The 72,089-nt window shown below is 38.6% G+C and overlaps 4 protein-coding genes and 1 long non-coding RNA gene across 5 annotated transcripts; 3 read left to right on the plus strand and 2 right to left on the minus strand.

The window, feature by feature from the left end:
• Window positions 1-9,212: 9,212 nt before the first annotated feature.
• LOC121975947 (ubiquitin carboxyl-terminal hydrolase 17-like) lies at window positions 9,213-25,950 on the plus strand. Its single transcript, XM_042527888.1, has 12 exons — window positions 9,213-9,786; window positions 11,009-11,415; window positions 11,618-12,051; window positions 12,147-12,235; window positions 13,335-13,420; window positions 13,504-13,666; window positions 13,942-14,062; window positions 14,155-14,312; window positions 24,568-24,652; window positions 24,762-24,977; window positions 25,124-25,185; window positions 25,260-25,950. The coding sequence occupies exons 1-12, from the start codon at window positions 9,491-9,493 to the stop codon at window positions 25,867-25,869; spliced, it is 2,727 nt and encodes a 908-aa protein (XP_042383822.1). The 5' UTR covers window positions 9,213-9,490; the 3' UTR covers window positions 25,870-25,950.
• Window positions 25,951-27,019: 1,069 nt separating this feature from the next.
• On the minus strand, window positions 27,020-31,517 carry LOC121975948. Its single transcript, XM_042527889.1, has 6 exons — window positions 31,139-31,517; window positions 30,247-30,364; window positions 29,936-30,147; window positions 29,825-29,852; window positions 28,745-28,853; window positions 27,020-27,274 (listed from the first exon to the last, which is right to left on the minus strand). Exons 1-6 carry the CDS (start codon window positions 31,376-31,378, stop codon window positions 27,193-27,195), a joined length of 789 nt encoding a protein of 262 aa, XP_042383823.1. The 5' UTR covers window positions 31,379-31,517; the 3' UTR covers window positions 27,020-27,192.
• A 2,362-nt stretch (window positions 31,518-33,879) lies between these two features.
• Window positions 33,880-50,988, minus strand: LOC121975949 (translocon at the outer membrane of chloroplasts 64-like). The gene is made up of 13 exons (XM_042527890.1): window positions 50,664-50,988; window positions 49,730-49,882; window positions 49,379-49,503; window positions 41,441-41,566; window positions 40,883-41,065; window positions 40,624-40,765; window positions 39,436-39,601; window positions 36,505-36,639; window positions 36,181-36,381; window positions 35,776-35,903; window positions 35,631-35,682; window positions 34,570-34,639; window positions 33,880-34,309 (listed from the first exon to the last, which is right to left on the minus strand). Exons 1-13 carry the CDS (start codon window positions 50,882-50,884, stop codon window positions 34,227-34,229), a joined length of 1,785 nt encoding a protein of 594 aa, XP_042383824.1. The 5' UTR covers window positions 50,885-50,988; the 3' UTR covers window positions 33,880-34,226.
• Window positions 50,989-61,509: 10,521 nt separating this feature from the next.
• On the plus strand, window positions 61,510-64,623 carry LOC121978511. Its single transcript, XM_042530848.1, has 10 exons — window positions 61,510-61,733; window positions 61,833-62,087; window positions 62,172-62,416; window positions 62,514-62,714; window positions 62,802-62,909; window positions 62,988-63,057; window positions 63,132-63,239; window positions 63,336-63,374; window positions 64,409-64,474; window positions 64,564-64,623. The coding sequence occupies exons 1-10, from the start codon at window positions 61,533-61,535 to the stop codon at window positions 64,621-64,623; spliced, it is 1,353 nt and encodes a 450-aa protein (XP_042386782.1). The 5' UTR covers window positions 61,510-61,532.
• On the plus strand, window positions 63,221-64,768 carry LOC121977808. Its single transcript, XR_006111045.1, has 3 exons — window positions 63,221-63,239; window positions 63,336-63,422; window positions 64,564-64,768. It is a non-coding gene; the product is annotated as an uncharacterized LOC121977808 (long non-coding RNA).
• The last annotated feature ends 7,321 nt before the right edge of the window (window positions 64,769-72,089 follow it).

Consider the following 72,089-nt stretch of genomic DNA (forward strand, 5'->3'; position numbering starts at 1 on the left):
CATATGGACAGAAGCGTACAGGTTGGGATATGTCAGCCAAGGATACAGGTCAGGACTTATAGCCTCATGGCTCCGGACACATGGACAGAAGTGTACAGGTCGGGATGTGCCAGCCAAGGATACAGGTCAGGATTTATAGCCTTGTGGCTCAGGATACATGGATCGATGAAGCGTACAGGTCGGGATGTGCTAGCCAAGGATATATGTCAAGATTTATAGCTTTACGTCTCAGGATACATGGATCGAGATGTACATGTCGGGATCGAGTTATACGAATCATTATGGACAAGTCGGGAAACACAGACTAAGGCGTACAGTGCGAGGTAGACAGGATCAAATTAAGGCACACAGATTAGGACTCAGGATGAGCAGAAGTTAAGGCGTACAGGTCGGGATACAGGATAGGCAGAACTAGACTAAGGCTTACAGCTCGTGATTTACAAAGTAAGGCAGGCCGGGAGTTCACAAAACAGCATACTCGCAGGTCGAGGCCTGCAGGACCCAGGCTAGGGTTAACAGATCAGGGCAGGTATACACTACACAACAAGCAAGCCAGGGAATCGTAACAAACTGTCAGGGAATAATCACTGTCTGTCAGAGAATATTCTAATGGTCTGGCGTTCACTGCTAGTCGATTCCTCCCCAGACCTATAGGAGGATGACATGTGTCAATCACCGCTAGACAAAACCTGACACCCGACATTCCCTGACACTCAGAAGCGTCCACAGCAGTATAAAAAGGGAGGCTTCGTCCTTATGTAGGTACACTCACTCATCATTTCATACTCATCTTCTACTTTCGTCCTTTCTTTGTGTTTTCTGGGGAAAAAGTACCTGACTTGAGCGTCGGAGGGCCTGACCCGGAGACTTTTTCCCTGGTTTCTGGTCTCTAACGACTCGTGGGCTCGTCGGAGTGTGCGCAGGACCTTTGCTTTGTCACCACCCCCCTGTCATCCGCTCGTGTAAGCTTTTCCGGCGGGTGTCAGATCGACCCGGCTTCGCAACGACCTTCCGTCAACACCAGCGACCTCGCGACCCTCCTTCATCCAACTCAACTTCCGGGCGAGATCAGTAATGATAATGTCATTATTTTGAATGCATCTAAAATGCTCTTACATTACCAAATCAAATTCTGTAATTAATTCAAGTAGCCCCAATAGTTTATCATTACTACCTTGGTAAATTTTCAATATCCTCACGAAAAATCAAATTACGTTTAGCAAGGCATTTCATAACAGCAATAATCCTTACTAAAATAAGTTTCCAATGTCCTTTCTCTTTCTTAATTTGCACTTGGATCTCTTTTACAATTATTTCATTCTTTTTCAATCTAATTTGCAAATCAATCCACGTTCTCATGTTAGTAATATGCTCAATACCATTCTCATATTGTCTAAGTTTATCACTTAAATGTTTCCAATGATTAAGACCTACTTTTATTTTTCACTGATTTAAACAATTTGGAACAAAACAATATACTTTGTTCGCATCTTTCGAGTACACAAGTCATTTTCTATTTTAATTCTCTCCATTTGGTAATTTTCTTATATAATAAGAATATGAAAAATATCTTGAAAGTTAATCTACAGTGAACTTTTAAGATTAACTTTTTTTATAGGACCTTTCTCTACCAAAAGATCTCTTATTTTATTATCAATATTATCCCAAGATCCTGGATCATATATATCCAAAACATAACCAATTTGCTCTAACTTATTTTCATTCTCAATTATATTACCAACTTCTACATTCAAATCATTATCATCATTTTCTCTAAATTTTTCTTGCTCATTCGTTGCATCATTATTATCATCATTTTCCATCAATTCTTTCTACTAATTGATTGTATGATTATTTAGTTTTTTTTTATTACTCAGTTATTTCATAATCATTTAGTTCTTCTTGACTTTCTTTTGTAATTCATCAACTGAATCTTCATCTGAAGAGTTAACTTTAAAAAACTGATGAAGAACACTTCTTTGAATTTTAATAATCTATTTTGTTGGGACCAAATATGTAGCTAGAGGGGGGGGGGGGGGGGGGGAATAGCTCGGCACGATGTCGTGCTCGTTGTTGCTTGTTTCTTCAAAGATATGCAGCGGAGAATACAAGAAACAATACATACAACGCTAACACAAGGATTTACTTGGTATCCACCTCAAGAAGAGGTGACTAATCCAAGGATCCACACTCACGTACCCTCCACTAATAAAAACCCTCCTTTACGGTAACTACCGAAGGCGGAAAAGCCTTACAAGCTCTCAGTACAAGAAGAAGGAAAGGGAAAATAAAATACAAGCAAAAGCTTACAAGTTTGTACACGAACCCTAACTTCTTTCTCGCCTCTTGACTTGGATATGCACCAGCACAAACCTCCAAGAACCTTCAAGAACTGACGATCTAAACCTGAGAGAGATGCTGTGGAGATGCGGTGAAGATCAGAGATGGAAGTCGTGAGTTCTGCCGAAGACGAACGCACGCCAACAGCTTTATCCAGCGCCAACGGTCGGATCCCAATCGATTGGATTGCTCCCAATCGATTGGGGAGGCTTTGAATCGATCGACCGATCGATCCAGAGCGCCTCTGTGTATTGGGAATCGCCTGGATCGATCGGCTGATCGATTCAGGGCTTATCGCGCAAAATCGTAGCTCCCAATCGATCAGCCGATCGATTGGAGGCTCCCAATCGATCGACCGATCGATTGGGAGGCTTTCTGTGTGATCGAGAATTCTCCCCAATCTATTCACTGATCGATTGGGAGGTTCTCCTTCCGCGGGACTCACCCAATCGATCAACCGATCGATTGGGCATGAGCCAATCGATCGGTTGATCGATCCAGCCTATGTAAGACTTGCCAAATCAAGTCCAAACACCCCTCAAACCAACATACGGTCAACCATGACCTGTTGAGACATCGTGCCTAGCATCTGGTCACTCTTGACTTGCTAGGACTCCCTTACCAAGCGTCCGGTCAATCCCTTTGACCCACTTGGACTTCCACCAGATGTCTGGTTAACCTTGACCCATTTGGATTTCCTCGTGCCAAGATCCCTTTGACATACTTGGACTTCCCAACACCAGATGTCCGATCAACCTTGATCTATCTGGATTTTCCTTCCCTGACTTCACTCACCAGGACTTCCCTTCTGCCTAGCTTCACTCACTAGGACTTCACGTCTGCCTGACTTCACTCACCAGGACTTCTCTTCTACCTAGCTTCACTCACTAAGACTTCTCATATGTCTGGCTTCACTCACCAGGACTTTCCTCCTGCCTAGCTTCACTCACTAGGACTTTCACCTGGCTTCACTTACCAGGATTTCCCTTCTGCCTAGCTTCACTCACTAGGTCTTTCACCTGGCTTCACTCACCAGGATTTTCTTCCTGCCTAGCTTCACTCACTAGGACTTTCATCTGCCTGCCTTCACTCACCAGGACTTCCCAATCAAGTATCCAGTCAACCTTGACCTACTTGACTATCCTTCACAATCTCACCACATGAACAATTGCACCTGCAATCTTCATGTGTTGTCTACATGTATTGTCAAACATCGAAACTCAAACATCAAGACTCGAGCTTGACCCAATTCAAGCTCAGTCAACCAGGTCAACCGTGACCTAGGGAATATTGCACCAACATATTCCACTCTTTTTCTTTTGTTTCTTTTCTGACTCTCAAATTGATATTTCTTTGAAAATATGTTTGTAATACAAATTTCAAGTATAAAAATAAAATACACAAAACTAGCAACAAAGTTTGCAAGTAGCAATGACACAAACACAGGTAGTGAAAATAATAGTAAAAGAGCAATACAACCTAGTTTGTATTTGAAGCAATCGATAGATGTCGCTTCTACAATAATTCCCAGCCGAACCTAGATCTGAGGCAAGGATCATCGAGAGATGGAACTCGTGGCAATTTTTACTCTTTGAGTACAAATCTAAACTCTTTTTCCTAGAGGAACTCAAACACTGAGTCACTAACTCGACCAGAAATATTTTCTAAAAATAGAAAGAAAGAAGAAGGCATCACAATCAGTCAGATCACCTCTACTAGTGTGGCTGAAAATTCTCAAAAAATGATCTCTAAAACTCGCTAAGAGTGATTAGAAGCTGACAATTTTTACTCTTTAAGTACAAATCCAAACTCTTTTTCTCTAAATAGAACTGTGTTCGGCAACTCTCTTCCTCCAAAACTGATAACTTCTGATCATTGAATATTGATCAACAACATCTCTTGCGGACCTGTGGCTACGAGGGAGGAATCATGAGACCACGATCAAGAAGACTAAAAGAAGAATCTTGCAAAACAGCAGTGCAAAAAGTATAAAGGAATTGAGAGGTAGGTACCAAGCGGAGCTTTCTCTCAATTTGTTTTTTCACTACGCCTTTTCACTGCTTCGAAAGTTCAAAGTGACAAAAGCTGAAGAAACGTTCAATATTCATTATGCCTTGGAAAGGAAAAAAACTCTTGTTCACATTCTTTTTTTTCTTTATTTTTTATAGATTTTTTCTTAAATTTTAATATATATATAATATCAAATTTTAGGGCCTAAAAGTTGGAGGCATATACCTTAAGGCTGACCTTATTACTAGACCGATCTGATAAAAGCCCAACTGGTTGAAGAGCAGACCTGACCAAAACCTGACCAAACAATTTTGTTCAGAATATTTCAGCTCAATCTAGCCTACATACTATGAGACATATTGTTATTCCTTAATTTACTATTGAACATGAAAGTTATCTTTAACAAAGACAAGTTGGTCTTTTAAGTTGTTAATCCTAATAATTAGTTTAAGCTAATAATGGCTTAACTACTCCTTGCTAATATACATATCTAGCTAGCTCACATTCTATTGGATATGAAATGATTTTTCATTTTAAACCAAAGTAATAAATTAAAACCTTAAAATTTAGATTAATTAAACTTGTAATCTTTTACCAAGTAATCTGATCTTTAATCTCATGATAAAAAAAAAAATACTTCAAAATCAGTGGATTGGCTTGACGGTGGAAACAAATGATATAATTGCAACTTGATATTTTTTTTATATATCAAAGTTAAAATATCATTCAAAAGAAGATTGTGTGTCTTTACCTTAATAAATAAATGTAGGAAGGTAAGACCAACATTTTTATTCCCCCCGCCCTACAATTTCTCTATTTTTTAAAGATACCTCTGCCATCATTAATCTCAAAAAATAAGTGAAGTAATATAACTCTAAAAAAATGACACAACCTTAATATAAGAATCATATCACAAATTGTTAAATTAAGAGAATGACAAGCACATGACATAAAATGCTCTTGGATTTATTTTATAAGAAATCTCTTTTGTACACCTTAATTTTTATCTTTCATATTAGAATCATTATCATAACCTTGCCCTCTCATGTTATCAATATCAAGTTCAATGGTTTTTCAAACAGATTGTAATTCATTAAAAAGTCCTAACCAAGATATGTACAAACTAACACATCCACACATCGAATTATCAAAGTCATTTGCTCATGGTGACTTGCATCTGAAGTACAATCAAGTATCACTGAAAAATATTTTACCTCTTTTATTTTTTTCAATTATAGTACTTCTTATTTTAGAACCTAATATAAAAATCAACTCATTTTGAATCTTATAACTAAAGTAATGATAATGAATCTCATTATTTTGAATGCATCTAAAATGCTCTTACATTACCAAATCAAATTTTGTAATTAATTCAAGTAGCCCCAATAGTTTATCATTACTACCTTGGTAAATTTTCATTATCCCCATGAAAAGTCAAATTATGTTTAGCAAGACATTTCATAATAGAAATAATCCTTACTAAAATAAGTTTCCAATGTCCTTCTCTTTCTTAATTTGCACTTGGATCTCTTTGACAATTATTTCATTCTTTTTCAATCTAATTTGCAAATCAATCCACCTTCCCATGTTAGTAATATGCTCAATACCATTCAATACCATTCTCATGTTGTCTAAGTTTATCACTTAAACATTTCCACTCATTAAGACCTTCATTTGCTAGCAAACTTTTATGTTTCACTGATTTAAGCAATTTGGAACAAAACAATATACTTTGTTCGCATCTTTCGAGTACACAAGTCATTTTCTATTTTAATTCTCTCTATTTGGTAATTTTCTTGTGTAATAAGAATATGAAAAATATCTCGAAAGTTAATCTACAATGAACTTAGGATTAACTTTTTTTATAGGACCTTTCTCTACCAAAAGATCTCTTGTTTTATTATCAATGTTATCCCAAAATCTTGGATCATAGATATCCAAAACATAACCAATTTGCTCTAACTTATTTTCATTCTCAATTATATTACCAACTTCTACATTAAAATCATTATCATCATTTTCTCTAAATTTTTCTTGCTCATTCGTTGCATGATTATTATCATTATTTTCCATCAATTCTTTCTATTCATTGATTGTATGATCATTTAGTTCTTCTTGATTACTCGGTTAGTGCATAATCATTTAGTTTTTCTTGACTTTCTTTTGTAATTCATCAACTGAATCTTCATCTGAAGAGTTAACTTTAAAAAACTTATGAAGAATATTTTTTTGAATTTTAATAATCTATTCCACTCTTTTTCTTTTGTTCATTTTCTAACTCTCAGATTGATATTTCTTTGAAAATATGTTTGTAATATAAATTTTAAGTATAAAAATAAAACACACAAAACTAGCAACAAAGCTAGCAAGTGGCAATAAAACAAACACAAGTAGTGAAAATAATAGTAAAAGAGCAATACAACCTAATTTGTATTTGAAGCAATCGATAGATGTCGTCTCTACAATAATTCCCAGCCGAACCTAGATCTGAGGCAAGGATCATCGAGAGATGAAACTCGTGGCAATTTTTACTCTTCGAGCACAAATCTAAACACTTTTTCCTAGAGGAACTCAAACACTGAGTCATTAACTTGACCAGAAATATTTTCTAAAAATAGAAAGAAAGAAGAAGGCATCACAATCAGTCAGATCACCTCTACTAGTGTGGCTGAAAATTCCCAAAAATGATCTCTAAAGCTTGCTAAGAGTGATTAGAAGCTGACAGTTTTTACTCTTTAAACGCAAATCCAAACTCTTTTTCTCTAAATAGAACTGTGTTCGGCAACTCTCTTCCTCCAAAACCGATAGCTTCTGATCATTGAATATTGATCAACAAAATCTCTTGTGGACCTGTGGCTACGAGGGAGGAACCATGAGACCACGATCAAGAAGACTAAAAGAAGAATCTTGCAAAACAGCAGTGCAAAAAGTATAAAGGAATTGAGAGGTAGGTACCAAGCGGAGCTTTCTCTCAATTTGTTTTTTCACTACGCCTTTTCACTGCTTCGAAAGTTCAAAGTGATAAAAGCTGAAGAAACGTTCAATATTCATTATGCCTTGGAAAGGAAAAAAACTACTGTTCACATTCTTTTTTTTTCTTTTTTTTTTAGAGATTTTTTCTTAAATTTTAATATATATATAATATCAAATTTTAGGGCCTAAAAGTTGGAGGCATATACCTTAAGGCTGACCTTATTACTAGACCGATCTGATAAAAACCCAACTAGTTGAAGAGCAGACCTGACCAAAACCTGACCAAACAATTTTGTTCAGAATATTTCAGCTCAATCTAACCTACATACTATGAGACATATTGTTATTCCTTAATTTACTATTGAACATGAAAGTTATCTTTAACAAAGACAAGTTGGTTTTTTAAGTTGTTAATCCTAATAATTAGTTTAAGCTAATAATGGCTTAACTACTCCTTGCTAATATATATATCTAGCTCACATTCTATTGGATTTGAAATGATTTTTCATTTTAAACCAAAGTAATAAAATAAAACCTTAAAATTTATATTAATTAAACTTGTAATCTTTTACCAAGTAATCTGATCTTTAATCTCACGATAAAAAAAATACTTCAAAATCAGTGGATTGGCTTGACGGTGGAAACAAATGATATAATTGCAACTTGATATTTTTTTTATATATCAAAGTTAAAATATCATTCAAAAGAAGATTGTGTGTCTTTACCTTAATAAATAAATGTAGGAAGGTAAGACCAACATTTTTATTTCCCCCCTAAAATTTCTCTATTTTTTAAAGATACCCTCTGCCATCATTAATCTCAAAAAATAAGTGAAGTAATACTATTGTTGGGGTGCAACTGGTGAGATATTGAAAATATCAAGGCATTCATTTGTAAAAGGGGCTGAATGATGCAAATGAAATAGAATTATATTTTATTTCACACTCTAAGGTTGTATATATTTGGACATCCTAGACATGGAGATGCCTAGGAGGAATAAAATCAAAGTTGGATCAAAAATAGTTATAGTTGTAAATGAATTTAATTATCATTAACAAGTTAATTTGATATTCAATTTAGTAAAATTTATTTATATTAGTTGAATCCATATTGTTAATTAAATGAGTTAAATATATATATGTTCAATTTTTTTTTTATGCTTGTGAATCAGAATCATAAACTATTCATGAACAACATTCACAGATAAAATTTGTGAATCATATTCATTAATAAAATCTTCATTAACATAATAAATAAAATATTTTTTTTTGAAATTAATAAATAAACTTATATTATCAGATTTAACAATCAATTAAATAATTTTAAAACTTTAAATTTTCAAACAGTTAAATAAGTTTAAATTAAGATATCATCTGAATGAATTAAGCTCCCATTAAACTTGAATTCATTAGCTCAAACTCTTAAAAAAATAAATCAAGCTTAATAACCATGTTAATAATTTGATTTATTTTAAATTTGACTTGGCTTAATTACCTTACCTATCATTTCAATGGTTTACTAAATTTACATGAAAGTCTACCAAAAGTCAATATTATAACTATGTTTTATTTATTTATTTTTTTTAAAAAAAATAGTTAACATCATAACTAATTTTGAAATGACCAATTTAGTTTCGTAAAAGTTTTCTACCGAATTAATTCATTAGTCCAACCTTATTAGATAAATAATTTATTAAGAAAAAATTATCTATTTAATTAGTCGAATTAATTCAATGCTGGAATTTGATTCTCAGATGTAGTAGAAACTTATTGACTCTTTAAATGAGGCCATAAATTAATTAATGCTCCTAATACATTATTCAAATGAGGCTCAAAGCTAGCTAGAAAATTATTGACTCAAATCAATTGTTAAGTGCTTGACTCATTTCTCTATCCTTCTTTTGGATGTTTTCAATTGAAATAGAGTTTTCTGGTACCACTTTACTTTTTTCCGTATTTGGCAATTATTGTGCCTTTGAGCTCCGCCGATTTCGATCTCCCATCGCCGGCATCGGAATCTCACGGAGTCGGCGCGGAAGTAGGCTAGCCGTGCGAGAGAGAGCGGAGGCGAGCGGCAGCCACCGGAGTTGGAAGCTTCAGGGAAGATCTATGCGCGCGGCGCCGAAGGAGGATTACACGACGAGGGGCTGCGGTCGGAGCGCAGGAGTATGGCCGCCCTAGGATTCTCCGTCGTTGCGCTCGTCATATGCTTGCTCTTGATGCTGCTGGCTCGGCGCACGTGGCGGCGGGCCGGGGCGAGGCGGGCGGAGGTCATGCGCCTCGCGCTCCTCGCGGCGGAGGAGGCCGCTCAGGTGGAGGAGGAATCTTCGCGTGTGGTGCTTGGGTGCAGGAGGCTCTTCCCTGCTGCGGCAGGTGGGGTTTCTGGGCTGAGATTGGGAGTGTGTGCTGTGTGCCACAGCCCTACCACGACGAGGTGCTCTCGGTGCAAGGCTGTAAAATACTGGTATTTTTTTGGTCTTCCACTCTATGAACTCGAGAAATTGTTGGAGTCTTGTTGAAGTTTTACTGAATTTTGCTTCTTTTTTGCTGCTTGATTCTGCCTTTTTTTTAGAATTAGGGGTTTAATCTATTTCTACTTTGGTTTGAGCCTGTGGATCTTAGGTAACCTGATGAACTGTCAATTCCTTGGTTCGGTATGTGAAAGCATTGTGCCAAACGCTCGGGTTAAGAATTAATAGCATTGCATGTATTTGCTGTATGATTTATTCCGACGGATGGCTAAAGGTGTCGCTATTGATTGTCTATGTGTTGTTCTTCCTCGTCGACCCATAATAAAGGAAGTGAGGCTAAACCTTATTTATTACTGTCACTGTGGTTTGCAAAAGAGGAGAGCTGAGAAGAAACCCATGGAAGAAGAGGTAGCGGTGGTTGTTGGAGAAGTTGATAGTGAAATTATTCTCTAAGCTGCCTTAGATATGTAAAAAAAATATCCAAATACTGTTTCCATTTATAAATGTTTTACTTGATTTGTACAATGCTCTTCAGAAACTAGATCGCTGGTCATAATTTGCACCTCAGATACCTTAGAAATTATGCTTTGTTCCAATCCTTGTGTACATGCTGGGCATCTCTCATCAATTTTGCCTAAGGCAATAATGTGAATTATCTGATTAAACGTGATGTATTTGATTTTTTGATCATGCACTTAGTTCAAGAGACAATTCAATAGCAAAAGGAGCTTGCTAAATTCTTTTCAAAGGTGAAGGGGACTAACTAACTTTGGAGATATTTCTAATATTTTTTTTCCCACTCAACCAACAGGTGGCAAACTCAGGCATCATCTTATTGGGATTGATCCCACCAATGTTTTTTTTGGTAATCTTGATGCCAGTGAGTGACCCTAGAGTGCCCTCAACCTTATTGCAGTTTCCAATGAAACCTGGAACATCAAATCTTCTGATCTCAAATTATGTTCATGTGACATATACCTGAATGAATTCAGATTTGAGTCTCATTAACTATACATATTCATATTGCTAAGCTCTTTGGCTACTTTGCGATACTGCTATGGACTTTACTCCACTAAACATTAATAACATTTTCTTTTTTATTTATTCTAGAATGTCTATCCACATAAGTTTCAACATCTTTTCAATCTATCATCTGATCAAAGTTAGTTAGCACTTGGCAATTGGTATTTGCTTATTTCTGTTTATTAATTACAGCTCAGGGAAATGCCAGATACTTCATTGGAGACAAGGACACAAGAATGAGTGTGGTTCTCCACGGATTGATGTAGTTGGTATCACACCATTGAGCGGGCTAACAGTTGAAGGATCTGACTTACATAATAATCAACCAAATAGTGAAGGAAATTATCAGGCGGCAGTTATGACATCCAGCAAGAAGCTATCATCTACATCAAGTTACTCATCTGAAGCTTTTAGTGATGACGAATTTCTGAACTCATCGGGAACAGAAAGCGCTTCTGATTCATCTGATTCTTCATCCTCAAGCTATTCAGTGTTCTTTGGCCCTGTTAAAACATTCGATGCCTTTTCTTCCGCAGTTTATCCCAGTGTACTCCCCAAATCTGGATGTGAAATACAATCATCTTCTAACATTTCACACGGTATTATTTTATCTTCTAATGTCTTGCATGATAAAGTAAGAATGGAAGTTGACTACAAAGTGCCTTTGTATGCTGAAAATAGCCCTTTAGGCTTAAAGCTTATCAATTCTGAAAGTTTTTAATTTTGAACTCTCTAAAGATGATTGTAAATGTGAGAGTATTTCCAGTATATCTCAAAGTGCCACTGTTGTTAATTCAACAGATTCCACAACATACAAAGAGAGAGAGAACAGTATCTTGGATGCCAGATCCCATATGAGGCTCTCCCAGAAGGTTCCTAATGAGGATATATGCTCTCAAACAAAGTCAAGAAATGAAATGCTTTCTTTAAGATCTTTGTCAGGAGTTGCCCAAATAAACACAACCTTGAGAACTTCTCTAAATGAATCACGTCCTCCTTGTGGTTCAAAAAGTCACAGTGGACAAGCATCCCCTGCTGGACAGTTCATATCAGATTATGCATCTAGAAAAGTACATAATCCTCCTAAAGCTACTACAAAATTTCGTCACAATGCTGAATCTCATTCCAGTGACATTAAAACATCTGTTCAAAAAGTTGTTCAGCAGTTAAAGCTTTCAAAGCTCTCCCAGCAGCATTCATCTCTTTTTGACAATGATTCTTCTAAAAAACCGAAGGTTTGAATTATTTTTTCTTATTTTGGCAGTTAAAGTTACGGTTTTACATTTTTTAGGTATTCTGAGATAGTAACATTCTTCTTATTGATTTTCAGATGCTTTTCCCATTTGAATACTTTGTCAAATTGTACAATTCTGACAAAGTGGTACTATGCCCTAGTGGTCTAATAAACTGCCACAATAGGTAACTATTGTTTGAAGGCATCCTTATTTAATTTTTTGTTTGGTAAATAAGTTTGAATATGTGTCTTTTGAAGTTTTGAATATACGTTCCTCTTCTACATGAGATCCTTGCTGAAATGGTTCTCTTGAGTTTTTCAATTGTTTTTTTATCCTCATACTTGCCGATGGTGATTGTTGATCATTTCATAAGTATGAGAGTTTTATTAATTACATCATTTTATAAATAATATTCCATATTTCTTTGTTCAGTTATTTACATTCTCATCCTAGCTGAACATGATTTTATAAATAATATTTCCTGATGTTCTTTGTTCTCCATTCAGTTTTGCTATCTTCTTTTTAACAATTTAAGTATGAGATTTTTTGTAAGTCTAAGGTTATATTTACTTGAAGGGAATGGAGAGGAGAGGGAGAAGGAGATGAGAGGGAAAGGTATCTTCCATGCTTTGTTTACCATGCAGACAAAACCGAGAGGAGATTGGAGAGGTGGTTGGAAGAAGAATTAATTGGCTAAATACCCATAGGTCAGGATTATTAGGAGGCAGAACTTAATGGAAAACAAAAGGGTATACAAATCATTTTACCATTTTTCCACTTTTCTCTGCTTTCCTTTTCATTAGCCCAATATTTAGCAGAGGAGTTTGACACAACAAATCATGCCACGGGATCCAACACTCTTCCCTCCTGTTGGCCAAATTGCCAAGGTAAATGGTGGAGTGGCCAAATGCTTTGCAGTTTGCTCCATCCCCCCTTTTGCCCTCTCTCTGTGGGGAATCAGGGTCTAAGTCTTGATGAAAGCTGTGTACTTTTAAATTTCCACTTTACCACATGAGGTCCTAGTTCTATGAGGTGGTGGCCTATGAATTATATCACCTCAGGACTTTATATTTGTAAAACCTTCCATAAGCCTATTTCTTAAATTATGAAACTGTTACGTCCAAAATAAGAATAATGATGACTCAATATACATTGATTCATATTAGCTGTAACAATATGTATCAGTAACAAAGTGCAATAGTGTATAACAAATATTCCACACTTTTTTACTGTCTTCTTTAAAATCTGATTTAAAGTCATTCTAAATCGTTCCTTTTCTGCAGCTGTTATGCAAATGCCGTGCTCCAGAGTTTTGCTTTTACTACACCACTTGCTGCTTATCTTCTTGAAGGAGTTCATTCAAAATCATGCATGTTTCGTCCACTGGTTACATGTTTTTTTTTTTGGTCACTCAGAGCTTTTTTGCTAATGTTTGAGCACTCTTAATAACAGGCCCAAAACGAGGATGGTGTTTCACATGTGAACTAGAAAATCTTCTTATTAATGCACAAGCTCGGCAATCTCCCTTGTCCCCCGCTGGCATACTTTCTCACTTGTACAAAATTGGTAGTCAACTTGGTCTTGGAAGAGAAGAAGATGCCCATGAATTTTTGAGGTGATTTGTCACAAGTCATAGTTAAACTGGATTTTAATATGTGAAATTATTAAGATAATAGAACCATAAAGCATGAATGCTACCTTAACCACTCTGAGTCTCTGAGACAGTGTGTTGTATCGGTCATTGATGCTTGAGAATTGACAGTACAATGTTTTTTTTGTTGGTTGGAAAATGTGAGCTCTTATTTTCAGGAACTGGCTAGATAATTCATTATTTTGGTGGGATTTGTGTGCATATATGTATATTCATTTTTATTTTCTTTTCTTTTACAGATATGCCATTGATGCAATGGAATCTGTGTGCCTTAAGGAAGCTGGCTTACATGCTATTGATCGGTGGACTGAAGAAACTACTTTCATACAACTAACTTTTGGTGGTTATTTGCACTCGAAGGTTTTGATTTTTGATGTCTAATAGTTTTCCCAATGCTAAAGTGCTTTCCAGTTATTTTTAGGAGTTAAAATTGTAGTTCTTGAAAATTACAGATAGAGTGCATGAAGTGCAACAACAGATCTGAACATAATGAAAGAATGATGGATCTTACATTAGATATAGAAGGGAATATTGGAACCCTTGAAGAAGCTCTTAGAAAATTTACAATGACAGAGGTTTTGGATGGTGATAATAAGTATCAATGCCTAAGGTGAGTGTTATACTAGCATCTAGATGATTAACCATTTAAGAATGTTGTCTTCAGAATTATCATCCCTATATTTGTGAAGGTGGAACACTCATTGAAGTGGAAAACCTTTATTTCTTTTCTTGAATGTCTATTGCTAAAAATATAGCTGTGCTCTCATCTTTATGAGAATTGGAAAATTATCCAATTCAATTTTTCCTGTCAATGATCATCCTTGAGGAAAACCTGAAATCTTGACTTGAGAAATTGATTAATGAATCTTTTCAATTATTTTCTTCTGTGCAATGTTTCTCCCTCTATAAGCTGTTTTGAAGACTTCTCACTGGGCAAAAAAAATCAAGTTTGTTATCTTTACTAAGTGAATGATGTGGCTATACTTGTTACCATTTTCCAGAAGCAATACACATTCATGTGGTAGCGCGAACAATAAAGACAATGGAATTTTGGATTGGCTATTGCTGAGCATCATGCCCTGCCTTTTGGTTCACCCTTTGAGTGATGTAGCCATGCTAATGGCAATCTCTTTAGGCATAATTATGGTGGAATTGTGCCACAATAGTGCATTACTACTGTACCAATTTAATTTGCAGCTGTAATAGAAATGCTCTAGATTAGAAGAGATTAGTAAGTCAAAGTTATAAATGTTGCTCGACATTAAGAATTGAAATTTCATTTTAATTTAACACATGGATTGAAGTGCGTGCCATTGGGCACGGATGGAATTTATCTGTTCACTCACTAACTGAAGTATGTGTCATTGGCACGGATGGAATTTATTTGTTCACTCACTAACTGATACATGAGACGATATTGGCTGATAAGACAACATTGGAGTCTAAACATGGGCACTTGTGCATGGAAGAAATAGAGAGACAAGAAGATGAGAGAGTCCAAGAGAGAGATGTTAGGACCAAAAGTAGCTAGAGGGGGGGGGGGGGGGGGGGGAATAGCTCGTCGCGTTCGCTCGGTGCTCGGCGTTGCTTGTTTCTTCAAAGATGTGCAGCGGAAATACAAGGAAACAATCACACAACGCTAACACGGTTGGTTTACTTGGTATCCACCTCACAAGAGGTGACTAGTCCAAGGATCCACACCACGCACGCACCCTCCACTATGAAAACACTCCTTTTCGGTAACTACCGAGGGCGGAGAAGCCCTACAAGACTCTCAGTACAAGAAGAAAGGAAAGGGAAACAAAATACAAGCGCAAAGCTTACAATGAGTACAGAAAACCCTAACCCTAGCTTCTCTTCTTGCCTTTGATCCGCCTCTTGACTTGGAAAGCTTCCAAGATCCTTCAAGAACCTGATCTTTGAGAGGCTGTGGAGGAGTTGGCGAGAGATCTGGAATCTGCGAAGAGATGCGAAGACAACGTTAGCTGCGGCTATAAACCCGCGACGGTCGGATCCGATCGATTCGAATGTTCCCGATCGATCGGGAGGCTGGATCGATCCACGGATCGATCCGAGCTTCTGCGAAAACGCTGGATCGATCCATGGATCGATCCGGCGCTTATCGTCCTCCCAATCGATCCAGCGATCGATTGGGACATCTGAATCGATCCACGGATCGATCCGAGGCTCTGCTCAGTAGAAGGCTGGATCGATCCATCGATCGATCCGGCGATTTTTGCCCAAAACCAAGTCCTGAGCCTCTCAAACCAACATCCGGTCAACCTTGACCTGTTGGTACATCACGCCTAGCATCGGTCACTCCTTTGACTTACTAGGACTTCCCACCAAGTCCGGTCAATCCTTCGACCCACTTGGACTTTTCTATTCATGCCAAGTATCGGTCACTCCTCGACCTACTGGACTTCCGTCATGTCCGTTGACCCTTTGACTTCATCAGATTTCCTCGTGCCAAGTATCCAACATCCTTTGACCTACTTGGACTTCCCAACACCGGATGTCCGATCATCCTCGATCCATCTGGATTTTCCTGCCCGGCTTCACTCACGGGACTTTCACCTAGCTTCACTCACTAGGGCTTTCACCGGCTTCACTCACGGGACTTTCACCTAGCTTCACTCACTGGGTTTTCCATCCGCCTAGCTTCACTCACTAGGGCTTTCACCCGACCACCGGGACTTTCACCCAGCTTCACTCACTAGGACTTTCCTTCTGCCTGGCTTCACTCACCAGGACTTCCATTCTACCTAACATCCCAGTTAGGACTTCCCAGTCAAGTATCCGGTCAACCTTGACCTACTTGACTCATCTTCAATCAATTTCTTATTGTCAAACATCTAAACTCAAACCAAGACTCAGCTTGGTCAACCAGGTCAACCTTGACCTGAGGGATGTTGCACCAACAATCTCCCCCTTTTGATGTTTGACAATACCACAATAACACTTACAATACCACATGTAAGTTAGGCTAATCCTATAGCCTCAATCTTCATGCCACTAGGTAATGAACACATAAATTAAGCTCTTCATTCTCCCCCTAAGAGGGCACACTCCCTCTAGGTAATGAAAGCCTAACTTACACCCATTCACAGGTCCTTTCATTCTCCCCCTATTGGCACACATCAACCCATCTTTGGGCATACATCAACTCATGCCCCAATTTTGGATACACATCAACAAATCCATTTGTTGACGACTCTCCCCCTGAAGAGTTGCTCATCGTTGTTCACAACATCACTCGTTGTGATCAACACGATAAAGAAGGTCCCATACCCTTCATTTATCCTTAACTTCTCCCTCATTGTAGACAAATACTCAACCTTGAGCATTTTCTAACCACGTGAGTTCCCACTTGAAATAATGAGGATATCCACTCCCCATTTCAAGTTCAAAAGCTCATACATGAGCATTTTCTTTAAACGAAGGTTAACCACCTTCCAAGGTTCATGAAAAATAATTTTTCATGTCTTTAAAGAGTCCCTCCCCCTAAAGACATGGTGGTAACTTCTGTCATTGCACCAACAATGACTTGGAATCCCTAAACCTTTAGGAAACCCAAATTTAGAAGTTTTGAGGTTCAAATACTCAAAATTTGAAGCAAACCTCAACCTAAACTTCAATGAAGCCTTCCTTAACCAATCCATCCTTGTTTTCACATGAAAACACCCTTTGTATGTATACAAATGTATTTTAGGGGTTTGGAATGGTTACCTAGACTCAAAGAGGTTCAAAGATGCTGAAATCAGCCCTTCCCAGCCAAAATCAGCAACTTGGATCGATTGGAGTTGGGTTCCAATCGATTGAACCTTTTTGAATCGATCCACTATCGATTCAGACTACCTGGATCGATCGGCTGATCGATCCAGAGAGCTTCTGCTCGCGGGAGAATTGTCTTCTGAATCGATCCACGGATCGATTCGGGCACTTCAATCGATCCATGGATCGATCAAAGTTCTGATAGTTGCTGAAATTCCATTTCAGTCAACTTCAGAAACCCCTAGAAAATTCTACAAAAATCCAAAAATCATAAAATTTCGTGTAGACATTATTTAGGGCATACTTAATCATGGAAAAATAGTTTTCTATGAAAATACATCATATTTTCAAAAATTGACACAAGCTTGAAAACTTGCTAAAACTTTAGCGTTTTCTTCAAGTTTGTGTCTAACTATTCAATGGTGATTACTATCAAAAGATAGCCTTCACCATGGTTTTCCAAAAGCATTTTAAAAACATTTTTAAAACCAATATCCCATCATATTCCTTGGGCATAATGCACATGACTTGTACATTAGCTTTCCCAATGATGGGAATACACATAACTATGTGTTTTGATGAACCTAAAACTCAAAAGAATGCACTAAATCAACATCTTGAGTTTTGTTCATCTTCCTAACATCTCACTTGTATCTAATGTGCACTAAAGCACATACAAGTCACCTTATAGTCTTTGTGAGATGTAGATTTTGGTTTTGCCCTAATTTGGGGATCATGCATGTCTATCTAGGCATTTTAAAGATATTAGACATCCACCTAGGATGTCACTTGTTAATAAGTGTTGTTAAACGCCATTTGTCCTTAATTACAAGGAAATAAATTAATGCATGACAATGTTATGGCATACATCAAAATAAAATAACTTTCAAAAGAAAGATTCCTATAACTACATGATGTATGAATGTCATGACATGGTATTTTTGGATTTTGCATAATAAAACATGAATGCAAAAATAGACATGATGTCATGGCATATGATGGGCAAACAATCATGGCAAGATTTAGCATAAATAAAGTATACCTAGATTAACTATCTAAGTATCCTTAAAATCTTAGCTAAACTTACAACTTAAACCTAGATTGCCCTAAAGTGCTTCAAGAAAATGCTAAAGCCTAAATTGGCATTTCTAATTCCCTTGATTAATGTATGCCAATTGAAAGTAAGCATATCCTCAAATGTTGGCATATTTCATTTTTCCACAAGAGTAGCACTTTTAAATTAAGGCCCGGATTGCCTTAAATTTCCTAAAAACATACCAAAATCCCAACTTGGTAGTTCTTATGAATTTCCCAATATGTGCCATTTAAGATTAAAATCAATTCTTCCACCATTAGGCACATTTTACTCTTTCAAGGAGTAAATAATAATTCCATTTCATTTTCAAAGGTTAACAAAACCTTGAAAATGCTCCTTGAGTGTCAATTTCCTCAAAGTTGGGTTAACTACCCTTCTAATTGGAGTTGACACTCTCTAACCCATTTATGGGGTAGAGAAAATGCTCCTAGGAACCCAACACCTATTGGTGCTCCTTGGATGCTCTAGGTACTCACTAGGGATAACTTCCCTAGATACCTTCCTAGTGACCTTGTTGGGCTTCTTAGAAGCCTTGGTCACATTTTCTAGGTCAACTCTAGGGATAGCCTCCCTTGTGACCTTGTTTGTGACTTTCTTAGACTTCTTAGAAGCCTTAGTCACATTTATTGCAAAAACACTCTTAGGGATGACCTCCTTAGTATTTTTGACTTGCCCACTAGACCTAGGGTTTGTTCCATAACTATATGGAACCCTATGATAACTAGGCACATCCTTCTTAGCCTTTGGTTTGTATCCCAAACCTCTATTGCTATTGGATGGCTTTGATTTTCCTAACCCTAAGTTATGCTCATTTTGCCCTAATAGGATATTTTTCATCCTTTTTAGGGTCTTTTCCATTTTATCAAGCCTTGACCTCAAGACTTGATTTTCTATCATTAAGTCCTTAGTCTTTGGTTTTCCATTAAATTTATGAGCATTTTTATTTTTAGGCTCGTAGATAAAATCCTTAGAGTTTTTGCCTAGACTTTTACCTACATTCCTAGCCCTAGGTGTGGTGGTTTTAGCATGAAAAGCTATATGTTTTTCCTTAACACTATCATGCTTCCTATTTTCATGGTAAATAGCATTAAAATGATATAAGTTAGAACTATCATGCTTTTTACCATAATGTAAAGGGATAGGCTCAATGAATGTTACGTTCTTCTTTACCTTAAAGGCTCCCCCTTGACTAGAGCTTCCTCCATGAGCCTTGACCACCTTCTTCCCCTTAGGGCATTGACTTCGGTAATGCCCCTTTTGATTGCAAGAGAAGCACACAATGTGCTCCTTGCTCTTCTTTGTCCCGGGGGTGGTCTCCTTTGGCTTCTCCTTGCCCTTTTGTGCCACTTGGCCCTTCTTCTTGGCCAATTTAGGACACTTGCTCTTGTAGTGTCCATTTTCCCTACACTCAAAGCATATTATATGATTTTTATTTTTAATTGAAACATTTATACCTTTGTGTGTAGGGGTGACATCTTTTCCTTTGGATCCGGAGGTAGAAGCTTCCTCTTGATCGGACCTTGATTCTCCTCCATTTGATTTTTCTTGACTTGTGGAGGTAGAATCTTCTTCCTCCTCTTCGTCTCTTGACCCGGATGTAGAAGCTTCTCCTTCTTCTTGATCCGGCGTCACCAAGGATTGCTCCCCCTCAATCCTAGAGGTGGAGGCTTCATCATCTTGAATATGAAACAAGGAGTATGCTCCCTCCTTGTTCCCTTCGTTGCATTCCCTTGAGGATGAAGCTTCTAGGATTTCCTCTTCTTCGAAGGTTGAGCATCTCTCAACCTCGGAGTCCTCCTCTTGGTCTTGCTCCAAAGAGTCCCCCTCTCTGGATTCTTCATGATCTTGTACAGTGGAGGATCTCTTCGTAAGCTTGTCCAATTTGCTCCATAATTCCTTTGCATCTTCAAATTCTCCAATTTTGCAAAGGATGGTGCTTGACAATAAATTGACCAAAAGCTTGGTCACTTTGTCATTGGCCTCGTACCTTTGGACTTGCTCTTGGCTCCACTTGCTCCTCTTGAGAACTTTGCCCTTTGAATTTCTTGGAGCCTTGAAGCCTTCCATTAGAGCAAACCATTGCTTTATCTCCATCATAAGAAAATTTTCGATTCTTGATTTCCAAGAATCGAAGCTTGTGGATGTGTAAAGTGGAGCCACCCTTGTGTCAAATCCAAGTTCATCTTGGAATTGCATCTTGAAGTTGAGCTTGATAAAGTCTTGAACTTGAAGAATTTGCTCCAACTTCTTCACCCTCTAGCTTTTCTTGTTATGCTTGACCCTTCCGGCGATGATTCCGGTGAAGAGTGGCCTCGCTCTGATACCACTTGTTAGGACCAAAAGTAGCTAGAGGGGGGGGTGAATAGCTCGTCGCGTTCGCTCGGTGCTCGGCGTTGCTTGTTTCTTCAAAGATGTGCAGCGGAAATACAAGGAAACAATCACACAACGCTAACACGGTTGGTTTACTTGGTATCCACCTCACAAGAGGTGACTAGTCCAAGGATCCACACCACGCACGCACCCTCCACTATGAAAACACTCCTTTTCGGTAACTCTGGGGCGGAGAAGCCCAGACTCTCAAGAAGAAAGGAAGGAAACAAAATACAAAGCTTACAACGAGTCTGAAAACCCTAACCCTAGCTTCTCTTCTTGCCTTTGATCCGCCTCTTGACTTGAAAGATCCTTCAAGAACTGGCGATCCGATCTTTGGAGCGCTGTGGAGGAGTTGGCGAGAGATCAGTGAATCTGCGAAGAGATGCCGAAGACAACGTTCGCTGCGGCTATAACAACGGTCGGATCCCGATCGATTCGAATGTTCCCAATCAATCGGGAGGCTTTGGATCGATCCACGGATCGATCCGAGCGCCTCGCTCGGAACGCTGGATCGATCCATGGATCGATCCGGCGCTTATCGCGCGAAATGCGTCCCAATCGATCCAGCGATCGATTGGGACATCTGATCGATCCACGGATCGATCGAGCGCTTCGCTGAAGAAGGCTGGATCGATCCAGCGATCGATCCATTCCGATCGACTCATCGATCCAGCTCTTGGTTTTGCCCAAACCAAGTCCCCTCTCAAACCAACATCCGGTCAACCTCGACTGTTGGTACATCACGCCTAGCATCCGGTCACTCCTTCGACTTACTAGGACTTCCCACCAGTGTCCGGTCAATCCTTTGACCCACTTGGACTTTTTATTCATGCATAGTATTTGGTCACTCCTTGACCTACTGACTTCATTGTCCTGGTCAATCCTTGACCTATCGGATTTCTCGTCAAGTATCCAATCCACTTTGACCTACTTGGACTTCCCAACACCAGATGTCCGATCATCCTTGATCCATCTGGATTTTCCCTTGCCTGGTTTCACTCACCAGGACTTTCACCTAGCTTCACTCACTAGGGTTTTCCATCTGCCTAGCTTCACTTACTAGGGCTTTCACCTGGCTTCACTCACCAGGACTTTCACCTAGCTTCACTCACTAGGGTTTTCCATCTGCCTAACTTCACTCACTAGGGCTTTCACCTGGCTTCACTCACCAGGACTTTCACCTAGCTTCACTCACTAGGGCTTTCCTTCTGCCTGGCTTCACTCACCAGGACTTCCATTCTACCTAACATCCCAGTTAGGATTTCCCAGTCAAGTATCCGGTCAACCTTGACCTACTTGACTCATCTTCAATCAATTTCTTATTGTCAAACATCTAAACTTAAACCAAGACTCAGCTTGGTCAACTAGGTCAACCTTGACCTGAGGGATGTTGCACCAACAAGAGAAACTCTATTGTAGGAGATAGGAAAAGTGTATAGGAGTTGGTATCAAGGCAGGCAAGGTAAACGAATCAGAGGAGAGGACTAGGACAGTACCAAAAAAGAGTGGGAAACTATCACTAAATCACATACTAGGGGAGAGTGTTGTAGAATTGGATAATACTGAAGATTTTTTTCAATCTTATATAAAAATAAAATTACCTTGTGTCCCAAAGTTATCATCCTAATAAACTTTGAACAAGAGTTAAACAAGGAATGTTAGCTCTCATGAAACTACTGAAAAATGGAATACTTGTGTTGTAATGCTACCTACAGACTGCAGTTATGATTTGTATCATTATATATGAGTAAATATGACATCTTTAATAAAGATTGTTTTGTAGTTGTTGTGCTCTTGTTTTTTTTTCCTTTCATATTTAATATGTAATACAACAGTGCATTCAAGACTACAATTCCTCTAACCTTGAATGTCATTTGATTCGTCCCCATGGAATGCCTAGTTGTCTAGAGGGTAATATACTTGATACAATGAGGCAAGAGATCAATTTCTGGCGGGTGCATGTCCTCGGGAAAAAAAAAAATCCTCCCACCTCCTAACCATTTGGCGGTCGGCTATAAGCTAACCCCGTGATTTACCTCCCTTCACATAACTTGATACGGGTTGTGAGGGGCGCCTGGGGTGAGCGTAATCACCTTTTGCTACAATTGAATGTCATTTGATTTGCCCCGAGGCATAGCTAAGATGGTAACCATGGGTAGATTTGTTGCATTAAGCAAGGGTTGAATCTCGGTAAAATCCAGGAAATACCCTCCCCATGGGGACCATCTACAGTTTCTTGATTTACCTCTCTACAGATGGTCATGGGGCCGACTGTGTGGGACGCTCGGGGTCAGCATGTGACCTTTTCCCGCATTGAATGTCATTTGATTTTGAAGCAATAGATGGTGGAAACGCCATACTATAATTGAAGATGATGGTATAGTTAGATGAAATAGCTTCTAGGGACTTTTGGGGTTTAATTAAGTCTACAAAGTTTCTGTTGTAATATATGCTTTAAATTTACTTTCTTATACAATTAGCATATAATTAATGTTTTAGGCCATTGTTGCTTGATTGGGAACTTGGGCCATAGTTATTAGATTTGTACCAAATTTTAACTTGGACAAGCTTTCAGTTACCATGTCAATAGGCAGGTCAATCAATTGGACTGCATGTCAACCAAAGCTTCAAGCTGATGCTCACTAGTCGGACGAGCCTAGTTCAAACAGAAAACTGCATATTTTGTTCAAATAAAATAAATTTATATTTTCTTGTTACCTTATATATTCTACATTCAATGAATTTAGATTTCCTTTCCCTTAATTTCTTCATTATTGTTGTCCAACCCAGCTTGACAGTACTAGCAATTTAAAAAGCATCCTGTAAAAATATTTAGTTGTCTGTAGTCTCTTCTCTATACACGAATAAAGAGATACAGAGGGAAGATTGCAATAAAAAAAACCATTTTCACGAAAATTTGATGTGATGGATCTACTACTAGCATCAGTTAGCTTGGAAGAATCAATAGGAACCACCTAAATTGTCCTTGATCGGCAATGCTGTTGGGGAGTTGGTTGGGAAAAGAAGGTAGCTATGCAGAGATGAACAGACGGGTTTAGTATTTGAGGCACTGTGAAAAAAGGAAGAAGACTAGAGTCAGAGATGGCCTTGGAGATGATGAACTAGTAGATATAATGATGCTACCATGTGAGTGGGATTTGTTCCTGCACTGTGTTAGGGTTCATGGATTCAAAAATGCAAGAGATCCGTGTAAAAAAGTTAGGATCTTCTAAGCTTATTTCTGTATTTGCATATAGCTGGACAGCAATGGTCCCTATTACCTTTTCTGCCCAAGTTATCCAGTGTTCTCAAAACCTCAACCTATTCAATCCAGGTGTCTAGATTTTCCACTCCATGAGCTAACCGATTGGCAACCTTCTGATTCCGTGGTTTGCCAGTCCTACTGGCCTATGATACAATAACTATTCCTTATTTCCTTAAGCTATGTATACATCTGTTTTGTATTTGCTGGAATAATTGTAGTGCTCCTGCCAAAGACAGTTTTGAATATGTAGCAGTAATGTTCTTTTTTAGCTACCCATTCTCAACCTTCTTTGTATTCTCATTATTGTTAGCTATGAATTAGTCCTCTGTGATTATAAACTTCTTTACTCCATCTCAGATGCAAATCCTATGAGCGAGCCAAAAAGAAATTGACAATAGTCGATGCCCCTAATATCCTTACGATTGCCTTGAAACGGTTTCAGGTAATCCTTTGGAAAAATAGTTATGGTGTATAATTTGTTCTTTCTCAAGTATAATAACTCTTCATATGTGCAATTGGTGTGTTTACATGTGTCTGTTTATTTTCTACAGTCTGGTAAATTTGGTAAGCTCAATAAAGTAGTTAGTTTTCCTGAATACCTGGATTTAGCACCTTATATGCATAGTGGATCGACTGACAAATCCTTGGGGTACAAGCTTTATTCTGTGGTGGTTCACTTGGATGTTATGAATGCTGCTTTTTCTGGCCACTATGTTTGTTATGTGAAGAATATACAAGGGAAATGGTTTAAGACAGATGACGCTATGGTAAGTTTCACTAAAAGTTTAATTTATAAATTCCCTTTTTGTTCTAAGATCTCAATAAGGTAAATCAAGTATTGTAATTGTCAGCAGTCGTGCACAATAATTTACCATTTTTACAACTGAACATGGAAACCTAATCACATGTGCAGGTAGAAGCTGTGGAGGTTGGACAAGTCTTGTCGAAGAATGCCTACATGCTTTTTTATGCCAGGTAAATGTTTAGGTGATCATGTCGTGATTTTCTTGATAATGCAATGTAGTTATTCAAACATTTTATCATGATAGATGCTCACCACATTGCCCAAGTTTGGCAAGTAGGACCTTGTCCCTAGACCGCGTATTGACTAAGAGGAGCAGGTCAAGAGAAGCTCATTCTTCCGGTTATGACAGAGAAAAGACAACGCATGGTCTACCAGAATGCCATGATGAACCAAATCAGGCGGTTGGATACAGAGTGCTTCATTTCACTGCCAGAGATTCATCGAGCCACAGCTCTGCCCTGTTCAGCTGCACAGAGAGCACTAGGAATTCGACAAGCACTGAAGACTTCATAGACTACATATTTGGGAACTTGGATCAACAAAGTTGGCAGAGTCCGTCAAGATTCTTGAATTTCATGGACGGCGATGGAAACTCAGCTTCTTGCTCGACCCACTCATCTGCAGCTGTGAATTGTAATATAGATAGTGTCACAGCTGATACGATTTGTGATGGCAGAAGAGAGCAGTGCCACAACGATGGAGCATCATCGTTTTTGTATTCCGATACAACTAATCATAGTAAACTAACAGAATCTAGTAGAGAGACTGATGGGAGTGTCCCAGCTAAACTAAAGCCCAGTTTATTGAGAAGAAGCTCTGCTCCTAGGGGAAGGGCATCTGAATCTTATCGATAAATCTGAGTTGTAAATGTTATGTTAGAGTAGGTGCATCAATCTATTATAATTTTGCCAAAGGAAATGAATCTTTCCTGTGAATATTCTGTTCATTAGGCTGTATATCCTGTGAAAATAAAAGGAGAGAGTCTGAGATTTTTTATTTATTTCAAGAATCCATATAGAATGAAACAGCTTTTTTTTTTTAAAGAAAAAAGAAAATCAAATGCACCGTCACAGAGTCTCCTACACTACTGTAAAAGGCTTGAGTGAGTGGCTCGTTCTCAAATAAACAATCTGATTAAAGTACGTCTATTCAACTTTATCTGCGTTAAGGCTGGTGTGATGTCTTTTTAGACGATTAGAGTTCAAATTTTATCCGGGGTATATTAGATTTGGAGAGTTTGAAAAAAGTGTGATGCTAGGCCATTCGTCAGGATTTATTTGGGCTTTCCGATTTATTCTAATAACTTGTAGAAAATTCTTATAAGGCAAGATCGATCAGGATTAATCCGATTATAAGAACAAAAGATATTCAACTTTCTCTACATTGAGTTAATCGATTGAAATTATTTTCGTTTAATAGCCAAAGAAATTGAGCAAGCTTGTGAAGAGTTGGCATGATTGTTGGATGGCATAAATTCCGAGTACAGCTTCACTTATGTACATTTAAAAAATAATTTTTAAAATATTAGATTCTTGGATGGTTTTGACTCGAGTATTTCTATATCGTATACACATTTGGAGAAGAGTGTTATGCTATCAGACTCCGTGCACAACACACAGAATGATGAGCACTCGGATTACTTTCGAGCATCCTGTATACTCGTCAAGCACGGGAATCCAGCACAAAGATTGGCAGCATGTCAAAATCGCACATTTAGACTCTCGACCTTTTAACTAGGAAGTCTACAATTCAATACGCGGAGCATCAGCCATAGAAAACTTAGGCTACCTATGAAGATAAAATCCATGTCGAAGAGATCTTTTTTTTTTCTGAATTATAAATAATGGATGCGTGATCGATCCGGTGGATGTGTTCGATCAGGTGGACCGTGTCAGGATTTGGCATGTGGCTAGGCACGACCACCGGAATCTGACAATAGCAGAGATATCATTTCCAAGTAAACATTCTTGGGGCATTCACATACAATATAAAACCATCCTTCCATTTTGTAGATAACATGCATATGTATTCCTATGCAACAGTAGGATCAGAACACTTTTTTCCGTCCTTGTAAACACATAACATTTCAGTAACTGTACAAATGGCACAACAGTTTTAAGTTTGATGCAAGAACAATCAAGAGTGTTATTCACAGTTAGCACAAAGCGTCGGGGATTCTAGAGAGCCTTCCTGACAAGGTTTGCAGATGCACCAACCCCTTTTACTGCGGCTTTCACGATCGCCCTGTGCCTGTATAGCCTGAGGTTCAATCAAAACGAGAGCCTTTAGTGGATGGATACATACAAACTGCGAATAGAGAAAGTTAATCGAACCCAGAAAACTATATGACGCTAAGAGGCCGCATCACTCAGATTGCTCACCAGCCATCTTACTGCCAACTAAACATATTGTAGTTTTATTGTTTAGTTAACACAATCGAAAACAAAAACATGTTTTGTTTTATTTTTTTTTTTGTAATGATGAATTTAAATTCTTCAGTCGAGTAAACGAGACAAACTACCTCAGACGATCTTCTGTTTTGCATTGGCCCATTTTGTATTCCCACAAATGAATGATATGCAGAAGACGAACTAGGAGAGGAAGATTTAATATTCCATTCGGGCACAGGATAAGTTACTTTTGGAATTTGTATCTGGCCTCAAGCACAGATACGGCTCAATTGGTAAGCTTGCATTGACATGGATATTTTGAAGTTTTATACGCATAAACTTCTCAAAATTGACATCCATGTTAAGAACTTTTACTGCATTGTACATATATATTAATATGAGTGATTTTACTTAAGGTACCAGATAAAGATGTTAATAGAAAACTGTAAACTATATATATATATAATGTTTTCACGGAATTCCAAGTCTTATAATTTAGAAATAATTATTGATAGGGGTGAATACATAACTCATGAGGCAACAATAATCTCGCAAAACAATTGAAGAAATTAGAAACTCTCGACGATACAGCATATACGTATAGAAAGTTAAATGAAAAATATTCAATCCAAAAATTTAAAGGTTTGGAATGTACCAGTTTGCCTGACAATTTAAAGATTATGCAAAACAGCTTATTAAGTTCAATCAAACAAAATTCCTGTTGTAGAAAACAACGAGTCTCCAAATTGGTACCAAATCAAAATTTAAATATTGAGCTGTGAAACAAAGTCCACATGATAGAGGTAAAACATCTGTCATAATACTAGCTCAAACGGCTATAAAGGAGGTGCTAAATCTACTGCTAAAATCTACCATCATGACTTGTACATAGTCGTTGTTAATTTGATAGTTTTACATGCATAAGTTACATTATCGACTTATTAAATTTCCTCGATGGATTTTAAAGACCTCCATTCATGAGAAATGTAAACATTGAAAGTTATCTATGCAGTATAATGTGGCAAAAGGTGACAACCCTCACCTCGAAGGCCCCTCCAAGTCCGCCCCAAGTACATTGGAAGGGAGTAAATCATGGGGGTCATTCGGCCAGCCGGCCTCCTAGGTGAGGGAGCCCAGGATGGGGGTGAACCCCGCGATTAGAACCCGAGTCCTATTGTGGCAACTCCTCACCCGAGTAACAACTCGACTACGCCCGTGGGGGCGAGTGTATGCGATATATTGCAAAATCCATCTATGCAGTATATGAATTGATGGCAAGTGTACATTGAACATATCCACTAAATTAATAACTCTGAAAACAAGTTCACTAAACACTCACCCAGCTAAAGCAATTCCCCATGTCGACAAGGTATAGATAATTTTCCCAGCCTCCCAAATGTCTTTCCATTTTCTCCTATCCTTAGTTACACCCATAGCCTTTGTTACAACTGCATAGTTGGAAGTCAGAGTTCATTCAATCAGATTGCCAATTCAAAAGAAAACTGAGATAATTCAATAAAGAAAATCAGCATTCATAGGATTGGATTTTGCAAGCTAAGTGATACAGGATATTTGAAGCCTAATGTATACACAGATGTGCCTTGATTTCATCACTATTTATAGGTACAGGAAGAGAGGTTGTATATATCCAACATATGTGTCTAACAAATCCAGTAAAAATTTTTGTGTTCCTATATCTTCCCTAGGAAGAGAGATTATATACACCCAACACATATGTCTAATGAATCCAATTAAAACTTTTGTGTTCTAATGACATTTACCCTCGTGTGGGCAAAACTAGATTTGACAAAGCAAGTAGTCTAACTTAATTGGATAGACGCTCTTTGGATTATAGATTGTGGCAAGATTTAAACACAGGATAAACTTTGCTAATGTTATGTTTGATTAAACAACTACCCAATTTATACATAGCAAAGCATGGAAATATAGTACCATAGAAAAATCCAACTCCAATTTTGGAGAATGCATGTCCAAAGGGACACCTCAATCTTCAGAATGCAACATGCACAAGATATATGGTTCAAATGAATAACAAACAACACATTACAAGGTACAATGATGGAGAAAACAAAACAAATCTAATGCTGAAAACCAAATATAATACTAGAATAAAAAAACATCAATATGCAATCCACAATGAGAAGTCAAATTAAACAATGTAAAGCAAGATAAGAAACTAAGAAAAAGAAAAAGAAAGTATCATATTATGTGCTCCAATGATTTTCTTAGTAGGAAATAATTAAATCATTATAGCAGCACTAAATGAGGCTTTATTCACCAAATTATAAAACAGACGAGAGATAAGTGGGGTTACAAAATTTATCAAGGGGCCACCATTTGTGACACATTTGATCCTACTGATACCACCATAATTTAGAAGGTTTACATTCTGTCATACCTTTTTGCAACTCCTCTGGCGTTAATATCTGAGAATAAAGAAGAGAAATATTAAAACATGAAAAAGGTGCATCAATCAAAAGTGAAGTATCTATAGCTATCAAAAGGATACTTTTGAGTCAGGGTGTTCTATGATGCATCTTGCGATATAGTTTGATATGCCATCAACCACATTTTCCTCGCTGATGATAACATAATTTTCATTGTCGATCCCGCTGATTTCTTCCAAACAATCAGGAGTAATTTCATGGACTACCCAAACCCACCAGCTGGGTTCCGCATCACCAACCTTGATTGCAACTTCGGTACCACTTTGATTTGCATCTGATTAAAAGGCCACAAATTGAGGATCCAAAAATTGGTAAAGAAGATTCATATGCTCAGATTAAAAACAATCGTAAGTCTATGTGATTGAGGAAAAACCTATATCATTTGTAATTGGGTCTCCAGAATTTTCTATACATTTTGACCCTTCATGAAGTGATTCAAGGTTTTCTAGGAAGTTTGAGTTCTTGACAGCGGCTAAAAGACGTGAATGAAGCTGCAAATTCCACAGAATTGTTAGGAATTTCTTAATGTTAGCCAAGCCATACATAGAGGGGTTTTCATCTCAATTTCTTCAATAACATCTATGTCTTATGAGGTACTTATTAAATAATTACTTTCCGGTAGACTGATAATCTCATTACTTCCAGTTCTCTAATTTAAACTATAAACATGTAAATAACATATGAAAAAAAAACTACTACTTTCACATGTTTTTCATGATCTGTAGATAAGGATCTGTAACTGGAAAAGATAAGCAACTAAGCAAGTGTAGAACATGAAAATAGGGCTCTTTCATTATTTAAAGAAAGATGCATCAAGTGTTTGGTATATGTAACAAATTATCAATTTTACTAAAATAAAATAGCCAACAAGTTGTCAAACACATTTCATAACTGTTCATTGAAAACAAAGAACCTTAATCAATTTCAATAGAATTCGCTTCATCCAAAAACATGAGGGTACCAAAATATCACCATAACAATAAATTAGATCTTCTATATTCCTCAATACTAGTTTTTTTTTTTATCTGACAGAAAATCTAGCACAGGTGTCCTAGTGAGATAAAACATCAATTAGAACATTTTCCTAACAAAATTAATCGTGAAGTAATTCCTCAGCTCTGATTCCAAATTCCCAATCCAACCTCCAATTGAGCTAACCTCGGAATAACAATCCAAGACAAATAAACCTTTCTCCTCGAACTATCTATAACAGCAACAAACATTCCATCTTGATGAATTCTCAAAGTAGGTCAAGGAGAGCTCACATCAGGAGGGCAATCCAGGGAGACTTCGGGCGAATTATAGATGGTCTGCAATAGGGCGAGATTATCGGAGAGTATGGTTCTGAGCCGAAGGTTCTCGTCCCGGAGCCGCGCCGATTCATGATCGTCATGAACCGCAACGCCGCGCTCGCGGCGGTGCTCGAGGGCGTGCCATGCCATGTCCGCCATCTCGAGCATCGATCCCACCACCTCGACCGAAATCCCATGTCCGTGCCTGACCATTTTCCTTACTCTGTAACTCCAATAAGTCGAAAAAAGTACGGGTCGAAAAGGAGGAAACGGGAGAAGAAGGGAAAGAGCAGAATCCCTAACCCTAATTACGCAATCGGGCGCATCGAGCAGGACGCAAACGGGAATGAGATTAAAAAGAGTTTGAATACAGTAGGAAAGGGCTAAGTTGTAATTTTAAATTTATCGAGTATGCAAAAATTTATCTTGAGCGATACAATTAATTTGGCTGAAAAAGACACATATATTAATATTAAAAGGACAAAATTCACAAGACACTCCGGCTGGTGCGTTTGTTCAAGTTATCATATATAATTTTAATTATGTGATTATCAAGTAATCACATAATCAAAGTTATGGGGAATAAAATATAATCAAATATTGTTTGATTCAACCTAGGTAATGTAACAAAAAATTATTTGTTGGAAGGTTTTAATGAATACCTTAGTTTAATATTTTACTGTATTACCCTCAGTTACAAAATCAACTATACATATTATTATTATTATTATTATTATTATTATTTATTTTTTTTATGTTTGTTTACTTTTCTTTTTCTTGTATATTTTTTACTTTTTTATGTGTTTTTTTATTTTTTAATGTTTTTTTATTTTTTATATTATTTATATTTAAATTTTTTTATTTTGTTACATTTTTTAAATTTTATTTATTTATTTTATTTTTAAATTTTTATAAATGTTTTATTTTTTTATTTTTAAAAGTTTTTAAATTTTTAATTTTTTTAAAAAATTTTTAATCTTTTTAAAAAAAAAAATTTTTTTAAATTAAATTTTTAATTATTTATTTATTTTTTTTACATTTTTAATATTTTTTCTCTTTTTTCCATGTTTTTTCTTATCGAAGGGTATTTTTGGTAAAAAAAATTCGTTAATCCCGGAATCAAGAAAAACCTTAGTTTTTCGAGATTTTCCGATTCCGGGCTGCATGACCCTTTTGCTGACGTGTCGGGCATGGAACATTACTCGATAATCATCGAATACCTAAACCAAACAATGTTTTTGTTAATAACCTTGGACGGATAACCAAGGTTATCAAGAATAACTCCGAACCAAACGTACCCTCCATATTTTTCCGAATCTTGAAAAGAGGTCTCATTGGTTTTCTAATCAAAGGGCTTCCCTGGTCACTATTTAATCTCGTATATTTATCCATCCTTCTTTACTATTCTTATTATTATCTCCGCTCTAACCCCGGAATCTATAGTCCAACATAAGGATATCAAATTATCATTTAAATATTTATGATTCAATTTTATTTATAATATATTTATAGAAATTTTTCTTTAGATGGAATGTACAATCACGTGGTGTTGGACTTCTCGATCGCCAACTACGAGCATTTCCCAATTTATTCTAATGACCAATAGAAAATTTTCGTCAGCTCAAATCTGTCATCCCATATTTTGTGCTACCTGATTCAATATTATCATTATTCTCCATCTAAATCCTATATCAATCTAACACATTATAACAATTACAATTTTATAATTGTTATACATATTATAACAATTATAATTTCATAACTACTCTAATACGTATATTTATTGATTACAATTTCATAACTATCATAATATATCAGACCAATTCAAAATTTAACTAAATAAATTAAACGAGAAATAAAAATAAAAACAATAAAAGCAAAAAGATAAAGGTACGCGATTAAACAATGTATAATGGAGCGCCCTTTAATTAAAAAGCAAATACCCCTTTGTTTTTAGAAAAAAAACGAAACGCCTTTTTTTTATTATTTTTACTCATATTATTATATACCTCTTAGGATTCGACACGGGTAGAAATTATTGGATGTTATATCATTCAATTGGTGTTAAAACCAATATGAGATGAGAGATTAATTCAACATGTCATTCAAACCTTTGAACGCATTCAAACAGTTTAACGCGTTGAAAGGTTCTTTATAATTTTTTTTTTTTAAAAAAAAAAAAACCTATCACCTAGTACATGCATGCACGCACCAGATGAGAGCTCTCATATCTTTTTTTTTATTAAAAAATAAATAATTTTTAAAATAAAAGATTAACGAATTAAATTGAATTGATAGTATATTTTTTATAAGGTTAAAATTAGATTTTTGATGTGTATATAGACTCTATAATAGCAAATGTTAATATTAAAATGGATGTGAAAAATAAAAATATTAATATAATATCTATATAACATATAGATTCTATATATATATATATATTTTAATAAGTAATCAACATTATAACACCCAAGATATCCTAATGCTAATGAAACTTTAAAGATATTATAATAATATTATTGTATTACTAAGCTGCTTACACCCCTAATTCGATGAAGGTGTCCTCGAAGTGTGTGAAAATTTAACACCAATGCTGTTAATTGAGATCATTTTAATACTGTCAAAAGATAATAACCTTCCGAAACAGCAGACGATAACTGGTTGTTTTGTCTTCAGTGAAATACCCAAAACCAAAACAAAAACAAAATAAAAGATTAGTACAACGCAGCAAATGCAATTATAAATAAAAGAAATAAGTCTAAATTAGTACAATTTTATTCAACTATAATACTCTCACGTAACAACAGCTAAAAATGAGACTAGCCTATAGATTTAAAACAAAAACAAAAAACAAAGATATAACTGAGGCACCTCAACCAGCACAACTATGGCGCGCTATCAATCACCATCTGTTAATCCATTTTTGAGCATTTCATGTGCTTTTATGTCATGACCAGCACAGGGCTCTTACAAGGTGCCCAGCTAGATCCTGTATCACTCATCGCCCTGACTACAAAAATTTGAAGTACTAAAATTGCTGGCATCTCATGTGATCGAACATCTAGGGAAATACGTTCTTTAGTCGATTGACAGCATTTGTTGCTGTTTTGTTTGTAGGTTCCAGGACAAGAGCATACTTGAAGTCTGCATATTTGAGAGATGAAATCATAAATTAGAAATGGTTGTTAAAGATTTATATTTATCTTTGTATGCATCAGTGTGATTCTATGGTGCTGGGATTTTACAAGAACAAACAGATTAGATACATGATAGAGCATGTGTGGGATAGCTTGGATATATGTATATATAGTGAGAGTTTAATTAAGGATTAAGATCCTATAATCATGTTATATGAGAGACAGAGAGAGAGACAGAGAGAGACAGAGAGAGAGAGAGAGAGAGACCTTCAATTGCTTCTTTATAGTAGCCCAACATCTCTCTGGCAGTTCCCCTTCTAAGATATGCTTTAACATTCTGGCAAAATAACAAAAACGATGCAGAGTACATGAGATAATTATTCAAGTGCTCTCAAATCAATGGAAATATTGCCAGCAGAGAATATGATTGGGAAAAAAAAATAAAACCAGACAAACTTCTGTAGGAGAATATTAGCATTTCAGCCTGCCAATAGATTCTACATAAAATTCTAATTAATGCAATAAAAATGATCCAAGAAAATAAAATTTTACTTGTGACCAAATCTTCTACAGAGTTGAATCATATAATAAGATTCATGTAGCTCATCCTAGTAGTTCGACTTGGGAGGAACAGCTTGATGACGGTGGACAACAGACCAACTAGTAATTAGAAGTATTCCATAGCTATATATAGAAATACTGGTACTTATGCTAATAGACTGAATCCCATCCTGTCCAACCTGATCGGTCCACCCAGCCTGCCCAACCCAGTCAGAATATCTATTTCTTGGAAAATTAAATAGAGTAGAAAATAAATAGGTACCCTTTGAAGATTGGAACAAGATAAGAATAGGTATTCCTTGAAATTGAGAAGGAATAGCTAAAATGGATGATTGAGGAATAACAACTCCATGGGAATTAATTGATATTCTGTGTTCATCTTTACATAGAATAAACTCTATGGTATTTCATGGGAAACCCAATAGTTATTCCTATAAAAGCCAAGACCTCCATAAGCAACGCATTTCAAATTTTAGCTGATCGACAATCTTTAAGACAATATAAACCATAACGCTGTGTATAATATCATAATTTAAAGCTTGAGTTTTACCAAGAGTCTACTCAAGATTAGCATATGACAATAAAAATACTTGTACAGAATCAGAATGAAGTAATGCAGATGCCAAATGTATATCTATTAGAAGTCATGACAACTTTATGCCAAAAACATAACAATATTCAGGGGAAAGGGGGGATTATACTCGTTCTAATTTTCCATATCTAAAACAAAAATAGTTGTAATTTCACCAAAAGAAAAAAAGGCATACCTTTTTGTCAAGGTTGATAGCGTCAGTGCAATCTGCTTCAGCTTGAAGGTAACTAAATGGAAAAACAGGAAAATAAAGATTATTTGATATGCGTTGAAGTACATTGATGAACATCATAGAACAGGATAATAACGGCAACATGTACCTTCCCATTTCAAGATATGCAGCAGCTCGGTTACTATAGTATGTTGCATTTTTTTCATTAAGTTTGATTGCATCTGTGTATAGATTTATAGCCTTTTGCCATTGTTTGTCTTTGTAAGCAGCATTACCCTACAATACGAACAAGAGACAAAAATTAAATAGTGTCCATAAAGATAAACACAGTAGAAAAATTTAAACCAAAGTTAGTAAAATTGGCCAAACAATACATTATTTGAAACAATTCACGTAAACAATAACTAGAGGTCAATCCATAAAGAAAGCACAAAAACAATCAGCATAAAAGCAAAATGTTGACAGTACTAGGAAAAACAAACTGTGCACACAGCCTGAGTTAGATATAAATCTACAGAACCAAGCATATGACATAAAGAGATATGTAACTGACTTTTTCTTTTGCAATTTCAGCAGATTCTTTCTTGCTAATGCTACTTTTTGAAAAGTTGGACTTGGATGCAATGTTAGCTTCTTCCTGAAGAGTAGCATACATGGACTTGACAGTATCTAGCAAGAGAGAGTCTGCCCCATGCCTGGCAATGAAAGAAAGGGAGACCGGAGATTTTTCATGTATTCCTATGGGTATGGTGACCTGTAGTATTAGCACATAAAACAAGCATTGTTAGCCTGCTAAAATAATTGGAGATATCATGAGTCATGCGGGTACATATCCACCAACACAAATTCAGTGAGCTTCCATTTAAAAGTATTGTACCTGACAACAACCCGACATACTAGCAACAGAAGACAGACAAAATGTATGAGAAAGATATTCTTCAGATAATATTTGCTTTGCATTTAGCTTTGGAGGAAGTCCTAACACTGTAGGGATGACAAGTATTCCATCATCCTGTTTGCAGAGTCATCAACTTAGTCAAAAAAATAGTATAATGACATATTAACACCATACTTACATAAAGAAGTAATGTATATGCTTGTCAGCGATCATGCATATATATTAATATATTTATGCGTGTCTAATTTAAGACTACAATAACAACAGAACTTTAATTTGTCAATATATACAATCAGCATCGTCCAGCCATGTTTGTACCAACTTTGGAGTTAGCTACATGAGTCTTGTCACTCCACCAAATTCAATAAAGCTATATCAATAATAATACTCAAATCAACTAAATCATGTTTTATTACATTTACTAATATTCTCTCTGCTCTACCTCTACAACTTTACCTTTCATTCTAATAAATATATTGATTGCCTTTGAATATGTCCATACCATCTCAACAATTCTCACATTTATGATCTACTAAAGCTATACTAAATTACTCTCAAATCCTCATATCCATCTTAGTATTTTTATTTCTGTTACATTAATTCTGTGTATATGTTGCTTACTACTACCAAAACACCTTCATTCATAAAGTACAGTGAATCATAACACAATCTGACAAAAAAAAATTCTTTTAGCTCAAGAGGTACATGACAATCAAGCAAGGCTCCAGAAGCTTTTAATTGTCTAGACCACTAATTCTATCCTATTAATAATAGCATCATCCATGTCTTCCTTTTGTTGAACAATAGATAAGATATCTAAAAATCATACGAATAATATTTGCAATGCACATGTTCATCAAAATGATATCCATAGTTTCACCAATTGTAGAAAGATATAGCTCTTGAATAATCTATGCACATTTATATTGTAATAGAGGATTTTTCCAGCAGTGCCATTCTTTGAAATACACCTTATTACTTCATTTCTTCACCATTTCCGCTTATTTCCATACCACTTCCACCAGCAGCTCCATTCACCTCTCCACTGAATTCATCCACTATACACTACGCATATCACCAACTCGGCTAGATAGTTGCATAAGATTTTCAGCCACTACAACTGACTTCATATGTATCCTACTACCAATTTAGTTTCTTTCAATTATTTTAATCACTTTTATTGTCTTTGTCATTTTATAAGATTCCCAAATCACACCATGGAGCCCTTGGAGATCCTTATCAAAAACAAGTCATGGCTTCAATGTTTGTTCTTCTATCATAATAGACATGAATGATAACTTCTTCTTCCGCCTTGTGGTGCATGTGTTTCTTGTCATTGGGTGTTTATAGTTAAGTATCTGCTAAAGCATTTAACGATACACGACAAAGACTGCAAAGAATAGACTCAGACCAACAGTGTGGATTACTTCAAGGAATTCCCCTCTATGACATCTGTTTTCCATTTCTTATAGAGATTAATAAGAGTTGAGAGATATTAAAATGAATCTTGCAAATCTTTCGTGTGTGGGAGGCCTTTCTTAACAAATTTGAGACTCTTGAGTTTTGATATCCAACAGACCATATGAAACTTAAGATGCCTAGTGCCTGAAGTGCCAACGTAGCAAAGAGTGACAAAGCAAAAGATCCAATGAGAGAGCTCCACTGATTGTGCCAAAAAAAGTAAATAAAACAATACCATAATGTGTCCTTCAATTTATTGATAACAAGAAAATCATTCTCTGAGAATCCATAACAAATGCATCTATTGTGAAGGAGCAAAACACAATACAGCAAATGAACCCAAAGCATAACACTCATGGTGAAAACTTTTATCAGGAAAACATATTAATGACATTATAATATAACAAATGCACCCAAGCTGTCGCACTCATGTCAAAAAGTTTTCCAGGAAAACATATAAATGTCATTAAAATATAACCCAATATTTCAAGGAATTGATTAATTCACGGCCGTTAAAGATATTAGATTAATAAGATTATTGATCTAGTGGGTTTCATCCTAGTTTAATAGTTCTAACTTTAAAGATATAAACCAATAGAGTTATTAGTGTGATTCCTCTAGTCCAACATTAGGACTTCTAAATTTAAGCTTTTATAATAAGTCTATATATACACATGTCATGGTTATCTTAATTATAGATGCAACAGAATAATTTTCTATTCCTAAATTGTACAATGGCACCACAATTACATTAGTACGGCAAAAGAATTTCAATCTCAAATTTCTGGAGAGAGTTATACGGGCCAAAACAGGAAAGGTGGGCAACATAGAAGAGAAAAATTAGGAACGGCCAAAGGTGTGCTGCCTTTTACTTAGCATGTATGCGTATCTCCAGGATTATTATTTTCCTCTACTCTGTTCCCCCTCCTTTGTTATTGAAGGATAGAAATCTACTCATTAGACAATGTTGGCATCATAGCAAGATTATACTATTTCTTATAGTACACGAGACACATTATTTTCAACTATTTAATAAAAATATAAACCTGCATACCAACATGATAAGTTCATTTCTACCCTTAAGACTTATGACTCAAACCACTATTTCTGAGAGTGTAGGTTATTTTGATCGGTTATTTTTTGCATATCTATACAAACTATTTCAAATATTGCCATTCTCATAAACTGATTGCTTAAAATACTTGTTCTACAAATGGATATTCCAGTGTAAGATAAAAAAATAAATCAAGATGACTATTTTGTTAATGAAAATGCAAATTGTTAGGAATCACATAAAGAAAGAAATAGTTGGAACAGTGGAGGAACTAACAATATTAAGTAAAACTTTTTTGCTGCGACTATATCAGACTAAAGAGTTGTATATAAGTTCATATTACATTAGAACTTCCAATTTAAATACTAGAGAACGGTTCTGTCTCTTGTATCTACCTTTAAAAGAGAATATAGGGCTGAGCGTGTCTCTTCTCTTGCAGAATGGCAACAATCAAGTGCAAGTGTATTGGCCAGCGATCTATTTATTTGTGCTGAGATAAATGGATCTAGGACAGGCTTAGTAGAGCTGATCCACTGCTCATGGCTATTCCTGAACTCATGGCTGTGAATAAAGGACAAAACTATTATTTAATTTAAGCTTCATCAGCGCCATAAAGAAGTATGCAATATTAAGAATGTCAAGGCATCAAGTAGAATTTGCAACCGAATAGGGTATAAAAATTAAGTTTCCAATACACTTTATCAGTCAAGTTATATGCACATAAAAAAGAAAAAGGTTAATTAATTAAGTAAATCCGAGGACATTTGCCAAAAAGGGAAAAAAATGCTGGTGAGTTGTCTGCACCATGCCTACGGCTTGTGGCTTGCCGATCCACATTTTGTGTATATAACATGTCAAACTGTAGCAGAAAGACCATTGATTACTTAAGTAACTCTAGCTTGGTTTGATACAACCAATTTGGCATCCTTAGAGATCATAGCAACAACCATATTAAGTCATTTTCATCTCTTGAAACTTTGATTGCTGATATAAATATTCTGCACATCCAGAATTGAGGTAATCCAATTCCTGACCCATATATTTTAATTTCTTTTCTTCTAATTTTCCCATGTGGTGTCATTATGCATTTACGCACTTAGGGAACTCACAAAAAAAAAAAAAAAGGAATATAAAGAACCAAACGATTAGCAGCATAACATGAGCTGAAAAAAAACTCCAACCTCAGATTGGACCAAGTTCCAAGCCCTCAGCAACTTAAGCTCTTTTTTTAAATGTACATAAATTTTCACTTGGCAAACTATGTCTATGCTCAATAAGAACTAGATGAAGTGGCCAAGAAATTAACACCAAACCATCCATAAGATGACATAAAAAGCAAATCAATGAAATCAACATCACCTCTGAATCAGGATGTAATAATTTTAGAAAATGCAGCAAAATGTCTGTTCTTATTTTGGTTTAACAAAAATCACTGGAAATGTGCTTCTCAAATTATTCCAAATTACACATAAAACTCTATCATCATCAACTCAAACAGAAAAAATCAATTAAAACTCTTAAGCATGCATATCCATAGGGGAAAATTGGAAATTGCTCAAGTAACAATGACAAGCTATATTTACTTGTAAAGAGATTGCATAGCATTAGCAAGCGATAGGAGTGTGCTTCTTGACTCATCATTCTTTGTTCCATTTTGAAGTTGTTTCAAGCTATGGAGTCTTGGAGACAAATAATCTCCGAGGTTTAGATGCTTTAGAAGTCGCCCTACACCAATGAATTGACAAGCTAATATCAAAACAAAGTTAACAATATCAAAAGAATGGGAGAAGTGAAACATGAAAGAACATCTCCTTGGAGGAGAAACTCAACATGGTTACATACGTCCAAACTGCTTCTCTACAGATTTGACCAGCACCTGAATCACACTGCTGGTCGGAATTTTCAACAGTTCAAAACAGTCATCTGCAATCATTATACTTCTAGGTTGGCGCAAACCACCAAATGGAATCTGGAGCAGTATATGAGCCACACGATGAAACACATTAGGATCCTTGGAGAATAATCCTGAAACAACATAAACCAATGCAAATTCCTTTGGTTACAAATGGAACAAAATAGACTACTATTTTGTCACTAACTTTAGAAGGTAAAAAAAAAAGGATAAGGATGCAATATCAAACATCCAAAATTCCACATAGAATCAAGAGATAGTATGTTAATTGTCCCCTCAACTCATCTCAATGGTGCATTAGCACCCTAAAAGCTTTCATCCCATGCAATGGCCTAACAAGTAGTAACTACATCTAAGTTTACACCTTTAACACCAAAATAAAAAATTAGAACATATGAAAAACTTTAATGGTAGTTCAAAGCTAACAGCAGAGCACACATATTCAGTTGAATATGTAATATTTCAATTGATAGAAATGCTTTGCATACCAACTGTGTCAAGGCTAGGGGAAACAGGAATAACACCCATATTAGAAACAGAACCGTAAGAAGGTCGGAAAGCTAAAATGCCACAGTATCCCCCAGGTATTCTCACTCCACCAACAGCATCAACACCTGCAAATATCAAAAATAAATAAGAAAAATATTCTATGTTCCAGGAAAGGGGGAAAAGGAAATGGGTTTTATCACTGATTGTTTGAAAGATTGGTGCCTGAACCTAGATATCTTCATTTTTTCCAATACCAAGATCGGTGTACCTATTTTCCATAACTCACAAGACATGGATGTAGAATAAAGGTAACTGTAGGCATAAATTCTTTTTGCCAAAGGAAAAGTCATGCAAAATGTCAGATAACAACCAAATAGCTGAATCTACCACTTGTGCAGAGTAAGGTAATAGAGAGAAGCATTTTATAAACAAATGAAAGAAGCAGAAACAGAAAACTGTTTGAATATGGCAAACAAAAAAGAATGTGATGAAAATTTTCAGATCTGGTCATCAACTTTGATGTTTGGACTCTTCATCTACCCTTGGTATTTGTGCCTACCAACATATATGGACACTTTAATGCAGATGAGGAAACAAACAATGCAGGAAATAATTTTGAAGAAAATAAATTGAAGATAAATTTGAGATTTGCGCATTCACGATAAAAAGAAAGAATTTTTTTTAAAAAAAAAGATTGATGCATCTGCAATAAATCAGATATTTGATTTTTTTTCCATTTGGTGTTTAACATTTTCTGTCTTGTTAATAAATAAGGAATTATTGTAATCCCTATTAAAAATTAGGATGTTTTCTTTATTTAGGATAATTTATTTCTGTGTTTCTTGTCAAGCCAAGTCCATTAAAAGTCCTGGATCATGTAATTAATTATTTTTGAATTAATACAATTTTCAATCATTTTCAATTTGAGTTTTATGTGTGAGAGTTTTTCCTCTAGGTGGGTTTTCAACTTCCTTCCAAGTTATTGGATGACTCGAAGGTTCAATTTTGGTATTGCATTATGAGAACTATAGGATAGCTAGAACCAACACCAAACGACTAGAGTATATAAGTTATATACCTTATATAATTTGTATAATTTAGATAACTTATATAATTAGAAAATAAGTTACTTAGAATATAACTTATATAATTATAACTATATTTTGTAGTTAGGGATTCAAATTAGGATCCTTAATTGTGTGAATGTGCGACAACAAAATCGTGCATGCCATTGAGTAAAACTTTAATAACCCTTGATGCCCAAACTGACGCCTAGAAAAGAGGCAAAGGATGATGAGAAGATGCTTGAACACTATCGAATCCTAGTTTGCCTGTCACTTGCTCCCACGATCTCTCTTGGCCTCTCTTGATGTCGTGGAAGAGATATCCCTCAACGACCTTCATCGTCACTATAACCAAAGTATCGAAGTCATTTTAAGTGTCAATCGAGTCAACTGACAAGCAGAACACTAAGGTGGCATTTGGTTTGGGGTGCATGAATTGGAATGAGAATGGATTTGATAGTAGACTAGAACGGGAATAGGTTTAGCCATTCCAATACTGTTGTTTGGTTTATAAGCTGGGATTATGTATGATCGTCAAACTGCCACTAAACCGATATGATTTGTGGCAAACTGAACTCTATTCAATCCTCTAAGAGATTGTAAGGATAGTCCATAACTCTGGCATTGTTTCTGATAAAAAAAATTAAGGAAAATGAGGTTTTAGGGCAAAATAAGGACAGTTCATAATTCCTGCAATGATTATGTATGTGGATTGCTTACATCAAGATGTTGAGGAGAAGATTCATGGCGAGGAACTTGTCGGCGAAGGTTCGCACAGATTTCTACGAGCTAATTTCGAGCTCAATGATGTCGATCTTAGTGGAGGGAGTGTTCTGGAGGATGCGTTGCTTGACGACGTCAACGACCTTGAGGTTCCTCGCTCTAATGATGACGTGGGCGTTGTGGAGGGCCATAACCCTCGCATCTTTGCTCCAATCCCGCTGCTCCCGCACGGAATCGGTTAGATCTAAGTCAGAAAAGCTCGAGCTTTTGATAGAATAGTTAGGGACTTTGGTGGGAAATCAACGGGAATGGGAGGAGAACCAATGATGATAACAATGCGGCCAACAACGTCGATGTCATCGGTGACCTGCTGGGAGGTGGATAGGGAGCTGAAGCGGCTTGGCTCGGGGATTCCAATGGCTTCCTTGAAGTGTCCCATTCCTTTGAACTAGTTCGTCTCCAGCAAACTAGAGATTGAAGGGAAAGGATTTTGTGCTTGCACTTGCTGGGGCCAACCGGCATTGGTCGTCATCCTCCCCTGCTGTCACCTCTGCCTCTGCGACGTATGCAATAGTAGTGCGGTGGAGGCGTGCCCTGTCTATGCGGAGGAGAGAAACGAGCAGCAAAAAAGAAAAGACGGGAATGAATTCTAAACCCACCACTTTCATTGGGTTTTGTCGATTTCCGATTATTTAGGAATGATTTCAAAATTATTATTCCCAAACCCATTAACCAAACACTTTATATTACTATTATTACATTCCCTCATTCCCAATCCCCTAAACCAATTGTCACCTAAATTTTATCCATGCCGACTGGCACGGTTTGGCATTTAAAACCTTAGTCTATCTTATACACGTGTATATCTTTTAGCTACTAGTCCTGTCTTGTCTTATACTTGTTTCGCATCTACCTAGTATTTTATTATGTCCAGTTCCACCTCTTCAGTTTCTTCCTTTTTGGTAGCTCTACAATCTCCCATGTCTTTTTTTACCCCATTTGCATGCTTGGATTGATCTTGATTGAAGAAGTAAAATTTTCTTTCTTAAGTAGGCCTAAAAGAACCTTCAATATAAGCATCACCATCACCCATAACAGCTTGTGATATATTGTCTGTATAAGGTAAGATCAAGAGGCTCAGGTTCTGAGTATAAAGACTGCTTCAGTACGTTGAAAATAAAATATTAATTGCAAGCATCTTCCCCATTTCCCTAGATGTCCTTTGGGCTTCCCTAGCTTCCTTTAATGTCTTCTTGGAAATATGTATTTGATTTACCATTCTCTTGCTTGTACATTTGCAGCAGTAAGAAAGAGAGAACTAGTCCTATTATTTTCACATCTCTTGGCATTCTTCATGGTCTTATCTCTCTGTTAAAATCTCCCTAATTAGCTGCCTTTCTTCTTCTCCTCTTCATGTCATCGACCAATGTACCCATCGTCGACAGTTCATATATCTCTGGCTTATGTTCCAACTCCGTTAGAATCTTCATTTCCGGAAAAGGGAAAGAAGAGTTCCTTACTGACAAATCCCAACCACCTCCAATCCACGATCCCAATTTCAAGTCTTGGAAGGTCAACAACAGCCTTGTAATGACCTGGTTGTTGAACTCCATGACCAATGAAGTAGGTGAACACTTCCTACTTCATCAAACTGCAAAAGGCATTTGGGATGAGGTGCAGGAAACATACTCCCAAGTTGACAATACCTTTGAACTATTTGAAGTCGAGCAAAGCATTCACGACCTCAAACAGGGAGACCTTTCTGCAATCCAATATTTCAGCATTCTGTCTCGTCTCTAGCAGCAAGTGGACACATTTGAATCACCGGAATGGGCAAACAAAAATGACGCTGAAACTCACTGAAAGCTCCCTGAAAAAAGAAGAACCTTCAAGTTCCTCTTCGGATTAAACGCCACATTCGACAGCTTTTGGGCATGAATTCTAAGTCTTAAACCGTTGCCTAGCGTGCAAGAGGCATCTGTTGAAATTCGCTGAGAGGAAAGTTGACAAAAGGTAATGCTTGGTCCCACCAAGCCATCGAGCCCACTGCTCTCTCCATGCAGCGATTCCAATAGCGTCCTACAAATCGAACCGAGCAGCATCAACCTCACCGAATTCACCCCTAGTGCGACCACTGTCGAAAGGCTGGCCACACAAGGGAGAAATGTTGGGCCCTTCATGGAAAGCCAGTCGATTGGAAGCCAAGACCGATCGCTCCCACCATGCGCACGCCGCTACTCAACATACTACCCTCCAAAACTAGATTGAGTCCCTTATGAAAAACCTCTAAGATGCAGGACTTATACCGCGGAAAGAATGAGCCTCCTTCGCTAGACGAAATGACAGAATGGGTCATGACTTCTAGCAAAGGCAAAACGGTGCTCCTCAAGCCCAATTTGAAGGGGCCATGCTTCCTCTTCCCACTTAAATCCCGCTGCCCGCTAAGGTATTTTCCTGATATTTGAAAATAAAACTAAGGCGTTTGGGCAATGGATTATCGATTCAGGAGCATCGGAACATATGACGGGTGATATATCTTTATTCCATAACTTTGTGCCACGACAAGATAAGTCAAATATCCGTGTTGCTAACGGAGCAATGGCTAAAATCATCAGTGTTGGTTCAGCTAAAATAACACCAAACATATGTTTGAAAAATGATCTTTAGGCTCCCACACTAAATTGCAATTTATTATCCATTAGTAAATTGACTCATGATTTAAAATGTCGTGCTAAATTCTCCTCTCATCATTGTAAATTTCAGGATACGGAGACAGGGAAGACGATTGGCAGAGCTATGTTCAAAACTCTACATTATTTGCGAGATTCCACCTCAACCTAGTTGTCAGTAAACATGCTGAAATCATGTTATGGCACCAGAGGTTAGGTCATCCAAATTTCTCTTATCTTGCCCTGTTATTTCCAAATCTATTCCTTAATGAAAAAATATGTTCATTTCAATGTGAGATTTGCCAACTTTCTAAACATACACAGGTCTCCTTCCCAAAAATTCGCTATAAACCATCCAAACCTTCCAAACTCATTCACAACTATGTGTGGGGTCGATCCCGAATCAAAACTCTCACGGGAAATTGCTGGTTCATAACCTTTGTTGATGATCATACACGACTCACCTAGTTATTTCTAATGAAAGAAAAATCAGAGGTCGGTCACATTCGAAAAACTCTTTGCCATGATCCAAACAGTTCCATACATCCATCCAAGTATTTAAAACTGACAATGCAAAAGAGTATTTCACCTCAAACCCAGAAGCATTTCTTAACTCCAAAGGTATCATTCATCTCAGTTTTTACGTTGATACTCCACAACAAAATGGAGTTGCCGAATGTAAAAACAGACACCTCCTAGAAGTAACTCATTCTCTAATATTTTCCTCCAATGCACCCAAAATCTTCAAGGGCGATGTCGTCTCTACTGCCACATACCTCATCAACCATATGCCATCACGCATCATCAACTTCCAAAGCCCAGTTCAACGTCTTCTCCAATCTTTCCCACAAACCAAATTTCTTCAATCACTTCCACACACCAACATCTTTGGGTGCACATCCTTTGTCCATATCCACAAACATCATCAGGAGCAAACTTGACTCTCGCTGCACTAAATGCATTTTTCTTGGATATTCATCCCTTCAAAAGGGATACAAATGATACTCACCTACCGCCAAGAAAACCTACATCTCCGTGGATGTCACATTTTTTGAAAATCAACCATACTACCCTAAGTCTTACATTCAGGGGGAGAATTTGAGAGAATATCATCCTAAAGAGTCTGAAATAATCCTTAACACAAATACTATGTCTAAGCCTACTCGTGACACAAATACTGTACTTGAGCCTACTTCTAACATAAACACATCCTCTATCGAACCTAAACCACCCGAAGAAGTTCGTGTATATACTAGACGAAAAACAAAAGCTGGAACCAGATTCAGATCCTAGACTCATACAGGTACGACCTTAAATCATGAGTCTAATTACCCACAACAGATGATCTGGAGATACCAATTGCTTTAAGGAAAAGGGTCAGATCATGCACTATCCACCCCATTTCCAATTTCATCTCTTATGAAAGGCTATCCTCAAATACTGAGCATGCATTGCCTCCTTCGACAACATTCAGGTCCCATCCAACATTAATGAAGCTCTAAATTAGACAAAATAGAAACGGGTAGTAAATGAGATAAGAGCACTACAGAAAAATGGCACTTGGTTCATTTGAGAACTACCAAAAGGAAAAAAGGCAATTGGGTGCAAGTAGATATTCAAAGTCAAAAACAAGGACGGAACAGTTGAAAGATTGAAGGCACGACTGGTCTCATAATCTTATAGAATAGATTATCAAGAGACCTTTGCTCCCGTCGCTAAACTTAACACAATCAGGATCATCGTTTCCTTGGCCGCTAAGAAGAACTGGCAGCTCCACCAATTGGACGTCAAAAACGCCTTTCTAAACGAAGACTTGGATGGAGAAGTCTATATGGAAGTTCCATCTGGAATCGAACCATCCCCTAACAAAGTATGCAGATTACACAAATCCTTGTATGACCTCAAAGGCTCAAACATCCCCTAGAGCGTGGTTCAACAAGTTTGTCGGCATCTGTAACCAAACACGAGTACAAACAGTGCCAAGCAGACCACACTTTGTTTGTAAAAATCTCGATTGGCAAGAAAATCTCTATTCTTATTGTTTATGTCGACGACGTCATTGTCACAAGGGACAACGAGAAAGAAATAGCTCTATTGAAGGAGCTCCTCACAAGAGAATTAGAAACCAAAGGTCTCTGAGATCCAAAATTCTTCTTAGGAATGGAACGGGCAAGATCGAAATAAGGTATTTTTCTTTCACAACAAAAATACACTATGGATCTACTAAAGGAAACTGGAATGCTTGGATGCAAACCAGTGGATACCCCAATGGATGGATCAAATAAAATTGGTTCTAAAAAGGACCAGGCACCAATAGACGGGGAGATACCAACAACTTGTAGGCAGACTGCTCTACCTATCACACTCAACCCGATATCAGATTTTCTGTAAGTGTGGTAAGGCAATTCATGAATCATCCCACAAAAGAATATATGAAAGTCGTTTACAGGATTCTCAAATATCTTAAAAGTACTCTAGGCAAAGGGCTACTATTTCGGAAAACTGAAGACATAGGCATACACGTTTAAACTGATGCAGACAAGGCCGGAAACGTTAATGACAAATGATCAACCTCGGGCTATTGCAAGTATGTAATGGGAAATTTGGTGATTTGGAGAAGCAAAAAAGCAGTCCGTAGTGGCTAGAAGCAATGCTGAAGTTGTATACGGATCTGAAGAATTATGAATGACCTCGGAATCTCCACGGAGAAGACAGTTAAACTGCAATGCGATAATCAAGCAGCTATCAATATCGCCAAAAATCTGGTTCACCATGATAGAACGAAGCACATTGAAATTGACCGACATTTCATGTCAGAGAATGTGACGAACGGAAATATGAAACTCTCATATATTTAATTTCGACATCAAATAGCTGACATTCTCACAAAGGCTCTCCCACGCAATAACTTTAAAGAGCAACGTGACAAATTGGGCATGTGCAACATCTACAACCCAACTTGAGGGGAAGTGTTGAAAATAAAATATTAATTGCAAGTATGCTTCCCCATTTCCTAGATGACGCATGCTTCCCATTTCCCTAGATGTCCTTAGGCTTCCCTAGCTTCCTTTAATGTCTTATTGGAAATATGTATTTCATTTACTTTTCTCTTGCTTTACATTGTATTTATAGAATCTCTCTTGTATATTTGCAGCAGTAAGAAAGAGAGAACTAGTCCTATTATTTTCACATCCCTTGCCATTTTTCACAATACAATGAGCCAACCACTAAAGTTTGTTAATTGATTTGTGTAAGATAATAATACTTCATCATCATCGCATGAATCCTTACTAAAGAATAGTGAAAAACATAGATAAACTACACAGCTATTAGTAGTTTGCTTGATCTCTTTCAGTCGTGTGAAAAACATAGTTATAAAATTGCAAGGAAAAATTGAAACATAAGAGACTAGTCTAAGGATATTTTGTATGAAACTTCAACAGCTCTTTTGCAAAAAAAGTAGAAGATATAGAAAGCTCACCCAGGGAAAACTCTACCAAGCCACTAGCAACAGCTACAGCTGACCCACTTGAACATCCTCCTGGCACTCGCTCAGGTGCTAAAGGATTCTCAGGTGTATCATAGTGATTGTTTTCACCACTTATACTGGAAAAAGTCACAGTATTATTAGCTAGAAATGACTATAGTGAAGGCAGGACCTTCACGAGGATGAAAGAAATGACTAGAAGTCTTTATGTAAACATTATTTGTAAATACGAAAAACTATGGAAATGGCTCAGAACAAATATATTCCATGTATACATCACTGGCAACACAAATAGAACATATATGAGGAAATACCAACAAGTTTTGTAAAGGCTAACTTTCTTACCCATATGCTAACTCATCAATGACAGTTTTTCCAACGCAAGTGGCACCACCATCCACAAGAGCCAAAATGATGGGGGATGTTCTCAATGCAGATTCATGAGTCCTTACCCATTCGGGGTGCCCAAACCCAGTCACATATCCTTCAATATCAAATCTGTTAATTCGACAAATAGTCAGAATCTCACTAAATTTGTAATTGGATCTAGAATTTTGGAGAAAGCACATCTAGCTATGGTCCAGAGAAAAATAACTTCCTTTTTATCAAATAAGAGTGTCCATAAACTTATTCTATCTGAAAATTGAACCACAAATCCAAGAAAAATAGGGTTATCATTTTACAGAGAAATAATGTCAAAGTGAGAAGGTCAAATATCTGAAAGGTGAAATAGGATATAGTAACGTACACCACTTGAAAATCTGTTCAGTGCATCGGGCAAAAACTGAAAAACATCATCTCAAACCTAGATGAAAATCATTAATGTTGTGTTGGGTATAACAGCCAACATCAATATTGCCTAAACTTATGTACATGAATGTTAACTTAGCCGACCACAAACACCTGGGACAACATGGTTCGATAACGATGTATTTTTAAAAACCACAAAAGATAATTTATCTACTGGAAATTTGGTCTACCACCTGTTTGAATCGCATTCAAACAATCTCTCCCACAGACTCTCCATAATTCAAATGCCTTCTACCATTGGCTCTATACACTATTTCATATGGCAGTAATTACACAGTCTCTATTTATTATTTGATGTCGCAATAATCATACAGGATCTCTATACTATTCGACATCCAGTCTCGAAGAAAAACCCAAAACGGATATAAAGGGTAATTCTACGCGACCTAAATCACGACATTCAACACGAGGAAATTAGAACAAGAAGACAACTACTGAGAAAAGGGCAGCGAATGAATCCAAGGCTCACGCGTCGGCAACGGCAAAGGTGAGGCCGGTCAACGGGTGGGGGGCTTTGGGAGGTGGAGGCGGAGGCGGCGGTAGAACCTGGAGACGCTGGACGAAGGCACCGAAGTCCTCCTTCGTGACTCGCCGCCGGAGGCGCCGCGTCATAAGTAATATGCCGGCGAGGCCCACCCCGAGCAACACGAAGATGTTGGACGGAGGAAAGGCGGGGGAGGACGGCGCCATGCCTTCTACTTCTGCTCCTCCGTCCCGTTGGCGATTGGCAGATCGGGAGCAATCGGCAGGGAGGCGGCAGAAGTGGAACGGAATGGAACGGGGAAGGAGATAATACCAGAGCGTCACTTGCTTTTATATATACTCTTTTTATTTATTTAATTTTTCTTATTTTTCTCCGTCCTGGTAATTAAAATAGCACAAATACAATTATACAAATCAGGAATGTTGAGTTACGAGGTTACGTGGATTCTCCTTTAAAACATACATCAATATTTCGCTTTTTATTTTGAAAAATGGAGAAAATATATAAAACAATATTTTACTTTACCACGCAATAAACTTTGGGCAAAAATCGAAAACATAGTATAAAATCATCCGATGGACATTCCATTTATAATTAAAATCAAATGAAAATCCAATTTTAATATGAATTATTTAAAATATTCTTATTATTCAGCCGTATACAAATTAATTGTTAACTTCTCCTATAGCAACTTTATGTATTTTAATTTTATTAAATGATAATCTAATTAAAATAATATTTTAACGAGTAAAACAAATGATGAAAATTTTATGACATTTACTATATTTCAAATGAATATTATATAATCACAATCGATCAAGTAAACATTAAAATGTAACTTATATAACGTATAGAAACTACTTGTTAACTTCTACAGCACGTAGAGGCTAGCAACAACAACTTTATATCAATTTGATTTTTTTCTAATTGATAATTTAGTTAAAATAATATTTCAACGAGCAAAATAAATGTATAACTCTATGCCACTAATTATATTCCAAATGAACATAATTTAATCATGGTCAATGATGCAGTGATAAAGAGGGGTCCACCCGGTATGGGTCAACTGCCTAGGTGGAGGTCAAAGTTAAGGTGATAACGCCAGGGTGTTAAAGGGCTCGCCTACATAAGCTGAGCGGAGGTTGACTACAAGGTCGAGCAGGCAGACAATGTACGATTAGCAACAGGCTTGATCGAGCTAACCGCCCATCTAGCTCAGAACAATATGGTTATAAGATCACCAGATGCTCAGTACGGAGCGGCAGAACACCCGGAGACCGAAGCGCTTGTCCGATCGGGAGGCGACAGTCTACTATATCCAATCATGGCAAAGAAGAACCGCCGCGGCCGACCGAGCGAAAGAGTCCCCAACTGAGTGGCTACCCCGCTTGGCCGAGTAGCGGGATCATCGTCGTATCTCTCAATATCCTTTTGGGAGATAGTGTCACTAACACAAGGTATGGTCAACAGGCAGATCGTACGGCGAAAGCTTCTACTGTCTTGTCAAGGATATGTACGCCCTGTTAAGGTATGATATCAGAGCCACTTTTCTGACAGGTCCTTTCATAGGACACATTGGAGAATGTGTCCATTCCTCGAGGAGTGTGCATGTCGTCCATCAGGGCTTTATATAAAGGGGGTCTATACACTGGCGGAGGTACGCGTTATTCACTGTTTGCGCTTGTGCTACTGTTGCTCCACTTTCTTCTATAGCTCCGGTGAATGACTTAAGCGTCAGAGGGCCAACGTCGGAGACCCCTTCCCTGGTTCGGCACTGATGTTGCTTATTTTGTAGAGTCGGGCGCAATCTACATCCAGTCAACACAACAATCACATCCCCAGTTAGCCACCTTCCTGTTTTTAGACAATATCATTGATCCGGTGGTAAGGACGAGGGACCCTCATGGGCGGAGGGTCAAAGACACGTGGAGGTCAACCCCAAGTTCACGCCGAACGGAAGCATGCTGGGCCGAACGGAAGCATGCCGGGCTGAACGGAAGGATGCTGGGCCGAACGGAAGGATGCCGGGCCGAACGGAAGCATGCCGGGCCGAACGGAAGGGTGCTGGGCCGAACGGAAGGATGCCGCGCCGAACGGAAGCATGCTGGGCTGAACGGAAGGATGTCGCGCCGAACGGAAGCATGCCGGGCCGAACGGAAGGGTGCTGGGCCGAACGGAAGGATGCCGGGCCGAATGGAAGCATGCCGGGCCGAACGGAAGGATGTCGTGCCCAACGGAAGGATGCCGTGCCGAACGGAAGGATGCCGGGCCGACCTGACATTCGGCCAGGAGCTTCCCGGGCCGGACAGAAGGCAACCCGACCATGGCCGGGTTTCCGACGCTCATAGTGAAAAGGGTCACCGGGCCGAGCGGATAGCCCGCTCGGCCGAAGCATAAGGCATCGTTGCTGTGGAACACTCTCAGTTGAGCACCCGGTCGGACCGATACTTACGCCCGGTCGGACCTATGCCTGGCGAGCGGATGAATGCTTGGCGTCAGGAAATAGGAGACAAGGGCAAGGGGACATTAGGGGACATCATTTTCTGACAGCAGGCATGTTCGACGACCAGGCCATACATAGAATCATACGACGGAAGGACCTGCTGTCCCATCAAAGAGGTGATCAGACTGTATAGTATGGTGTCAGGCATGTTCCTCTGACAAGCCCATGCTAAGGTATGGTACAAGGACACGTGTACGCCTCGGTAGGTGTGCCTGAGCCTCCCCACAGCTCTATATAAGAGCCTTCATACTTCGCCGGAGGTATGCGTTCTTAGATATTCGAAGCCACCTCTTTGTTGCCCACTTGCCTGACTTGAGCGTCGGAGGGTCGTCACCGGGAACCCCTTCCCGGCCTGACTTCTGTGCAGGTTCGCCGGAGGTCCGAGCGGACAGCTAAGAGATCTGCGTCAGCCACTTGGAGAGCGCCACGTGCCCAGTGTCCGTTGATTCAGCTTTCGGACAGGATCAAATTGGCGTCGTCTGTGGGAACACACCTGCATCCGAGCGGAAGCAATGGACGAAGCTGGACGACCGCATACGATGATGCTCTCCACGGAGGAGCTCGACGCTCTGATCGAGGCAAGAGCGGCTAAGCTTGTGGAGCAACAGAAACAGAAGGCGCAAACCGAGCGGATGGAGCAACAAGCGACGTCAGAGTCAGGAGGCCGAGCGGAAGCCGAGTTTCGACCGGAGAACATCTCACCAAGGGGCCGAGATAACGATCCGATCGGCATTCAGGGGGAAGCGCACCGGGCGTGGCGAAAGGTGTGCCAAATGTAATATATGTTATATTCTTTCCGTTCGGCTGTATACTTGAAATGCTGGAATAAAAGCTATTAGAACAAAGCAAAGGCATGATTTTGGCGGACAGAGCAGGTAGCTACAATCTTGCATTATGAAGACCCCGCGGCGTTCGGCCGGGAATATATATTATCTGAGCCAAATGCTCGATTGCGAAGACCCCGTGCCGAGCGGCCGGGAGTATGTTATCCGAGCTACAAGTTCATCATCGAAGACAGTCGAGCTCCGACGTTAAATATCGAGAGTCGAGCCGGCGACTATAAACCATCCGAGCGGAAGACCGTCGAGCTCCGACGTTAAATATCGAGAGTCGAGCCGGCGACTATAAACCCTCTAAGCGAAAGACCGTCGAGCTCCGACGTTAAATATCGAGAGTCGAGCCGGCGACTATAAACCCTCCGAGCGGAAGACCATCGAGCTCCAACGTTAAAAATCGAGAGTCAAGCCGGCGATTATAAACCCTCCGAGCGGAAGACCGTCGAGCTCCAACGTTAAAAATCGAGAGTCGAGCCGGCGACTATAAACCCTCCGAGCGGAAGACCGTCGAGCTCCGACGTTAAAAATCGAGAGTCGAGCCGGCGACTATAAACCCTCCGAGCGGAAGACCGTCGAGCTCCGACGTTAAAAATCGAGAGTCGAGCCGACGACTATAAACCCTCCAAGCGAAAGACCGTCGAGCTCCGACGTTAAATATTGAGAGTCGAGCCGGCGACTATAAACCCTCCGAGCGGAAGACCGTCGAGCTCCGACGTTAAATATCGAGAGTCGAGCCGGCGACTATAAACCCCCCGAGCGGAAGACCGTCGAGCTCCGACGTTAAAAATCGAGAGACGAGCCGGCGACTATAAACCCTCCGAGCGGAAGACCGTCGAGCTCCGACGTTAAATATCGATAGTCGAGCCGGCAACTATAAACCATCCGAAGGAAGACCGCCGAGCTCCGACGTTAAAAATCGAGAGACGAGCGGCGACTATAAACCCTCCGGGAAGACCGCCGAGCTCCGACGTTAAAATCGAGACGAGCCGGCGTCTATAAACCCTCCGAGCGGAAGACCGCCGAGCTCCGACGTTAAAATCGAGACGAGCCGACGCCTATAAACCCTCCGAGCGGAAGGTCGCCGAGCTCCGACGTTAAATATCGAGAGTCGAGCCGGCGATTATAAACCCTCCGAGCGAAGACCGCCGAGCTCGGCGTTAAATATCGAGAGTCGAGCCGGCGACTATAAACCCTCCGAGCAGAAGACTGTCGAGCTCCGACGTTAAATATCGATAGTCGAGCCGGCAACTATAAACCATCCGAGCGGAAGACCGTCGAGCTCCGACGTTAAAAATCGAGAGTTGAGCCGGCGACTATAAACCCTCTGAGCGGAAGACCGTCGAGCTCTGACGTTAAATATCGAGAGTCGAGCCGGCGACTATAAACCCTCTGAGCGGAAGACCGTCGAGCTCCGACATTAAAAATCGAGAGTCGAGCCGGCGACTATAAACCCTCCGAGCGGAAGACCGTTGAGCTCTGACGTTAAAAATCGAGAGACGAGCCAGCGTCTATAAACCCTCCGAGCGGAAGACCGTCGAGCTCCGACGTTAAAAATCGAAAGACGAGCCGGCATCTATAAACCCTCCGAGCGGAAGGTCGTCGAGCTCCGACGTTAAATATCGAGAGTCGAGCCGGTGACTATAAACCCTTCGAGCGGAAGACCGTCGAGCTCCGACGTTAAATATCGAGAGACGAGCCGGCGTCTATAAACCCTCCGAGCGGAAGGCCGTCGAGCTCCGACGTTAAAAATCGAGAGACGAGCCGGCGTCTATAAACCCTCCGAGCGGAAGGCCGTCGAGCTCCGACGTTAAAAATCGAGAGACGAGCCGGCGTCTATAAACCCTCCGAGCGGAGCCGGCGTCTATAAACCCTCCGAGCGGAAGACCGTCGAGCTCCGTTGTTAAAAATCGAGAGACAAGCTGGCGTCTATTAACCCTCCGAGCGGAAGACCGTCGAGCTCCGACGTTAAAAATCGAGAGACGAGCCGGCGTCTATAAACCCTCCGAGCGGAAGACCGTCGAGCTCCGACATTAAAAATCGAGAGATGAGCCGGCGTCTATAAACCCTCCGAGCGGAAGGCCGTCGAGCTCCGACGTTAAATATCGAGAGTCGAGCCGGCGACTATAAACCCTCTGAGCGGAAGACCGTCGAGCTCCAACGTTAAATATTAAGAGACGAGTTGGCGTCTATAAACCCTCCGAGTGAAAGGACGTCGAGCTCCGACGTTAAAAATCGAGAGACGAGCCGGCGTCTATAAACCCTCCGAGCGGAATGCCGTCGAGCTCCGACTTTAAAAATCGAGAGACGAGCCGGCGTCTATAAACCCTCCGAGCGGAAGACCGTCGAGCTCCGACGTTAAAAATCGAGAGACGAGCCGGCGTCTATAAACCCTCCGAGCGGAAGACCGTCGAGCTCCGACGTTAAAAATCGAGAGTCGAGCCGACAACTATAAACCCTCCGAGCGGAAGACCGTCGAGCTCCGACGTTAAAAATCGAGAGTCGAGCCGACAACTATAAACCCTCCGAGCGGAAGACCGTCGAGCTCCGACGATAAAAATCGAGTCGCACCGGCGACTATAAACCCTCCAGTCGGAAGACCGTCGAGCTCCGACGTTAAAAATTGAGAGTCGCGCCGGCGACTATAAATCCTCCGGCAGGAAGACCGTCGAGCTCCGACGTTAAAAATTGAGAGTCGCGCCGGCGACTATAAATCCTCCGGCAGGAAGACCGTCGAGCTCCGACGTTAAATATCGAGTCGTGCCGGTGAGTATAAACCCTCCGGCCGGAAGTAATGCTGTTTAGCGGTAATTCCAGTTAAAGTCATGCATGTATTCAACTAAGCGAGTCCGGTGGACCAAGTGTGCAAGCGGGCGGGTTACCAAGAGTACCCCGTAAACATCTGGCGAAAATCCCATTTGCGAAACGAGATATATTCAGCCGAGCGGACTAGCTATACAAAATACTTCGTGAGAAATCCTTTGCAAAATGCAAGAGAGGTGGGATGAGAGGCGATTAACAAGGAGAAGCGGAGGATGGTTTCTTGGATGCGCCGCTCGGTACTACTGGCGTCCAGTCAGTCGGACTATGCGCCTCCTTCGACTAGACTTGAAGGGGAGGCATGTGATCCGGTGGTAAGGACGAGGGACCCTCATGGGCGGAGGGTCAAAGACACGTGGAGGTCAACCCCAAGTTCGCGCCGAACGGAAGCATGCCGGGCCGAACGGAAGTATGCCGGGCCGAACGGAAGGATGCTGGGCCGAACGGAAGGATGCCGCGCCGAACAGAAGCATGCCGGGTCAAACGGAAGCATGCCGGGCCGAACGGAAGGGTGCTGGGCTGAACGGAAGGATGCCGCGCCGAATGGAAGCATGCTGGGCCGAACGGAAGGATGCCGCGCCGAACGGAAGCATGCCGGGCCGAACGGAAGGGTGTTGGGTCGAACGGAAGGATGTCGGGCCGAACGGAAGCATGCCGGGCCGAACGGAAGTATGCCGGGCCGAATGGACACTACAAGAAAATTGGGATTCTACAACACTTAAACGACAACGCTTTTTATAAAAAACGTTGTCTATTTTTTTTTAACAACGCTTTTAGTGAAAAGCGTTGTCTATTTCATTATTTTCTTATTAATCGACAACGCTTTTCTAAAAACTGTTGTCTATTAGTGATTTTTACGGGTCAAAGACAACGCTTTCTAAAAAGCGTTGTCTATTAGACTGATTTTTAGTGTCTATGACAACGCTTTTTAAAAAGTGTTGTCTATGTTTAAAATCTCATCTAAACCTTGATTAATACAAACCGTTGGATCTAAATCTTGATTAATACAAACCGTTGGATCTAGGTAAGGAGTAGAAAACCCAAACCCTTCTCCCAACTTCTATCTTCCGATCATTTTCAAGTCCCGAACCCTTCTCCCAAGTACTCCTCATCTCGCGCGGCCTTCTCCCAAGTACTCCTCTCCGGCAAACTCCTCTCCAGCAAACTCCTCTCCGGCCTCCAGATCCGGGGCGTCGGCGGACTCCTACATCGGGAGCCTCATAAGCTTGACCTCCAAGAGCGAGATCAGATACGAGGGCATCCTCTACAGCATCAACACCGAGGAATCCAGCATAGGCTTGTGCAGCGGTATAGTTTGCTTTATGTCCAATTCCTCGCGTCTTCGCTTTTCTCCACTCCCCTTCGCGCTGTTCCTCGTCAAAGGGAACACTTTTTCGAGCTTTTTTGGCTGGATTTTGGGTTTCTTGTGTCCGAGGGATTGCCGCATCACGAAATTTTATTTGGAGGAGGCTTCCAGTTTTCATGATTTTATTATTTTATTTGGGATTTAGGTCATAGTTCTGGGTTTTAGTTTTCTCTGTATCCATGACAATTTTCATGTGCAAGTGTGGTATCCGCGTAATACTTATGCACCTGTAAGCATGAAACTGCAGTTTGTTTGGGTTGTTCATTATTTCGTTCTGCTGATTTCTTGTTATGTTTCATAAAAAAAATTGTATTTAGCAAATGATATTTATGTTTGAACTAACAAGATATGAACCATGTGATGCCTCTTACTGGTCATAAACAGAGGCTCTAGAAGTTCATATGAGAGTATCAGATGTTATGCATGGAATTTTTCCGTGACCTGAGCATTACACTATCCCAACAATTAAATGGATTGAAATTTTACCTTATTTTCACAAGGTGAAATGACTTCTCTTTGGTTCCATATCTATGCACATGGAGAGCGGTGATAACTGATGATTAGTTGGGTGAAAGGAACACTCCATATAAGTGCTTAGTTGTTTTGATATGATGATTTCCTTTTCTTGTATGAAGTGATGTAGTGTGTATAGTATAGTGAATTCATGGACGGGTTAGCATTAATTGGATAGAATATATTGAGATGATTGCATGCCAAGTGCACATCAGGATATGCAAGTACACCTTCTAGTTCCATTGACAAATGTAGGAGTAATCCTTGGTTAATAAGTTGGAGAGATCACCCACATTAAAGTTACTACTAAATTTTGTGGTCAAGATATTTGGCTAATATATGTTTATGACTTTTTAACTTAAATTACTAGATACTCAGGAACAGCAAACTTGTGAGCCCATCCTCTCACTACTTCCCATTATCAAACTTTTGGGCTTCTTTATTGTTGTCAAAGCTATAGGCCTTCCAATTTCATGTTCCATGATATTCTGTTGTGTACTATATTTGGATTAAATCCATCTTCTAACCCATGCTAATCATATAATAATTGCATCCAAGAAGTCAAACTTCATTCTCTAGCTGTTTAGATTTTCATGACAAGTGAAAAACTCAATTTTCCCTTATGTTTACAAAATATTAACCACTTACTTCTGTTGGGAGATATAAATATCTCCACTGCATTAGCAGACTTATGCCTAGAAAGCATAATTCATAAATATCTGCTGTTGTTTGCTGTTTTCTTTTGTTGGTGATATTCTAAAATATTTGTAATTAATATCTATTGTTTTTTTTATTTTTGTTTTTAGTTATCTACCTTTCCTTTGTTATCTGTTGTTTTAAAACTTGTGTTTGTGTTAATATTTTGTATATTATTTATAACTATTTTGAAGGTGTTAGCTCATTGTTGGTTATTTAGTTGTTACAAGAATGGACAAAGAATGGATGTCAAAGGATAGACTATCACATGAATATGAGTTTGGAGTAGAGTCTTTCTTGCAATGACAAATGCTAATGATCGTAACGCAATTCCTTGCCCATGTGCAAAATGTGGTAATTTAAAGAAGAGAAATGTACAAACTATCAGAGCACATATGTATTGTAATGGTATAGATTTAACATATCATACATGGATATGGCACGGTGAAAGAGCTACTATAGGGAACTCAAAGAATGATAGTGATCAAGTAGGGCTAGATGAACAAAAATATGTTGCTGAGGACCCAATAGATATGGTACATGCTGCATTTGATAGTTATGCCGAGAATCCAACCCAATTCAATAAGCTACTTGAAGATGCCGAGAAACCTTTATATCCTGGATGCACTAAATTTACAATGTTATCTGCAGTTGTGAAATTATTCAACTTGAAGGCCAAATATAGTTGGAGTGATAAAAGTTTCACTGACTTACTTAGTTTGTTAGGAGAAATCCTTCCAAATGACAATGAATTGCCTTTATCTTCTTATGATGCAAAGAAAAGCTTATGTGCATTAGGGATGGATTATGTGAAAATTCATGCTTGCCCTAATGATTGTATCTTATATCGGAAGGAGTATGAGGATTTTATCAATTGCCCTACTTGCGGGATGTCAAGGTGGAAGTTGGGCCAAACAAATACGATAAAGGAAGGAGTTCCTGCAAAGGTTCTATGGTATTTCCCCCCTATTCCAAGATTTCAAAGAATGTTTCGAAATAAGGAGATATCCAAGGAGTTGACTTGGCATGCTGATAAAAGACTTCGTGATGGATACTTACGTCATCCAGCTGATGCACCATCTTGGAAAATAGTTGATCACAAGTGGCCAGATTTTGCTACTGAGGTAAGAAATCTTAGATTGGCCATATCAGCTGACGGGATGAATCCCCATGATTCGATGAGTTCTGCATATAGTTGTTGGCCAGTGTTAATGATCACTTATAATCTTCCTCCATGGTTGTGTATGAAGAGAAAATTTATGATGCTCACATTGTTGATATCTGGTCCCAAACAACCGGGAAATGATATTGATGTTTACTTAGCACCTCTAATTGATGACTTAAAATGCTTATGGGATATAGGCGTTGAAACATATGATGCAGATCGACAAGAAACTTTCTCGCTTAGAGCTGTCTTACTATGGACTATTAATGACTTCCCTGCATATGGGAACATGTCAGGATGTATGGTAAAAGGATATCATGCATGCCCTATTTGTGGTGAAGAAACCTATTCACAAAGGTTGAAGCATAGTAGGAAAATGTCATATACAGGCCATAGAAGGTTTCTACCTGCAACTCATTCTTATCGAAGGCAAAGGAAGGCATTTAATGGAAACCAAGAGTTTACTCCTACACCAAAACCATTGAGTGGCGATGAAGTTTTTGAAAGAGTTGAAAGAATTAATTGTCATTGGGGAAAAATCAGTGGGAATATTCAGTCGAAGAAGGATGATGTAAAATCATGCTGGAAAAAGAAATCAATATTCTTTGAACTTCAGTATTGGAAACATCTACACATTCGACATGTTCTTGATGTTATGCATATTGAAAAGAACGTCTGTGAAAGTCTCATCGGTACGTTACTTGATATTCCAGGAAAAACAAAGGATGGAGTAGCATCGAGATTAGACCTTTTGGAAATGAATGTGAGGATAGATTTGGCACCAAGGATGGGGGAGAAGAGAACGTTTTTGCCAGCAGCCTGTTATACACTTAGTAAGGATGAGAAAAGAAAGATTTTGAAATCTTTGTTTGGAATACAACTTCCGATATGTTACTCATCCAATTCTGGTAGAAGATGCAAGCATGCTGAAGTAATCACTGATCATAAAAGGGAGCTGATGGAGGCGAGGAAGAAAATTTTAGAGCAAGATGCACGTATACAAAACCTTGAAGTAATGGTGTATAAAAAGGGTACCATGTGCGATAATTCGATTGATGACAAAGGCAGTTGCTCAGTAAAGTTGCAACCCATGATTGAAGATGGCATGAAGAACGATGATGATGACCTACAAATTTTGTGTCAAGCTGATGTTTTGCAGGTATAACACTAGTTGCATTAATTATGACCTGTTGCTATTTGTGACATGCTGCTATTTGTGACCTGCTGCTATTTTTGACCTGCTGCTTTTACATTTTAGGGAAAACCAGTTGCATTGACATTGGAATCTAGCACAAATATTGTTGCACATGGTACAATTGTTTGTGGCAATGAATCTAATAAAATGCTTCATGGTGTTCCATTTCCAAATAATCGCATGCGAGTCTCCATTGATGAAGCAGTAGAAAAATCAGCACCTTTGCCATATCCAATTCCAAGTGAATTTGAAGTAATTGGTGATGCTGTAGGAACCCATGTGGCTTGGCCAAAACACTTGATAGTGAACCAAGATGAGGTATTTGTTAGATTTTATTTCAAATTAAATTGTCACTTGTTTTATTAATCATCCTATCTAACTGTCATGATTTGAAATTATTAGAAGCCTCGAAGGAAGAAGCTTGAACAACCAAAAAAGAAACATACTTTGTCAACAAGTGCCCCAAGAGCATTACATATGTTATATTGTTATAGTAAGCGTGCTTTAGATGATGGCAGATATATATCAGTGAGTTTTGATTATGACGTGTTTGATGATGATTATGAACTTGTTCTACACCTTGAAGACATCATTCCTTTGTATCATTTGGAGCCCCTTTCAGGCAATTGTGTAATTGGCTACATATGGTAAGTGTTTAGATTTAACAATTGTGTAATCATCCATTTTGTGAATAACTTTCATTTTTCAATCTACCTCTTCGTTTTATTATGTTTGCAATGGCAGGTATCTTTATAAAAAACTGCTGAAAGATAACAAGAAAGAAAAATTCAGATTTGTGAATCCACATAAAATCCCATATATGGCAACCAGTGCACATGACAAAAAAGGTAAGTTTGAAAGGCTAAACCAAAGGGCAAGTCATTTGGCAGGCAGGCTAAGTGGTGCATCTGTAGATCAACTTGTTTTGGTGCCATGTAATATCGGGTAAGTAAGAATTAAAACATCACTTTCAATTGTTGTCTTTTGATAATTTATTGAATTATATGCACTAATTATGTGTTTGTTGCATAGTTTCCATTGGATTCTCACTGTTATTGACCCTTACAATGAAGTTATTTATTTGTTGGATTCTCTAAGGCACCGCATTCATGATGAGGATTGGAAATATATAGTGGAAATGTGAGTTCATATTTCTTTTTTATTAAGCATTTATGTTAATACAAAACTCATATATAAAAAAATCATTAACGTATGAAGGGCCTTAAGATTGTTTAATTCAAACAAGGGAAGGAAAGGTAGAAAAAAGGCTATGTGGGTAATAGTAAAGGTATGTGTAATTACATATAACATATATTTTAATGTGTATCTTTATCATTAATAATATGTCTCTAATTTCCATAGGCTCCTCGACAACAAGATGCCAAACAATGTGGTTACTATGTGATGCGATTTATGAGACAAATTGTTGAAGAAGTTGAAATTATCGAAAGAGATTCACTACCATCTATAGTAATGTTTACTTGCTTATGTCTCAAATTATTTGAAATAAACTATTTAAAATATGCAAAGTCAATGTTGATTTTTTTTCCTCATTAATGTTCACAGTTCACACAAGCAGAGTATTCTCGAGAAGAAATTGATGAGGTGCGATCGGAGTTGGCAGAATGTATACAAGATCATATTTATGAGTAGGTGCGTTCCCTCACCCCTTCATATTTATGATCGGAGTTGGCTGTTAACTGGAGTTTCTTTTATCTCGTGCTATCCCTCACCCCTTCAACTCTGATATTTCAACTTGTCTAATCACAAAATGTGTTTGTTATCTATTAGTACTGCTATTCTACTGAACATAGTTTCTCTTATTATATCATTTATTAGTTTATTCTGAATAGTAGCATTTTTGTTTTAATTATGAGCTGCTGCTATTTGTGCTATCCCTCTTTTTACTTGTTCTATTTGATATCTTTGTTCTTCGTTTTCCTTGTTCGATGATCTCGTTCCATCTCCTCACTATGAACTCATCATGATTCATTAGAGGCGATTAGGGTGAATCATTTATGTTCGGCTTGTTTGCTTCCATTGAGATTTAAGGAGCCAAGTGTTTTACATTCTTTTTTGTTTGGTGTATCAAACTGATGCTGCTATTTAGGCTATTAGCATGCATTGCTTCACAAGACTAATTTTTTGAATAAAGATACTTTTTTTGCCCGTTTAGGGTGATTATTTCAGGTTTCATTGATTTCTCGTTCGTCTGGGCGCTTTTACCTTGTTTCTTAATTGATAATCCGCCATTGAGGTTTAAGGAGCAAAGTGTTTTTACATTTCCTTTTTTTTTTTGGTTTATCAGATTGTTGCTGCTAATTAGGCTGTTAACATGCATTGCTTCACAAGACTTTTTTTTTATTTTTTTGAAAAGATACTTTTTTTATTTTCTGTGATCTTGTGTTGGTTTTGATAAAGCAGGATCTTGAGTTGTGAGATTCACGTTCTTGTAAAGCATGTTAAGGTATGATCTCTCTTTCTTTCTTGCTTTCTTTCTCAAAAGAGAAAAAATATATATATGTTCTTTTAGTGTTCAGTTTCTTTTCATGAATTTGGTGCTTGCTCCACATATTTACAATCGTATTCCTATTGTGTATGTGTCTTTCATCCATTCTTTGCACTATCTATCTATATAGGAGTCCTGGAGGGATGTATGGAAAAAAGATAGTTTCTTAGTTCTGTATGCAGTTGATGTGTTAAATGTAAATAATGATTACTTGTTTCCTTATTCAATTTCTCATTGACCTTTCTAAGTTGTCATTCAATCTTATTCCTCAATTTTCATTCACAGGAGAAATGCTCAAACTACATGGTAGAGATGGCATGGATAGAAAATGTGAGTACTGAATGATCACATTCATCCCAATATAAGATTTTATTTAGTAGTATTATAGATAAGTTCTAACATTGTTTGGAATAATTTCACTTATCACTTAAAGTGAAAATAAGTTGATTTGTATACTTTTTCATTCTTGTAATGCTTATTCGTTATGAGTTCTTCGTTTTCAATTTTATTCAGCTTCATCTAGTTTGGAAATAGATATCAATTCTCTGGAATTAGTAAGCTTTAGAATACAATTCACATTGGTCCACACCAACAACCATTAGTGTTGACATGACTGTTCCTCGTCCATCAAAATCGTAAATAGTAGACAATTCACTGAAAACAAACTGAATGTACAATGCACACTATGATGATTTTCCCATGAATCTTAATGTGCTCACAGGATTAACATAGCTATCCAGACCTAGACATTCAATGCTTTAGGATATTGTGGTATGAGGAAATGTCATTTTGTTCAATGAGACTTCAGCATAAGTCTGAAATTAACTGTTAATTAATTATTTGGAGTACATAATTATTTTATTTTGCTATTAATTTTGGAATTAGTTAGAACAAAAGGGAAGAAGCTAGTTATGTAGCAATTTCTTAATGCTCTAAAAAAACTGTTGTGGATGGCATATGGTCACTTTGTTGCGTAGTCCATATTTATTTATTAACTTATTTTGCAGGTTGCATGTTCAAGTTTTAAGAAAATCTATTTCAACTTTTTCTATATGAATACTTAATCCAGTTCCATGGAAAGAGGGAGAAAGAAATGGTTCAGTTTAATAAATCTCGGCGAACAATCTATGGAAAAAAGATTGTTAGAATTTCACTCCAGTAAATTTGAAAACGGCGAACAATCTCGGCGAACAAGCTGCATGAGATCAGTTTAATAAAGCAGTCAGATAGCTGCATGCAATTTGAAAACTATTTTACATCAAGGATCTGAAAATCTTCATTAAGATTAGTGTAAATTTTGTTTCTTTTGGTAGAAAGTCATGATGATTGTTTTGTTTCTTTTGAGAGCCATCAGTAATGCTCATATATGCTCATCAGTAATGATTGGTTTGTTTTGTTTCTTTTGTAGGTGGATACAGCACAGTCGAGATCAGTACACTAAGGAGCGTCTGGATTCAGTAATTGATCAGTACACTAAGCGTATGGATTCAGTAACTACTGTACTATTTTGAGTAAACAGATTGTTCGCTACTTCAGTATTCAGTATTTAGTAAACAGATTATTGGCTAAACAGATTGTAGCTGTTCAAAACAGATTTTTTGTGCTCTTTTGTTTTATATGTGAATATCACTATATACTTTGAAACAGAATTAGTGTAAATTTTGATATTTACTAGCTTTTTATGTAATTAATTATTAATATTACTTCAACGTCAGATTTCTATTATTTTTATGAGTTTGAAATCATTAACCGAGTTGATTATATGTAAAATTCGAATCTAGACATGGTAAAAGAAAAATAATAGTTTCGTAAATATAAAATAATGATTTTTAAATAATTTTTTAAATATTTTTTTCTTTAAAATGACAACGCTTTTAAAGCGTTGCAAGAAGTGTTGTCTTTGTAAAAAACAACAACGCTTTTAAAGCGTTGTAATAGTGTTGTCTTTGCAAAATATAACTACGCTTTTAAAGCGTTGTAAAAGCGTTGTCTTTTCTACCAAAAACAACGCTTTAAAAGCGTTGTAAAACGTTGCCTCTGCATAAAACGACAACGCTTTTAAAGCGTTGCAAAAGCATTGTCTTTGGTACAAACGACAACGTTTTAAAAGTGTTGTCGTTGAGCAGACTTTTTACAACAGTGCCTTTAACAACGCTTTTTCAGGCAAAAAGACAACGCTTTAAAAGCGTTGTCTATTAGCTTTTTTCTTGTAGTGGGAAGGATGCCGCGCCGAACGGAAGGATGCCGGGCCGACCTGACATTCGGTCAGGAGCTTCCCGGGCCGGACAGAAGGCAACCCGACCATGGCCGGGTTTCCGACGCTCATAGTGAAAAGGGTCACCGGGCCGAGCGGATAGCCCGCTCGGCCGAAGCATAAGGCATCGTTGCTATGGAACACTCTCAGCTGAGCACCCGGTCGGACCGATACTTACGCCCGGTCGGACCTATGCCTGGCGAGTGGATGAATTCTTGGCGTCAGGAAAAAGGAGACAAGGGCAAGGGGACATTAGGGGACATCATTTTCTGACAGCAGGCATGTTCGACGACCAGGCCATACATAGAATCGTACGACGGAAGGACCTGCTGTCCCATCAAAGAGGTGATCAGACTGTATAGTATGGTGTCAGGCATGTTCCTCTGACAAGCCCATGCTAAGGTATGGTACAAGGACACGTGTACGCCTCGGTAGGTGTGCCTGAGCCTCCCCACAGCTCTATATAAGAGCCTTCATACTTCGCCGGAGGTATGCGTTCTTAGATATTCGAAGCCACCTCTTTGTTGCCCACTTGCCTGACTTGAGCGTCGGAGGGTCGTCACCGGGAACCCCTTCCCGGCCTGACTTCTGTGCAGGTTCGCCGGAGGTCCGAGCGGACAGCTAAGAGATCTGCGTCAGCCACTTGGAGAGCGCCACGTGCCCAGTGTCCGTTGATTCAGCTTTCGGACAGGATCAAATTGGCGTCGTCTGTGGGAACACACCTGCATCCGAGCGGAAGCAATGGACGAAGCTGGACGACCGCATACGATGATGCTCTCCACGGAGGAGCTCGACGCTCTGATCGAGGCAAGAGCGGCTAAGCTTGTGGAGCAACAGAAACAGAAGGCGCAAACCGAGCGGATGGAGCAACAAGCGACGTCAGAGTCAGGAGGCCGAGCGGAAGCCGAGTTTCGACCGGAGAACATCTCACCAAGGGGCCGAGATAACGATCCGATCGGCATTCAGGGGGAAGCGCACCGGGCGTGGCGAAAGGTGTGCCAAATGTAATATATGTTATATTCTTTCCGTTCGGCTGTATACTTGAAATGCTGGAATAAAAGCTATTAGAACAAAGCAAAGGCATGATTTTGGCGGACAGAGCAGGTAGCTACAATCTTGCATTATTAAGACCCCGCGGCGTTCGGCCGGGAATATATATTATCTGAGCCAAATGCTCGATTGCGAAGACCCCGTGCCGAGCGGCCGGGAGTATGTTATCCGAGCTACAAGTTCATCATCGAAGACAGTCGAGCTCCGACGTTAAATATCGAGAGTCGAGCCGGCGACTATAAACCATCCGAGCGGAAGACCGTCGAGCTCCGACGTTAAATATCGAGAGTCGAGCCGGCGACTATAAACCCTCTAAGCGAAAGACCGTCGAGCTCCGACGTTAAATATCGAGAGTCGAGCCGGCGACTATAAACCCTCCGAGCGGAAGACCATCGAGCTCCAACGTTAAAAATCGAGAGTCAAGCCGGCGATTATAAACCCTCCGAGCGGAAGACCGTCGAGCTCCAACGTTAAAAATCGAGAGTCGAGCCGGCGACTATAAACCCTCCGAGCGGAAGACCGTCGAGCTCCGACGTTAAAAATCGAGAGTCGAGCCGGCGACTATAAACCCTCCGAGCGGAAGACCGTCGAGCTCCGACGTTAAAAATCGAGAGTCGAGCCGGCGACTATAAACCCTCCGAGCGAAAGACCGTCGAGCTCCGACGTTAAATATCGAGAGTCGAGCCGGCGACTATAAACCCTCCGAGCGGAAGACCGTCGAGCTCCGACGTTAAATATCGAGTTGAGTACCCAAAGAGGTATGACGCGTACTCGCCGTTAAAATCGAGTCGACCGCCCCTACGTTCCGCTCGGCCGAGACCCAAAGGCTTAAATATCGAGAGTCGAGCCGGCGACTATAAACCCTCCGAGCGGAAGACCGTCGAGCTCCGACGTTAAAAATCGAGAGACGAGCCGGCGACTATAAACCCTCCGAGCGGAAGACCGTCGAGCTCCGACGTTAAAAATCGAGAGACGAGCCAGCGTCTATAAACCCTCCGAGCGGAAGACCGTCGAGCTCCGACGTTAAAAATCGAGAGACGAGCCGACGTCTATAAACCCTCCGAGCGGAAGGTCGTCAAGCTCCGACGTTAAATATCGAGAGTCGAGCCGGCGACTATAAACCCTCCGAGCGGAAGACCGTCGAGCTCCGATGTTAAATATCGAGAGTCGAGCCGGCGACTATAAACCCTCCGAGCAGAAGACCGTCGAGCTCCGACGTTAAATATCGATAGTCGAGCCGGAACCCCTTCCCGGCCCGACTTTTGTGCAGGTTCGCCGGAGGTCCGAGCGGACAGCTAATAGATCTGCGTCAGCCACTTGGAGAGCGCCACGTGCCCAGTGTCCGTTGATTCAGCTTTCGGACAGGATCAATCATATTGGCGTCGTCTGTGGGAATGTAGCCTGCATCCAAAATGAGAAGATGGAGGATGTTGGATGACTCACCACGGTAACGCTGACAAAGGAGGAGCTCGATATGATGATACAAACCCGAGCGACAAAAATGGCGGAGCAATAACAACAATAGGCGTTGGCCAAGCGCCAAGTGCATGAGCCCGTGGCATTAGCAACAGGTCATCAAGCTGTCTAAGCGCCCAAACCTTGTCTAGGCGCCCGGACCAGAAAGTTTATCGCTTTGCCAGTTGTCACGATCCATTGCGACGAGGATAAAATTTTATCCCCCTCTAGGCGCCTAGAACTCTTCCAAGCACCTCGATCAGGGCTATAAATACAGTCATGATCCCAGAAGCTAAAGAGAACACTTGTAATCGATCCTAATTGAGTTTAGTTGTATAAATGTGAGCTTTGACTATTGTAAGAGGCTTCTCCGCCTGAATGAGACATTAATGAGCTTTTAAACGTCTTGATTAGCAATCCCCTGATTGCAAACTAAGTAAATTGCTATGCCTCTTTTTCTTATCTATTAATCAGTTTTTTTTATACAAGTGCTTTATTTCTAAAGTTTCGAGAAAGGTGTTTGTTTTTATTGTGCAAGGCTATTCACCCCCCTCTAGCTGACAACCAAGGAACCAACACATTACTTATAAAACTTGTAGTTCTGAAAATATATATTTTGCATCAATATCAAAAGTGCCACCATTTTTTAAAGTATTTTCAAGATTCACACAAGAATTCATTAATTCATCATCATCCATGAAACTAATTTTGTAACATCATACAAGAACCCAAATATAGATTCAAAATATTGTAATTATTCAAACCTACTTTTCAATTGCCTAATAGCAATATTGATCACTAAGATAAAATAATATATTTAAAAAGACTCTTTCGATGATTGATTTTCCCTTTCAGTATTAGCAATCTCATCAAAATGTCTCTTTCTACTAATTTTACGTTTTATAGGAAATATATGCTCAATTTCCATATCAGATGCTATTTTTTTTCATCAACTACAATAGAATCAAAACCATTTTCTCTATATTTAAAAAAAAAGAAACAAGACCAGACAATTGTTTTACAACAACATCAAGATGCATATCCTCTTACTGTAATTTTTTACTAAGTATATTTTATACAAAATATCATGTCAAATAACAAGGCTTAATATAAATTCAAAATTTAAAAGTTCACTAGATGCTAACGTTTCAGCATCTCTACTTAATTTGTTATCTTCACTTATTTATGCTAATTTGAACAAAGCTTCTCTAATTTGGGAAGCTTGAGATAGTATTACTTTGACTATTTTAATATAACTTTCCCATCTTATAGTTGATAATGATTTTAAATTTAACCCATCAATTTATTCAAGCAAAACATTTTATCTTTTTGTTGAATTAGAGAACACAGTATACATACACTGATATGCTCCAAAAAATGATTTTGCTTTAGCACAAAAATTTGTCATGTCACAAACAACTAAATTAAGAGAATAAGAACCACATGGCATGTAAAATGCTCTAGGATTAATGTCAAACAATCTTCTTTACACACCTTGATTTTTGCCTTTCATATTAGATCTATTATCATGACCTTGCCCTCTCACATTATTAATATCAAGTTCTAAAGATTGAAAAATAAATTTTAATTCATTGAATAAGCCTAAACCAGTTGTATCTTCTACATTTATAAATTCGAAAAAATACTCTTCTATTTTAATTATAGTCTTTGAAATATCTACACATCTTAATATGAGAGTCATTTGTTCTTTGTGACTTGCATCCAATGTACAATCAAGAATTATTGAAAAATATTTTCTCTTTTACTTTTTTAATTATTGCATTCCTGACTTTGAAAGCTAGAATAGATATTAACTCATTTTGAATTTCATGACTAAGATAATGATAATGCATCTTTTTATCTTGAATGAGTCGAAAATGCAATTGTATTATTGGATCAAAATCTGTAATCATTTCAAGTAGACTCAAAAAATTACCATTACAATCTTCATAAATTTTGTTATGCGTACCACGAAATGTCAAATTATGTATTGCAAGACATTGGACAACAACAACTATTCTTAGCATAATGTGTATCCAATGTTTTGTCTTTTTTAAATTTATTCTTGTATTTTCTTATCAATTGTCAATATTTTATTTAATCTCATTTGTAGTTCAACAAAAGCTCCTAGATTAGTGAGGTGTTCAACACTATTTTCATGTTATTTAAGTTTGGCACATAAATGTTTCCAGTCATTAACTCCTTCTCTTGCTAAATTACTTTTGGTGTGTATTACTTTAAATAACTTACAACAAATACAAAATATTTTGTCCAACTCCTTCAAGTACACTAACCATTTTCAATCATAAGTCTCACCATTTGGTAGCATTTGAATATAGTAAATATGAAAAAAGTATCGAGATTCTTTATATAAACGAAACTTGAGAATATCTTCTATTTTAGGTCCTCTTTTTACAATTAAATCTCTCATTTTTGTATTAAGAGTATCCCAAACTCTTGGATCAAATATGTTCAAATCATATTTAGGTGTCAAACATTGATATTCATTTGTACGCTCATCATCACAACACTTATCAATATCTTTAGTTTTGTTCATTTCAATTTTATCCAAATCATTAAAATCTATATTCTCTTCATTCTCATTTTCTACAAATTTCTCATTCTCATCGCTTTCATTTCTCACAAATACTTCATTTTCATTTGATCCGGTGGTAAGGACGGGGGACCCTCGTTGGCGGGAGGTCAACGACACGTGGAGGTCAATAGTCAAGAGGGTCAACCCCAAGGTCATGCCGAGCGGACAGAGGTCGTGCCGAGCGGAGTGGCGGGCCGATCGAGCATCCGGTCGACCGAACATCCGGCCAGGGGTCTCCCGGACCAGACGAAAGACAACCCGACCAGGGGTCGGGTTTCCGATCCTCAAAGGTAAAAGAGTCTATGGGCCGGGCGGACAGGAGGCGGATAGGCCGCTCGGCCGAGCCACAGGACAATAAGGCGCAATTCCATCCGAGCACATGAGCAGGGCTTCCCCGCCCGGGCCGAGGTATGCGCATTCCCGGAGGCCATGAGCGCCGAGCGGCTAGTCCGCTCG

Source organism: Zingiber officinale, chromosome 4B, assembly GCF_018446385.1.
Source record: "Zingiber officinale cultivar Zhangliang chromosome 4B, Zo_v1.1, whole genome shotgun sequence".
In the NCBI taxonomy this organism is placed as follows: Eukaryota; Viridiplantae; Streptophyta; class Magnoliopsida; order Zingiberales; family Zingiberaceae; genus Zingiber; species Zingiber officinale.

Coding starts and splice junctions, on each gene's coding strand:
- LOC121975947 (XM_042527888.1), top strand. CDS start 9,491: ATGGCCGCCCTAGGATTCTCCGTCGTTGCGCTCGTCATATGCTTGCTC. Junction 13,421..13,503: donor AGGAGTTCATTCAAAATCAT/GCATGTTTCGTC, acceptor TCTTAATAACAG/GCCCAAAACGAGGATGGTGT. Junction 13,667..13,941: donor GATGCCCATGAATTTTTGAG/GTGATTTGTCAC, acceptor TTTCTTTTACAG/ATATGCCATTGATGCAATGG.
- LOC121975948 (XM_042527889.1), bottom strand. CDS start 31,378: ATGGTCAGGCACGGACATGGGATTTCGGTCGAGGTGGTGGGATCGATG. Junction 30,148..30,246: donor CCCAATTACAAATGATATAG/GTTTTTCCTCAA, acceptor CCTTTTAATCAG/ATGCAAATCAAAGTGGTACC. Junction 28,854..29,824: donor GCCAGAGGAGTTGCAAAAAG/GTATGACAGAAT, acceptor CCAACTATGCAG/TTGTAACAAAGGCTATGGGT.
- LOC121975949 (XM_042527890.1), bottom strand. CDS start 50,884: ATGGCGCCGTCCTCCCCCGCCTTTCCTCCGTCCAACATCTTCGTGTTG. Junction 41,066..41,440: donor CCCTAGCCTTGACACAGTTG/GTATGCAAAGCA, acceptor ATGTTGTTTCAG/GATTATTCTCCAAGGATCCT. Junction 40,766..40,882: donor TGTAGAGAAGCAGTTTGGAC/GTATGTAACCAT, acceptor TCATTGGTGTAG/GGCGACTTCTAAAGCATCTA.
- LOC121978511 (XM_042530848.1), top strand. CDS start 61,533: ATGGAGGCGAGGAAGAAAATTTTAGAGCAAGATGCACGTATACAAAAC. Junction 62,417..62,513: donor TGTGTAATTGGCTACATATG/GTAAGTGTTTAG, acceptor TTGCAATGGCAG/GTATCTTTATAAAAAACTGC. Junction 63,058..63,131: donor CTATGTGGGTAATAGTAAAG/GTATGTGTAATT, acceptor TAATTTCCATAG/GCTCCTCGACAACAAGATGC.